The 68,407-nt window shown below is 74.0% G+C and overlaps 1 protein-coding gene across 1 annotated transcript; it reads right to left on the minus strand.

Annotated features, from left to right (window-relative positions):
• Window positions 1-22,125: 22,125 nt before the first annotated feature.
• On the minus strand, window positions 22,126-28,607 carry LOC142818279 (putative gonadotropin-releasing hormone II receptor). The gene is made up of 3 exons (XM_089781864.1): window positions 27,498-28,607; window positions 24,470-24,674; window positions 22,126-23,041 (listed from the first exon to the last, which is right to left on the minus strand). The coding sequence occupies exons 1-3, from the start codon at window positions 28,122-28,124 to the stop codon at window positions 22,602-22,604; spliced, it is 1,272 nt and encodes a 423-aa protein (XP_089637990.1). The 5' UTR covers window positions 28,125-28,607; the 3' UTR covers window positions 22,126-22,601.
• Between the last annotated feature and the right edge of the window lie 39,800 nt (window positions 28,608-68,407).

Here is a 68,407-nt window from a genome sequence, read left to right on the forward strand (position 1 = left end):
CTCTGCGCCCCTCCCCCGCCGGGACCCCCGCCAGCCCCTGCCGGGACCCCCGCCCCCGCCCGGGGGAGCAGGCTGCGCGGGCCGGGGATGGGCGCTCGGTGCCGGCTGATCTACCTGCTGCTGGCGGGCCGGGCCGGCGGCGCCGAGTTCACCTTCGAGCTGCCCGACAGCGCTTCCAGCAGCCGCTGCGGCGCGGCCTCGGCTCTCGCTGGACTGCCCGGTACCGGCCGGCCCGGGACAGGGCGGGGCTCGCTCGGCTCGGCTCGGCTCGGCTCAGGAGTCGGGGCCATGAGTTATCCCGGCCTGGACTGGGAGACGGGGCGGGGTTAGCCTGGCTCGGCTCGGCTCGTGGGGGGCCGGGGGTTCTCCCGGCTCAGCCCGGCTCGTGGGGGGGCGGGGCTTCTCCCGGCCCGGCTCGGCTCGTGGGGGACCGGGGGTTCTCCCGGCTCGGCCCGGCTCGTGGGGGACCGGGGGTTCTCCCGGCTCGGCCCGGCTCGTGGGGGACCGGGGGTTCTCCCGGCCCGGCTCGGCTCGTGGGGGACCGGGGGTTCTCCCGGCCCGGCTCGGCTCGTGGGGGGGCGGGGGTTCTCCCGGCTCGGCCCGGCTCGTGGGGGACCGGGGGTTCTCCCGGCTCGGCCCGGCTCGTGGGGGGCCGGGGGTTCTCCCGGCTCGGCCCGGCTCGTGGGGGGCCGGGGGTTCTCCCGGCTCGGCCCGGCTCGTGGGGGGCCGGGGGTTCTCCCGGCTCGGCCCGGCTCGTGGGGGGCCGGGGGTTCTCCCGGCCCGGCTCGGCTCGTGGGGACCGGGGGTTCTCCCGGCTCGGCTCGGGGGCAGCAGGTTCTCCCTGGACCAGGCATCGCCGCCCGGCTGCGCCCAGAGGCCCCGGCTGACGCTGGGCAGCAGCTGACAGCCCCAGGAGAGCGGCTCAACTCCAGCTGGGCCCCGCCGCCTGCCCGGCTTCCATTGCCCCCTGGGCTGGGGCTGGTGGGGCTCTCGGTCCCCCCCGCCCTTCCCTGCTGGGCCCGGGCTCTGAGCAGCCCTGTCTGGGGACCAGGGCCGGGCACAGACCCCAAGCCCTGGGGAGCCCCCTGCAGGGCCTGGGACCCAGCCCGAAGGCAGCGGGGCGGAGAATAGCGCCCGGGGCTGCAGATCACAGTGCTTCCTAGGCTGTGGGCGCCCTGCCACCGCACACGCGGCCCCCTCGGAGCGCCAGAGCCCCACGCCGTGCAGCACCATGGCCCCAGAGGCACTGGGCTTCTGGAGGGCGGGGTGGGTGGGGGGTTAATTCCCTGGCCGGGGTGGGCGGGGGTCAGCTAGGCTGGGTGGGGGGGGGGGTTAATTCCCTGGGCGGGGGTCAGCTAGGCTGGGCGGGGGGGTTAATTCCCTGGGCGGGGTGGGCGAGGGTCAGCTAGGCTGGGTGGGGGGGTTAATTCCCTGGGCGGGGGGGGGTTAATTCCCTGGGCGGGGTGGGCGGGGGTCAGCTAGGCTGGGCGGGGGGTTAATTCCCTGGGCGGGGGGGGGGGGGGTTAATTCCCTGGCCGGGGTGGGCGGGGGTCAGCTAGGCTGGGCGGGGGGGTTAATTCCCTGGGCGGGGGGGGGGGGGGGTTAATTCCCTGGCCGGGGTGGGCGGGGGTCAGCTAGGCTGGGCGGGGGGGTTAATTCCCTGGCCGGGGTGGGCGGGGGTCAGCTAGGCTGGGCGGGGGGTTAATTCCCTGGCCGGGGTGGGCGGGGGTCAGCTAGGCTGGGCGGGGGGGTTAATTCCCTGGCCGGGGTGGGCGAGGGTCAGCTAGGCTGGGCGGGGGGTTAATTCCCTGGGAGGGGTGGGCGGGGGTCAGCTAGGCTGGGTGGGGGGGTTAATTCCCTGGCCGGGGTGGGCGGGGGTCAGCTAGGCTGGGCGGGGGGTTAATTCCCTGGCCGGGGTGGGCGGGGGTCAGCTAGGCTGGGTGGGGGGGTTAATTCCCTGGCCGGGGTGGGCGGGGGTCAGCTAGGCTGGGCGGGGGGGTTAATTCCCTGGGCGGGGGGGGGGTTAATTCCCTGGCCGGGGTGGGCGGGGGTCAGCTAGGCTGGGCGGGGGGGTTAATTCCCTGGGCGGGGGGGGGTTAATTCCCTGGCCGGGGTGGGCGGGGGTCAGCTAGGCTGGGCGGGGGGTTAATTCCCTGGCCGGGGTGGGCGGGGGTCAGCTAGGCTGGGCGGGGGGTTAATTCCCTGGCCGGGGTGGGCGGGGGTCAGCTAGGCTGGGCGGGGGGTTAATTCCCTGGGCGGGGTGGGCGAGGGTCAGCTAGGCTGGGCGGGGGGTTAATTCCCTGGGAGGGGTGGGCGGGGGTCAGCTAGGCTGGGTGGGGGGGTTAATTCCCTGGCCGGGGTGGGCGGGGGTCAGCTAGGCTGGGCGGGGGGTTAATTCCCTGGCCGGGGTGGGCGGGGGTCAGCTAGGCTGGGTGGGGGGGTTAATTCCCTGGCCGGGGTGGGCGGGGGTCAGCTAGGCTGGGCGGGGGGTTAATTCCCTGGCCGGGGTGAGCGGGGGTCAGCTAGGCTGGGCGGGGGGTTAATTCCCTGGGCGGGGTGGGCGAGGGTCAGCTAGGCTGGGTGGGGGGGTTAATTCCCTGGGCGGGGGGGGGGGGGGTTAATTCCCTGGGCGGGGTGGGCGGGGGTCAGCTAGGCTGGGTGGGGGGGTTAATTCCCTGGGCGGGGGGGGGTTAATTCCCTGGCCGGGGTGGGCGGGGGTCAGCTAGGCTGGGCGGGGGGTTAATTCCCTGGCCGGGGTGGGCGGGGGTCAGCTAGGCTGGGCGGGGGGTTAATTCCCTGGCCGGGGTGGGCGGGGGTCAGCTAGGCTGGGTGGGGGGGTTAATTCCCTGGCCGGGGTGGGCGGGGGTCAGCTAGGCTGGGCGGGGGGGTTAATTCCCTGGGCGGGGTGGGCGAGGGTCAGCTAGGCTGGGCGGGGGGGTTAATTCCCTGGGCGGGGTGGGCGAGGGTCAGCTAGGCTGGGCGGGGGGTTAATTCCCTGGGAGGGGTGGGCGGGGGTCAGCTAGGCTGGGTGGGGGGGTTAATTCCCTGGCCGGGGTGGGCGGGGGTCAGCTAGGCTGGGCGGGGGGTTAATTCCCTGGCCGGGGTGGGCGGGGGTCAGCTAGGCTGGGTGGGGGGGTTAATTCCCTGGCCGGGGTGAGCGGGGGTCAGCTAGGCTGGGCGGGGGGTTAATTCCCTGGCCGGGGTGGGCGGGGGTCAGCTAGGCTGGGCGGGGGGTTAATTCCCTGGCCGGGGTGAGCGGGGGTCAGCTAGGCTGGGCGGGGGGTTAATTCCCTGGCCGGGGTGAGCGGGGGTCAGCTAGGCTGGGCGGGGGTTAATTCCCTGGCCGGGGTGAGCGGGGGTCAGCTAGGCTGGGTGGGGGGGTTAATTCCCTGGGCGGGGGGGGGGGGGTTAATTCCCTGGGCGGGGTGGGCGGGGGTCAGCTAGGCTGGGCGGGGGGTTAATTCCCTGGCCGGGGTGAGCGGGGGTCAGCTAGGCTGGGCGGGGGGTTAATTCCCTGGCCGGGGTGGGCGAGGGTCAGCTAGGCTGGGTGGGGGGGTTAATTCCCTGGGCGGGGGGGGGGTTAATTCCCTGGGCGGGGTGGGCGGGGGTCAGCTAGGCTGGGTGGGGGGGTTAATTCCCTGGGCGGGGGGGGGTTAATTCCCTGGCCGGGGTGGGCGGGGGTCAGCTAGGCTGGGTGGGGGGGGGGGGGTTAATTCCCTGGCCGGGGTGGGCGGGGGTCAGCTAGGCTGGGTGGGGGGGTTAATTCCCTGGCTGGGGTGGGCGGGGGTCAGCTAGGCTGGGCGGGGGGTTAATTCCCTGGGCGGGGGGGGGTTAATTCCCTGGGCGGGGTGGGCGGGGGTCAGCTAGGCTGGGTGGGGGGGTTAATTCCCTGGCCGGGGTGGGCGGGGGTCAGCTAGGCTGGGCGGGGGGTTAATTCCCTGGCCGGGGTGGGCGGGGGTCAGCTAGGCTGGGCGGGGGGTTAATTCCCTGGGCGGGGGGGGGGTTAATTCCCTGGCCGGGGTGGGCGGGGGTCAGCTAGGCTGGGTGGGGGGGTTAATTCCCTGGCCGGGGTGGGCGGGGGTCAGCTAGGCTGGGCGGGGGGGGGTTAATTCCCTGGGCGGGGGGGGGGGGTTAATTCCCTGGCCGGGGTGGGCGGGGGTCAGCTAGGCTGGGTGGGGGGGTTAATTCCCTGGCCGGGGTGGGCGGGGGTCAGCTAGGCTGGGTGGGGGGTTAATTCCCTGGCCGGGGTGGGCGGGGGTCAGCTAGGCTGGGTGGGGGGGGTTAATTCCCTGGCCGGGGTGGGCGGGGGTCAGCTAGGCTGGGTGGGGGGGTTAATTCCCTGGCCGGGGTGGGCGAGGGTCAGCTAGGCTGGGTGGGGGGGTTAATTCCCTGGCCGGGGTGGGCGAGGGTCAGCTAGGCTGGGTGGGGGGTTAATTCCCTGGCCGGGGTGGGCGGGGGTCAGCTAGGCTGGGTGGGGGGGTTAATTCCCTGGGCGGGGTGGGCGGGGGTCAGCTAGGCTGGGTGGGGGGGTTAATTCCCTGGCCGGGGTGGGCGGGGGTCAGCTAGGCTGGGTGGGGGGGTTAATTCCCTGGGCGGGGGGGGGTTAATTCCCTGGCCGGGGTGGGCGGGGTCAGCTAGGCTGGGCGGGGGGGTTAATTCTCTGGGCGGGGGGGGGTTAATTCCCTGGGCGGGGTGGGCGGGGGTCAGCTAGGCTGGGTGGGGGGGTTAATTCCCTGGGCGGGGTGGGCGGGGGTCAGCTAGGCTGGGCGGGGGGTTAATTCCCTGGGCGGGGGGGGGGTTAATTCCCTGGCCGGGGTGGGCGGGGTCAGCTAGGCTGGGCGGGGGGGTTAATTCTCTGGGCGGGGGGGGGTTAATTCCCTGGGCGGGGTGGGCGGGGGTCAGCTAGGCTGGGTGGGGGGGTTAATTCCCTGGGCGGGGTGGGCGGGGGTCAGCTAGGCTGGGTGGGGGGGTTAATTCCCTGGCCGGGGTGGGCGGGGGTCAGCTAGGCTGGGCGGGGGGTTAATTCCCTGGCCGGGGTGGGCGGGGGTCAGCTAGGCTGGGTGGGGGGGTTAATTCCCTGGCCGGGGTGGGCGGGGGTCAGCTAGGCTGGGCGGGGGGGTTAATTCCCTGGGCGGGGGGGGGGGTTAATTCCCTGGCCGGGGTGGGCGGGGGTCAGCTAGGCTGGGCGGGGGGGTTAATTCCCTGGGCGGGGGGGGGTTAATTCCCTGGCCGGGGTGGGCGGGGGTCAGCTAGGCTGGGCGGGGGGGTTAATTCCCTGGCCGGGGTGGGCGGGGGTCAGCTAGGCTGGGCGGGGGGTTAATTCCCTGGCCGGGGTGGGCGGGGGTCAGCTAGGCTGGGCGGGGGGGTTAATTCCCTGGGCGGGGTGGGCGAGGGTCAGCTAGGCTGGGCGGGGGGTTAATTCCCTGGGAGGGGTGGGCGGGGGTCAGCTAGGCTGGGTGGGGGGGTTAATTCCCTGGCCGGGGTGGGCGGGGGTCAGCTAGGCTGGGCGGGGGGTTAATTCCCTGGCCGGGGTGGGCGGGGGTCAGCTAGGCTGGGTGGGGGGGTTAATTCCCTGGCCGGGGTGGGCGGGGGTCAGCTAGGCTGGGCGGGGGGTTAATTCCCTGGCCGGGGTGAGCGGGGGTCAGCTAGGCTGGGCGGGGGGTTAATTCCCTGGGCGGGGTGGGCGAGGGTCAGCTAGGCTGGGTGGGGGGGTTAATTCCCTGGGCGGGGGGGGGGGTTAATTCCCTGGGCGGGGTGGGCGGGGGTCAGCTAGGCTGGGTGGGGGGGTTAATTCCCTGGGCGGGGGGGGGGGTTAATTCCCTGGCCGGGGTGGGCGGGGGTCAGCTAGGCTGGGCGGGGGGGTTAATTCCCTGGCCGGGGTGGGCGGGGGTCAGCTAGGCTGGGCGGGGGGTTAATTCCCTGGCCGGGGTGGGCGGGGGTCAGCTAGGCTGGGTGGGGGGGTTAATTCCCTGGCCGGGGTGGGCGGGGGTCAGCTAGGCTGGGCGGGGGGGTTAATTCCCTGGGCGGGGTGGGCGAGGGTCAGCTAGGCTGGGCGGGGGGGTTAATTCCCTGGGCGGGGTGGGCGGGGGTCAGCTAGGCTGGGCGGGGGGTTAATTCCCTGGGAGGGGTGGGCGGGGGTCAGCTAGGCTGGGTGGGGGGGTTAATTCCCTGGCCGGGGTGGGCGGGGGTCAGCTAGGCTGGGCGGGGGGTTAATTCCCTGGCCGGGGTGGGCGGGGGTCAGCTAGGCTGGGTGGGGGGGTTAATTCCCTGGCCGGGGTGAGCGGGGGTCAGCTAGGCTGGGCGGGGGGTTAATTCCCTGGCCGGGGTGGGCGAGGGTCAGCTAGGCTGGGTGGGGGGGTTAATTCCCTGGGCGGGGGGGGGGGGTTAATTCCCTGGGCGGGGTGGGCGGGGGTCAGCTAGGCTGGGTGGGGGGGTTAATTCCCTGGGCGGGGGGGGGTTAATTCCCTGGCCGGGGTGGGCGGGGGTCAGCTAGGCTGGGTGGGGGGGGGGTTAATTCCCTGGCCGGGGTGGGCGGGGGTCAGCTAGGCTGGGTGGGGGGGTTAATTCCCTGGCTGGGGTGGGCGGGGGTCAGCTAGGCTGGGCGGGGGGTTAATTCCCTGGGCGGGGGGGGTTAATTCCCTGGGCGGGGTGGGCGGGGGTCAGCTAGGCTGGGTGGGGGGGTTAATTCCCTGGCCGGGGTGGGCGGGGGTCAGCTAGGCTGGGCGGGGGGGTTAATTCCCTGGCCGGGGTGGGCGGGGGTCAGCTAGGCTGGGCGGGGGGGTTAATTCCCTGGGCGGGGGGGGGGTTAATTCCCTGGCCGGGGTGGGCGGGGGTCAGTTAGGCTGGGTGGGGGGGTTAATTCCCTGGCCGGGGTGGGCGGGGGTCAGCTAGGCTGGGCGGGGGGGGGTTAATTCCCTGGGCGGGGGGGGGGGGTTAATTCCCTGGCCGGGGTGGGCGGGGGTCAGCTAGGCTGGGTGGGGGGGTTAATTCCCTGGCCGGGGTGGGCGGGGGTCAGCTAGGCTGGGTGGGGGGTTAATTCCCTGGCCGGGGTGGGCGGGGGTCAGCTAGGCTGGGTGGGGGGGTTAATTCCCTGGCCGGGGTGGGCGGGGGTCAGCTAGGCTGGGTGGGGGGGTTAATTCCCTGGCCGGGGTGGGCGAGGGTCAGCTAGGCTGGGTGGGGGGGTTAATTCCCTGGCCGGGGTGGGCGAGGGTCAGCTAGGCTGGGTGGGGGGTTAATTCCCTGGCCGGGGTGGGCGGGGGTCAGCTAGGCTGGGTGGGGGGGTTAATTCCCTGGGCGGGGTGGGCGGGGGTCAGCTAGGCTGGGTGGGGGGGTTAATTCCCTGGCCGGGGTGGGCGGGGGTCAGCTAGGCTGGGTGGGGGGGTTAATTCCCTGGGCGGGGGGGGGTTAATTCCCTGGCCGGGGTGGGCGGGGTCAGCTAGGCTGGGCGGGGGGGTTAATTCTCTGGGCGGGGGGGGGTTAATTCCCTGGGCGGGGTGGGCGGGGGTCAGCTAGGCTGGGTGGGGGGGTTAATTCCCTGGGCGGGGTGGGCGGGGGTCAGCTAGGCTGGGCGGGGGGTTAATTCCCTGGGCGGGGGGGGGGGTTAATTCCCTGGCCGGGGTGGGCGGGGTCAGCTAGGCTGGGCGGGGGGGTTAATTCTCTGGGCGGGGGGGGGTTAATTCCCTGGGCGGGGTGGGCGGGGGTCAGCTAGGCTGGGTGGGGGGGTTAATTCCCTGGGCGGGGTGGGCGGGGGTCAGCTAGGCTGGGTGGGGGGGTTAATTCCCTGGCCGGGGTGGGCGGGGGTCAGCTAGGCTGGGCGGGGGGTTAATTCCCTGGCCGGGGTGGGCGGGGGTCAGCTAGGCTGGGTGGGGGGGTTAATTCCCTGGCCGGGGTGGGCGGGGGTCAGCTAGGCTGGGCGGGGGGGTTAATTCCCTGGGCGGGGGGGGGGGGGGGGGTTAATTCCCTGGCCGGGGTGGGCGGGGGTCAGCTAGGCTGGGCGGGGGGGTTAATTCCCTGGGCGGGGGGGGGTTAATTCCCTGGCCGGGGTGGGCGGGGGTCAGCTAGGCTGGGCGGGGGGGTTAATTCCCTGGCCGGGGTGGGCGGGGGTCAGCTAGGCTGGGCGGGGGGTTAATTCCCTGGCCGGGGTGGGCGGGGGTCAGCTAGGCTGGGCGGGGGGGTTAATTCCCTGGGCGGGGTGGGCGAGGGTCAGCTAGGCTGGGCGGGGGGTTAATTCCCTGGGAGGGGTGGGCGGGGGTCAGCTAGGCTGGGTGGGGGGGTTAATTCCCTGGCCGGGGTGGGCGGGGGTCAGCTAGGCTGGGCGGGGGGTTAATTCCCTGGCCGGGGTGGGCGGGGGTCAGCTAGGCTGGGTGGGGGGGTTAATTCCCTGGCCGGGGTGGGCGGGGGTCAGCTAGGCTGGGCGGGGGGTTAATTCCCTGGCCGGGGTGAGCGGGGGTCAGCTAGGCTGGGCGGGGGGTTAATTCCCTGGGCGGGGTGGGCGAGGGTCAGCTAGGCTGGGTGGGGGGGTTAATTCCCTGGGCGGGGGGGGGGGGGGTTAATTCCCTGGGCGGGGTGGGCGGGGGTCAGCTAGGCTGGGTGGGGGGGTTAATTCCCTGGGCGGGGGGGGGGGGGTTAATTCCCTGGCCGGGGTGGGCGGGGGTCAGCTAGGCTGGGCGGGGGGTTAATTCCCTGGCCGGGGTGGGCGGGGGTCAGCTAGGCTGGGCGGGGGGTTAATTCCCTGGCCGGGGTGGGCGGGGGTCAGCTAGGCTGGGCGGGGGGGTTAATTCCCTGGCCGGGGTGGGCGGGGGTCAGCTAGGCTGGGCGGGGGGGTTAATTCCCTGGGCGGGGTGGGCGAGGGTCAGCTAGGCTGGGCGGGGGGGTTAATTCCCTGGGCGGGGTGGGCGGGGGTCAGCTAGGCTGGGCGGGGGGTTAATTCCCTGGGAGGGGTGGGCGGGGGTCAGCTAGGCTGGGTGGGGGGGTTAATTCCCTGGCCGGGGTGGGCGGGGGTCAGCTAGGCTGGGCGGGGGGTTAATTCCCTGGCCGGGGTGGGCGGGGGTCAGCTAGGCTGGGTGGGGGGGTTAATTCCCTGGCCGGGGTGAGCGGGGGTCAGCTAGGCTGGGCGGGGGGTTAATTCCCTGGCCGGGGTGGGCGGGGGTCAGCTAGGCTGGGCGGGGGGTTAATTCCCTGGCCGGGGTGAGCGGGGGTCAGCTAGGCTGGGTGGGGGGGTTAATTCCCTGGGCGGGGGGGGGGGTTAATTCCCTGGGCGGGGTGGGCGGGTGTCAGCTAGGCTGGGCGGGGGGTTAATTCCCTGGCCGGGGTGAGCGGGGGTCAGCTAGGCTGGGCGGGGGGTTAATTCCCTGGCCGGGGTGGGCGAGGGTCAGCTAGGCTGGGTGGGGGGGTTAATTCCCTGGGCGGGGGGGGGGGGGTTAATTCCCTGGGCGGGGTGGGCGGGGGTCAGCTAGGCTGGGTGGGGGGGTTAATTCCCTGGGCGGGGGGGGGTTAATTCCCTGGCCGGGGTGGGCGGGGGTCAGCTAGGCTGGGTGGGGGGGTTAATTCCCTGGCCGGGGTGGGCGGGGGTCAGCTAGGCTGGGTGGGGGGGTTAATTCCCTGGCTGGGGTGGGCGGGGGTCAGCTAGGCTGGGCGGGGGGGTTAATTCCCTGGGCGGGGGGGTTAATTCCCTGGGCGGGGTGGGCGGGGGTCAGCTAGGCTGGGTGGGGGGGTTAATTCCCTGGCCGGGGTGGGCGGGGGTCAGCTAGGCTGGGCGGGGGGGTTAATTCCCTGGCCGGGGTGGGCGGGGGTCAGCTAGGCTGGGCGGGGGGGTTAATTCCCTGGGCGGGGGGGGGTTAATTCCCTGGCCGGGGTGGGCGGGGGTCAGCTAGGCTGGGTGGGGGGGTTAATTCCCTGGCCGGGGTGGGCGGGGGTCAGCTAGGCTGGGCGGGGGGGGGTTAATTCCCTGGGCGGGGGGGGGGGGTTAATTCCCTGGCCGGGGTGGGCGGGGGTCAGCTAGGCTGGGTGGGGGGGGTTAATTCCCTGGCCGGGGTGGGCGGGGGTCAGCTAGGCTGGGTGGGGGGTTAATTCCCTGGCCGGGGTGGGCGGGGGTCAGCTAGGCTGGGTGGGGGGGTTAATTCCCTGGCCGGGGTGGGCGGGGGTCAGCTAGGCTGGGTGGGGGGGTTAATTCCCTGGCCGGGGTGGGCGAGGGTCAGCTAGGCTGGGTGGGGGGGTTAATTCCCTGGCCGGGGTGGGCGAGGGTCAGCTAGGCTGGGTGGGGGGTTAATTCCCTGGCCGGGGTGGGCGGGGGTCAGCTAGGCTGGGTGGGGGGGTTAATTCCCTGGGCGGGGTGGGCGGGGGTCAGCTAGGCTGGGTGGGGGGGTTAATTCCCTGGCCGGGGTGGGCGGGGGTCAGCTAGGCTGGGTGGGGGGGTTAATTCCCTGGGCGGGGGGGGGGGTTAATTCCCTGGCCGGGGTGGGCGGGGTCAGCTAGGCTGGGCGGGGGGGTTAATTCTCTGGGCGGGGGTGGGTTAATTCCCTGGGCGGGGTGGGCGGGGGTCAGCTAGGCTGGGTGGGGGGGTTAATTCCCTGGGCGGGGTGGGCGGGGGTCAGCTAGGCTGGGCGGGGGGTTAATTCCCTGGCCGGGGTGGGCGGGGGTCAGCTAGGCTGGGCGGGGGGGTTAATTCCCTGGGCGGGGGGGGGGGGTTAATTCCCTGGCCGGGGTGGGCGGGGTCAGCTAGGCTGGGCGGGGGGGTTAATTCTCTGGGCGGGGGGGGTTAATTCCCTGGGCGGGGTGGGCGGGGGTCAGCTAGGCTGGGTGGGGGGGTTAATTCCCTGGGCGGGGTGGGCGGGGGTCAGCTAGGCTGGGCGGGGGGTTAATTCCCTGGCCGGGGTGGGCGGGGGTCAGCTAGGCTGGGCGGGGGGGTTAATTCCCTGGGCGGGGTGGGCGAGGGTCAGCTAGGCTGGGTGGGGGGGTTAATTCCCTGGGCGGGGGGGGGTTAATTCCCTGGCCGGGGTGGGCGGGGGTCAGCTAGGCTGGGTGGGGGGGTTAATTCCCTGGGCGGGGGGGGGTTAATTCCCTGGCCGGGGTGGGCGGGGGTCAGCTAGGCTGGGTGGGGGGGGTTAATTCCCTGGCCGGGGTGGGCGGGGGTCAGCTAGGCTGGGTGGGGGGGTTAATTCCCTGGCCGGGGTGGGCGGGGGTCAGCTAGGCTGGGCGGGGGGTTAATTCCCTGGGCGGGGTGGGCGGGGGTCAGCTAGGCTGGGTGGGGGGGTTAATTCCCTGGGCGGGGGGGGGGGGTTAATTCCCTGGCCGGGGTGGGCGGGGGTCAGCTAGGCTGGGTGGGGGGGGGTTAATTCCCTGGCCGGGGTGGGCGGGGGTCAGCTAGGCTGGGCGGGGGGTTAATTCCCTGGGCGGGGTGGGCGGGGGTCAGCTAGGCTGGGTGGGGGGGTTAATTCCCTGGGCGGGGGGGGGGGGTTAATTCCCTGGCCGGGGTGGGCGGGGGTCAGCTAGGCTGGGTGGGGGGGTTTAATTCCCTGGCCGGGGTGGGCGGGGGTCAGCTAGGCTGGGTGGGGGGGGTTAATTCCCTGGCCGGGGTGGGCGGGGGTCAGCTAGGCTGGGTGGGGGGGTTAATTCCCTGGCCGGGGTGGGCGGGGGTCAGCTAGGCTGGGTGGGGGGGTTAATTCCCTGGCCGGGGTGGGCGGGGGTCAGCTAGGCTGGGCGGGGGGGTTAATTCCCTGGCCGGGGTGGGCGGGGGTCAGCTAGGCTGGGCGGGGGGGTTAATTCCCTGGCCGGGGTGGGCGGGGGTCAGCTAGGCTGGGCGGGGGGGTTAATTCCCTGGCGGGGTGGGCGGGGGTCAGCTAGGCTGGGTGGGGGGGTTAATTCCCTGGGCGGGGGGGGGGGTTAATTCCCTGGGCGGGGTGGGCGGGGGTCAGCTAGGCTGGGCGGGGGGGTTAATTCCCTGGCCGGGGTGGGCGGGGGTCAGCTAGGCTGGGTGGGGGGGGTTAATTCCCTGGCCGGGGTGGGCGGGGGTCAGCTAGGCTGGGCGGGGGGTTAATTCCCTGGCCGGGGTGGGCGGGGGTCAGCTAGGCTGGGTGGGGGGGTTAATTCCCTGGGCGGGGTGGGCGGGGGTCAGCTAGGCTGGGCGGGGGGTTAATTCCCTGGCCGGGGTGAGCGGGGGTCAGCTAGGCTGGGCGGGGGGTTAATTCCCTGGGCGGGGTGGGCGAGGGTCAGCTAGGCTGGGTGGGGGGGTTAATTCCCTGGGCGGGGGGGGGGGGTTAATTCCCTGGGCGGGGTGGGCGGGGGTCAGCTAGGCTGGGTGGGGGGGTTAATTCCCTGGGCGGGGGGGGGTTAATTCCCTGGCCGGGGTGGGCGGGGGTCAGCTAGGCTGGGTGGGGGGGGGTTAATTCCCTGGCCGGGGTGGGCGGGGGTCAGCTAGGCTGGGTGGGGGGGTTAATTCCCTGGCTGGGGTGGGCGGGGGTCAGCTAGGCTGGGCGGGGGGGTTAATTCCCTGGGCGGGGGGGTTAATTCCCTGGGCGGGGTGGGCGGGGGTCAGCTAGGCTGGGTGGGGGGGTTAATTCCCTGGCCGGGGTGGGCGGGGGTCAGCTAGGCTGGGTGGGGGGGTTAATTCCCTGGCCGGGGTGGGCGGGGGTCAGCTAGGCTGGGCGGGGGGGTTAATTCCCTGGGCGGGGGGGGGTTAATTCCCTGGCCGGGGTGGGCGGGGGTCAGCTAGGCTGGGTGGGGGGGTTAATTCCCTGGCCGGGGTGGGCGGGGGTCAGCTAGGCTGGGCGGGGGGGGGTTAATTCCCTGGGCGGGGGGGGGGGGGGGGTTAATTCCCTGGCCGGGGTGGGCGGGGGTCAGCTAGGCTGGGTGGGGGGGTTAATTCCCTGGCCGGGGTGGGCGGGGGTCAGCTAGGCTGGGTGGGGGGTTAATTCCCTGGCCGGGGTGGGCGGGGGTCAGCTAGGCTGGGTGGGGGGTTAATTCCCTGGCCGGGGTGGGCGGGGGTCAGCTAGGCTGGGTGGGGGGGTTAATTCCCTGGCCGGGGTGGGCGGGGGTCAGCTAGGCTGGGTGGGGGGGTTAATTCCCTGGCCGGGGTGGGCGAGGGTCAGCTAGGCTGGGTGGGGGGGTTAATTCCCTGGCCGGGGTGGGCGAGGGTCAGCTAGGCTGGGTGGGGGGTTAATTCCCTGGCCGGGGTGGGCGGGGGTCAGCTAGGCTGGGTGGGGGGGTTAATTCCCTGGGCGGGGTGGGCGGGGGTCAGCTAGGCTGGGTGGGGGGGTTAATTCCCTGGCCGGGGTGGGCGGGGGTCAGCTAGGCTGGGTGGGGGGGTTAATTCCCTGGCCGGGGGTCAGCTAGGCTGGGCGGGGGGGTTAATTCCCTGGGCGGGGGGGGGGGGGTTAATTCCCTGGCCGGGGTGGGCGGGGTCAGCTAGGCTGGGCGGGGGGGTTAATTCTCTGGGCGGGGGGGGGTTAATTCCCTGGGCGGGGTGGGCGGGGGTCAGCTAGGCTGGGTGGGGGGGTTAATTCCCTGGGCGGGGTGGGCGGGGGTCAGCTAGGCTGGGCGGGGGGTTAATTCCCTGGCCGGGGTGGGCGGGGGTCAGCTAGGCTGGGCGGGGGGGTTAATTCCCTGGGCGGGGTGGGCGAGGGTCAGCTAGGCTGGGTGGGGGGGTTAATTCCCTGGGCGGGGGGGGGTTAATTCCCTGGCCGGGGTGGGCGGGGGTCAGCTAGGCTGGGTGGGGGGGTTAATTCCCTGGGCGGGGGGGGGGTTAATTCCCTGGCCGGGGTGGGCGGGGGTCAGCTAGGCTGGGTGGGGGGGGGGTTAATTCCCTGGCCGGGGTGGGCGGGGGTCAGCTAGGCTGGGTGGGGGGGTTAATTCCCTGGCCGGGGTGGGCGGGGGTCAGCTAGGCTGGGCGGGGGGTTAATTCCCTGGGCGGGGTGGGCGGGGGTCAGCTAGGCTGGGTGGGGGGGTTAATTCCCTGGGCGGGGGGGGGGGTTAATTCCCTGGCCGGGGTGGGCGGGGGTCAGCTAGGCTGGGTGGGGGGGGGGTTAATTCCCTGGCCGGGGTGGGCGGGGGTCAGCTAGGCTGGGCGGGGGGTTAATTCCCTGGGCGGGGTGGGCGGGGGTCAGCTAGGCTGGGTGGGGGGGTTAATTCCCTGGGCGGGGGGGGGGGTTAATTCCCTGGCCGGGGTGGGCGGGGGTCAGCTAGGCTGGGTGGGGGGGTTTAATTCCCTGGCCGGGGTGGGCGGGGGTCAGCTAGGCTGGGTGGGGGGGGGTTAATTCCCTGGCCGGGGTGGGCGGGGGTCAGCTAGGCTGGGTGGGGGGGTTAATTCCCTGGCCGGGGTGGGCGGGGGTCAGCTAGGCTGGGTGGGGGGGTTAATTCCCTGGGCGGGGTGGGCGGGGGTCAGCTAGGCTGGGTGGGGGGGTTAATTCCCTGGCCGGGGTGGGCGGGGGTCAGCTAGGCTGGGCGGGGGGGTTAATTCCCTGGCCGGGGTGGGCGGGGGTCAGCTAGGCTGGGCGGGGGGGTTAATTCCCTGGCCGGGGTGGGCGGGGGTCAGCTAGGCTGGGCGGGGGGGTTAATTCCCTGGCCGGGGTGGGCGGGGGTCAGCTAGGCTGGGCGGGGGGGTTAATTCCCTGGCCGGGGTGGGCGGGGGTCAGCTAGGCTGGGCGGGGGGGTTAATTCCCTGGCGGGGTGGGCGGGGGTCAGCTAGGCTGGGTGGGGGGGTTAATTCCCTGGGCGGGGTGGGCGGGGGTCAGCTAGGCTGGGCGGGGGGGTTAATTCCCTGGCCGGGGTGGGCGGGGGTCAGCTAGGCTGGGTGGGGGGGGTTAATTCCCTGGCCGGGGTGGGCGGGGGTCAGCTAGGCTGGGTGGGGGGGGTTAATTCCCTGGCCGGGGTGGGCGGGGGTCAGCTAGGCTGGGTGGGGGGGTTAATTCCCTGGGCGGGGTGGGCGGGGGTCAGCTAGGCTGGGTGGGGGGTTAATTCCCTGGCCGGGGTGGGCGGGGGTCAGCTAGGCTGGGTGGGGGGGTTAATTCCCTGGCCGGGGTGGGCGGGGGTCAGCTAGGCTGGGTGGGGGGGTTAATTCCCTGGCCGGGGTGGGCGAGGGTCAGCTAGGCTGGGTGGGGGGGTTAATTCCCTGGCCGGGGTGGGCGAGGGTCAGCTAGGCTGGGTGGGGGGTTAATTCCCTGGCCGGGGTGGGCGGGGGTCAGCTAGGCTGGGTGGGGGGGTTAATTCCCTGGGCGGGGTGGGCGGGGGTCAGCTAGGCTGGGTGGGGGGGTTAATTCCCTGGCCGGGGTGGGCGGGGGTCAGCTAGGCTGGGTGGGGGGGTTAATTCCCTGGCCGGGGGTCAGCTAGGCTGGGCGGGGGGGTTAATTCCCTGGGGGGGGGGGGGGTTAATTCCCTGGCCGGGGTGGGCGGGGTCAGCTAGGCTGGGCGGGGGGGTTAATTCTCTGGGCGGGGGGGGGTTAATTCCCTGGGCGGGGTGGGCGGGGGTCAGCTAGGCTGGGTGGGGGGGTTAATTCCCTGGGCGGGGTGGGCGGGGGTCAGCTAGGCTGGGCGGGGGGTTAATTCCCTGGCCGGGGTGGGCGGGGGTCAGCTAGGCTGGGCGGGGGGGTTAATTCCCTGGGCGGGGTGGGCGAGGGTCAGCTAGGCTGGGTGGGGGGGTTAATTCCCTGGGGGGGGGGGGTTAATTCCCTGGCCGGGGTGGGCGGGGGTCAGCTAGGCTGGGTGGGGGGGTTAATTCCCTGGGCGGGGGGGGGGGTTAATTCCCTGGCCGGGGTGGGCGGGGGTCAGCTAGGCTGGGTGGGGGGGGTTAATTCCCTGGCCGAGGTGGGCGGGGGTCAGCTAGGCTGGGTGGGGGGGTTAATTCCCTGGCCGGGGTGGGCGGGGGTCAGCTAGGCTGGGCGGGGGGTTAATTCCCTGGGCGGGGTGGGCGGGGGTCAGCTAGGCTGGGTGGGGGGGTTAATTCCCTGGGCGGGGGGGGGGGTTAATTCCCTGGCCGGGGTGGGCGGGGGTCAGCTAGGCTGGGTGGGGGGGGGTTAATTCCCTGGCCGGGGTGGGCGGGGGTCAGCTAGGCTGGGCGGGGGGTTAATTCCCTGGGCGGGGTGGGCGGGGGTCAGCTAGGCTGGGTGGGGGGGTTAATTCCCTGGGCGGGGGGGGGGGTTAATTCCCTGGCCGGGGTGGGCGGGGGTCAGCTAGGCTGGGTGGGGGGGTTTAATTCCCTGGCCGGGGTGGGCGGGGGTCAGCTAGGCTGGGTGGGGGGGGGTTAATTCCCTGGCCGGGGTGGGCGGGGGTCAGCTAGGCTGGGTGGGGGGGGGTTAATTCCCTGGCCGGGGTGGGCGGGGGTCAGCTAGGCTGGGTGGGGGGGTTAATTCCCTGGCCGGGGTGGGCGGGGGTCAGCTAGGCTGGGCGGGGGGGTTAATTCCCTGGGCGGGGGTCAGCTAGGCTGGGCGGGGGGGTTAATTCCCTGGCCGGGGTGGGCGGGGGTCAGCTAGGCTGGGCGGGGGGGTTAATTCCCTGGCCGGGGTGGCCGGGGGGGCTGGCTCCTGCAGCTCTCGCTAAAAGCAGAACTTCCAGGCCCCGGTAACGGCCCTGCCGGGGGCAGGGTGGCGCGGTCCGGCTGCAGCGGGAGGGACCGGGAAGGCGTGTGCCGTGGAACTGGAGCCTGGTTGCGGGCAGAGGCCAGGCCAGCCGGAGCGAGGTCTCTGGCCCCAGTCTGGCTTGGGTTGGTGTCCCAGGAGAGAGCCAGGCACCGGGAGCATCTGTCCGGGCCATGCAGGCCTAGGCTTGGGTGCCCTCTCCGCCCCGCTCAGCCCCCCCGGCTGGAGGAGGCCGGGCCCCCATGGAGCCCAGCTCTGAGCGCTGGGCCCGGCTCTGCCCCGGCCGTGCCGCAGGCCCCAGGGATGCCTGTCTCCCCAGATGGAGTCGGCCTGCGCCGCCACCCACGAGGCTCTGAGCAGCGTGGCCGACTCGCAGACGCGCTACCGGCTGCGGGAGGCTCCGCACTGGAGCCGGGCCGAGGAGCTGAACCGCCGCGTCTCCTGCTGGTCGTGGTCAGCATCAGCCAAGCGCTGCTGCTCAAGAGCTTTTTCCCAGAGACGGGGGCCGGCGGCACCGAGGGGCCGGGCGAGGGGGGGGGGGGCCGTGCTGCCGGGGGCAGGAGCAGGGGGCTCCCCACACGCCTGGGCAGGGGGGAGGGGGAGGGAGCCCAGCAGGTCGCTGGGAAAGGCCCCCGACCCTGCACCCCCGTCTGCAGCGAGATGTGACTCCGCCCGCCAGTAGCACGGGGGGGGGGGTTATTGCTGCTCCGAGATACGGCCCCGCCCGGGTTCCATGTGGACGCAGGAGTCAGGGCAGGTGCCTCAGCCCCCTGGGGCGGGGCACAGGCCCCTGAACCCCCCGCACCCGCCAGTCTGTGCCCAGCCCCCCCTTTGTTCACACCCCTTCCCCCGGCCAGGCTGAGCCATGGCCTGTGCCTGTCCTCAGGGACCCCCCCCCCCCCCCGCCCCAGGGCAGTGCACACAGACACCGGCCAGCAGGGGGCACCCCCAGCCCAACACAGCCAGGGACTGCCCCACAGAGTGGGCCCAGGGCCACTAGACTGGACAGCCCCCCCCCCAGTTTGACTCCCATCCGTGTCTGCAGCCGGGTGTAAGCGCACGGTGCAGCCAGAGCCCCCGAGGGCCACGAGCCCCAGGCCACGGGGAGACGGGCTCTGAGCAGCAGGGCACACGTGTTCCGCCTGCCCCCCACAGCCTGTCTCAGGCCACCCCTTGGCCCTGGAACCCCCCCACCCAGGGCTCCAGGAGCGGGGCCTTGCGCCCCGAGTAGCCACAGGAATCGGCTCCCTCCTGGCTCCTTTGCACCCAAAGGCCAGAGGGGACCGGTCAGTCACCAGGCCTGGCCCCCAGGAGACAGGGCTTGTGGGAAGCCTGGGGGGGGACCTAAAAGCTTGCGCCTGATGCGTCTGGCTGGGGGGCGCGTAGCCTGGGCGGGTTTCCCAGGGCACGGTGGAGTGTCCCTCACGGACAAGGCTGAGGGGGGCTCCGAGAGCCGCCCCTGGACAGGGCTCTGCACTATAGACAAGGCAGCCAAGAGGCGCAGGCACATAAGCACCCCCCCCCCCGCCACTGTACTCCCCTCCCTCGGGGGCAGGCGAGAGGCCCCTCCGTTTTCAGCGATTAGCCCCCCCTGCTCGCGTTGGGCTGGGTGAGCCCCCCCAGCCAGGCAGAGTGCTCGGTCGCCGCCCCCCGCTAACACCCACGTGCCAGGAGGCCTTCGATGAAACACATTGCCTCCCCAGCCCCCCTCCTTTGGCCACACAGCAGCCACTTCTGCAGCCCCCAGCCGCTGCCCCCCCCCCCCCCCGCGGGCTGGCTGGGGCACCCTGCTGCCCTGGCCTGACTCCCAGCTTGCTCCCCAGGGGCCGTGACTCGGTTGCCACCTTCACAGCTGGGCCAAAGCAGCCTGGGCTGACGCCGGGCGGGAAGGTTCCATACCCAGGTCAGCCTCCCAGGCTGTCTCCGCGCGCAGGGCCTGGGGCTTGGACCCTGCCACCGGCAAAGCCTTCGGCCTCCCTCCCCTGCAGGCAGCTCGCCTGCCCCCGGGGGCCTTGCCCAAAGGGGCTCCCAGAGGCTAGATGCCCTTCGCGCGGCTGCCGCAGCAGTGTCCAAGGAGGGCTGAGCCCCCCTCCTGCCAGTGGAGGGCCAGAGGCAGTCGGGGGACCGGCCCGGCCCGGCCCGGCGTAGCCAGGTGTGGCACAGCTCTGGGCTGGCAGCACGGGCCTGCGTGTCCCTGGGCAGCCTGGGGCCCTGCAGAGCGGGCGAGGCGCCGTGGGCTGCACAGTCAGACTCACAGGGTGATGCTGCAGCCCGGCCGTTCAGTGCCCCAAGGCGGCCCGGACAGAGACCCCGCGGGGTCTGGCCCATCCCGCTCAGTGCTGCAAACGTGACTCCTGATGCATGTTCACAGCCTTGCCGGGGAGCCGGCTGGTCCCGAGGGCTCTTCCCAGGCTGGGCTTAGTGCCCGAACCCACGTGCGTCTCACGCCACGGCCAGGGGCAGCCACTCCCACCAGGCGCTGACCACGGCTTTATGAACTCGGCCCGACACGGGGGTTACGGGCAGGTTCCGGTGAGCGCCAGGTGCAGCAATCTCTCGGCCCAGAGCGCCAGGCAGGCCGGGATCTCGGCGTCTGTTCCCTACCGCCGAGAGGCTGGACAGAGAGAGGAGACGCTGCCCTTGGCAGCTGTCTGCCGGAGTCCAGGCCGGGCCGGCCCGTGTGGCTTGCAGAGCCCGTCCCGTGGGGCTGGGTTCACAGGCCGGGCGCAGGCGTGATGTGGCCCCTTGCGAGGGGACCGGTCGTTGATAGACGTCCCCCAAGTCAACACTGACACCCCTGTGACGTAGGGGGGGTACTTGCTGGGCTGTGGTGACCCCTGCTGTCTGGAGTAAGACCCAGCAGGGAAAACCTCATTATGCAAAGGTGACGCCAAACCTGTTGAACCAGACACCCCCCATGGAGAGGAACAAAGGAAGGTGGATGCTGCCCGCGCTGGGGGGCAGGGCTGGAGGAGAGTGGGCTGGGATCATGGAGGAGACAGCCTAGGGAAAGAGGCTGGAGTTTAGGGGCCCAGTCTCCCCCATCTCAAGGGGGCCTGAGGCATCCTAGCCCAGCTCTGTGACCAGATTCCATCTGTGCTGGGCTGTATCCTGGAGAGGCAATAAACTTCCTCTATTCCACCGGCTGGTGCAGTCTGTTTGCGCCATTTCGGGGTGCAGGAGACGGGGAACCCTCAACGCGCCGTCACACCCTCCTCCCCTCACGCCCCAATGGCCGGGCAGATGTCCAGCAGGGGTCACCGCAGGGCTCAGCCCAGGCCTCTGGCTACGCAGCTGGCGCCCGGCTGGCCAGGGCGGGACCGGGGGGGGGGGGGGGAGCCCTGCCATGAGCGTCAGGAACGAGTCAGGCAGCTAGCAGGGCTGGTGGAGGGTCGCGTGGCCCTGCCTCAGCGCAGGGGCTGGCTGGGTGCCAGCCCTCGTGTCTGCCACGTGGGGGCTCCCAGTTCTCCCAGCTCCTCCTGCGGGGGAAGAGACGCCAGACTCTGCTGCTGCCCCCCCACCCGACCCCGTTCCACGACCCTCCCAGGCCAGGGCAGGCGCGTCCCAAAGGGCCCGGGCGTGGGCTCCCTGGCAGAGCACAGGGAGCCAGGGCAGAGCCCGGAGCAAAGGGGGGGGTTACTGCTACGCCCGCCGTGGAGCCCTGCCCACAGGGCCAGCCCCGAGCAGGCTGAGCAGCAGACCCAGTGCCATGCTGCCCGCAGGGACTCTGGAGCGTGGTCTGGCTCTGGGCAGGGGCTAGGCACCAGAGCACTGCCCCAGACAGGTAGGGAGTCTGCACTTGCACTGCCCCAGCCAGTGTGCCAGCCACCGCGGGGTCGTGGCCTGGCCTCCGTGGCCCGTTCCTACTGGGCAGGGTGTGCCAGCCATGGCGGGGTCGTGGCCTGGCCTCCGTGGCCCGTTCCTACTGGGCAGGGTGTGCCAGCCATGGCGGGGTCGTGGCCTGGCCTCCGTGGCCCGTTCCTACTGGGCAGGGTGTGCCAGCCGCCGTGGGGTCGTGGCCTGGCCTCCGTGGCCCGTTCCTACTGGGCAGGGTGTGCCAGCCACCGCGGGGTCGTGGCCTGGCCTCCGTGGCCCGTTCCTACTGGGCAGGGTGTGCCAGCCACCGCGGGGTCGTGGCCTGGCCTCCGTGGCCCGTTCCTACTGGGCAGGGTGTGCCAGCCACCGCGGGGTCGTGGCCTGGCCTCCGTGGCCCGTTCCTACTAGGCAGGGTGTGCCAGCCACCGCGGGGTCGCCCATCAGACTGTTCCTGTCTCTTCTGTCTGGAGATGTGCCCGGCTACAGGGCTACAATGGCCCCACTCCCCTAGGCCCCGGCAACAGGAGGGGAGATGAAGCGGCAGCCCCCTCTAATTCCTGCTGTGTCCCCTCCCCCCCCGGCAAGCGCCCGCACTGGCAGAAGGTACCAAGACAAGGCCGGGTGTTGGAATCCCAGGCTAGCGCCTCCCACGCCCGCACCGACCCCTCCCCCAGGGTGGCTCTCAGCCCCCCCCAGCGCCTGCTGGCCTGGGCCCAGCCCGAGCAAGGGGCTGCAGCAGCCCCAGTCCAGCAGCAGCCTGCGCGTGGTTCCGCCCCCCTGCACCCCTGGGGCCAGGGCATGGGGCAGCAGCACCAGGAAGGGGGGAGGTTGGCTCCCTAATCTCACCTCCTCGCTCCCACCCACCCTCTCGTGAGCTGCCCCCTGCCCAGCCCCACCTCAGCCCCTTGGCTCCTCCCAGGCCCCACAGCGAGGGGCGCCCCATTGCAGGCAGGGCGGGGCTGGGCGGAGCTACTTGCCTGGGACCCCGCCCCCCAGAGCCTGGTGCTGCAGGGACAGGAGGCCAGTGGGCGAGCAAGGACGGGGCAGGGAGCAGGCGGAGCTGCTGGTGCGGAGCAAGGTTCTGCCAAGGCCCCCGGGATTAGCTGGTCTCCAGCTGCAAGAGCTGCCTGTGCCGCCTCGGATACGAGCAAAGCCGCCCGGTGACGCACACGCTGCTCCGGAGCCCAGCTGGCCATGCTGCAGCCTAGCCCCTTGGGCCCCACTGCCCCCTCGGGCCCCACGTCCCCCTGGGCCCGTTCCCCCAGCCCCTCGGCCCACTGCCCCCCGGGTCCCACTGCCCCCTCGGGCCCCACGTCCCCCTGGGCCCGTTCCCCCGGCCCCTCAGCCCCACTGCCCCCCGGGTCCCACTGCCCCCCAGCCCCTCGGGCCCCACGTCCCCCTGGGCCCATTCCCCCAGCCCCTCGGGCCCCACGTCCCCCTGGGCCCGTTCCCCCAGCCCCTCGGCCCACTGCCCCCCGGGTCCCACTGCCCCCTCGGGCCCCACGTCCCCCTGGGCCCGTTCCCCCAGCCCCTCGGCCCACTGCCCCCCGGGTCCCACTGCCCCCCGGGTCCCACTGCCCCCCAGCCCCTCGGGCCCCACGTCCCCCTGGGCCCATTCCCCCAGCCCCTCGGGCCCCACGTCCCCCTGGGCCCATTCCCCCAGCCCCTCGGCCCCACTGCCCCCCGGGTCCCACTGCCCCCCAGCCCCTCGGGCCCCACGTCCCCCTGGGCCCATTCCCCCAGCCCCTCGGGCCCCACGTCCCCCACTTCCTCCCTGGCCCAGCACTGGCCAGCCTGTGTGCGCCACCTTCCCCAGATCCCACGCTGCGAGTGCTGGCGCCCACGGAGCCTATGAGCTGGAGCCCAACTTCCCGGCAACCCGTGTCCATCTGGCCCCCCTGCCACCCGCCGGAGGGCCAGGCCTCGGCCAGGGCCCACACACCCAGCGGAGCCAGTGCCCCATGCACCCACAGCCAGCAGACTCCAAAGGAGGCTCCAGCCCTCCCCGCCCAAGGGGTCCCTGGCCAGGGAGTGGGGGGCTGCCCCTGCCCCAAGCCGCCCCCAGGCAGGTGGAGACTGCAAGCCCAGACTGAGCACCCAGCCCCACGCGGGGCCAGGGCTCGGGGCACATCCCAGGGGCCAGGCAGTGTCGGGGGGGGGGGGGAAGACGACTCCCCCCCGCCAGCCCCTCCGTGCACCGGGCTTTGCCAGGGCCCCGGCTCACAGGCAGCTGCTGCGGATGCTGCTGGCCCCGCTGCCCGGGTGGCTCTGGGTCTCGGGGGCGGCCGGGGCGCCCCGCCTGGCGTGGGCCGAGGTGGCGGAGCAGCGGGAGGAGCCGGTTGCCGGGGAGCAGGGATCCGGGCCGGCTCCGGGCCCCCCCGTGCAGCAGCCCCTGGCCCGGGGGATGGAGAAGAGGCCGTAGGTGAGCGGGTCCAGGCAGGCGTTGAGCAGGCCGAAGAGGAAGAGGACGTGGCTCAGGGCCGGCGGGACGGCGCGCTCCATGGCGCGGGGGCAGAACCAGTGCCACAGGCCCAGCAGGTAGTAGGGCGTCCAGCACAGCACGAAGGAGCCCACGATGGCCAGGCTGAGCCGCAGCACGCGCAGCCGCGCCCGCGGCATCCTGCTGGTGGAGCACCGCAGGGGCACCTCCCGGGGGGAGCCTGGAGCGGGGGGAGCAGGCAGTGGGGGCGGAGCGGGGGAGCTGCCGACCCCCCCGCACCCCACGTGTCCCCAGGCCCGTGCCCCGCCCCGCCCGCTCCTCCCCAGCCCCACTCGCCCCACGTGTCCCCAGGCCCGTGCCCCGCCCCGCCCGCTCCTCCCCAGCCCCACTCGCCCCACGTGTCCCCAGGCCCGTGCCCCGCCCGCTCCTCCCCAGCGCCACTCGCCCCACGTGTCCCCAGGCCCGTGCCCCGCCCCGCCCGCTCCTCCCCAGCCCCACTCGCCCCACGTGTCCCCAGGCCCGTGCCCCGCCCGCTCCTCCCCAGCGCCACTCGCCCCACGTGTCCCCAGGCCCGTGCCCCGCCCCGCCCGCTCCTCCCCAGCCCCACTCGCCCCACGTGTCCCCAGGCCCGTGCCCCACCCGCTCCTCCCCAGCGCCACTCGCCCCACGTGTCCCCAGGCCCGTGCCCCGCCCCGCCCGCTCCTCCCCAGCCCCACTCGCCCCACGTGTCCCCAGGCCCGTGCCCCACCCGCTCCTCCCCAGCGCCACTCGCCCCACGTGTCCCCAGGCCCGTGCCCCGCCCGCTCCTCCCCAGCGCCACTCGCCCCACGTGTCCCCAGGCCCGTGCCCCGCCCGCTCCTCCCCAGCGCCACTCGCCCCACGTGTCCCCAGGCCCGTGCCCCGCCCGCTCCTCCCCAGCCCCACTCGCCCCACGTGTCCCCAGGCCCGTGCCCCGCCCGCTCCTCCCCAGCGCCACTCGCCCCACGTGTCCCCAGGCCCGTGCCCCGCCCCGCCCGCTCCTCCCCAGCCCCACTCGCCCCACGTGTCCCCAGGCCCGTGCCCCACCCGCTCCTCCCCAGCGCCACTCGCCCCACGTGTCCCCAGGCCCGTGCCCCGCCCGCTCCTCCCCAGCGCCACTCGCCCCACGTGTCCCCAGGCCCGTGCCCCGCCCCACCCGCTCCTCCCCAGCCCCACTCGCCCCACGTGTCCCCAGGCCCGTGCCCCGCCCTGCCTGCTCCTCCCCAGCCCCACTCGCCCCACGTGTCCCCAGGCCCGTGCCCCGCCCGCTCCTCCCCAGCCCCACTCGCCCCACGTGTCCCCAGGCCCGTGCCCCGCCCCACCCGCTCCTCCCCAGCCCCACTCGCCCCACGTGTCCCCAGGCCCGTGCCCCGCCCTGCCTGCTCCTCCCCAGCCCCACTCGCCCCACGTGTCCCCAGGCCCGTGCCCCGCCCTGCCTGCTCCTCCCCAGCCCCACTCGCCCCACGTGTCCCCAGGCCCACTCCCAGCCCCACTTCTCACCAGCCCCCTGCAGCTAGCTCCAGCCGCAAGTTCCACAGGGACCCCGCCCCCAGGGCCTGAGCCATGCTGCTACCACGCGGCTAGGGACACAGCCGGGAGTCTGCTGCTCTCCCCCCTCTCGTGCACTCACCGCGCCGGGCGCCCATGCGCCGGGAGATCTCCAGCAGGATGCGGCCGTAGCAGCAGAGCATGATGAGCAGGGGCAGGAGGAAGAGGCCGGCGAAGCTGAGCATGTTGTAGGCCGCCTCGTGCCAGGGCCGCGGGAAACTGCCCTGCGTGGTGCACTGGGTGAAGTTCTGTGGGGCCCGCACCGTCACCGTGTGGAACAGGAACAGCTGGGAGCCAACGGGGAGAGAGGAGAGCTGGGCCCGGCCTCCCGCCCTGCACTTACCCCCGGCCCCCCGGCCCTGCGCCTGCCCCCGCCCAGCCCCGCACCTACCCCCGCCCGGCCCCGGCCCCGCGCCTACCCCCGCCCGGCCCCGCACCTACCCCCGCCCGACCCCAGCCCCGCACTTACCCCCGCCCGGCCCCGCACCTACCCCCGCCTGGCCCCACACCTACCCCCGCCCGGCCCCGCACCTACCCCCGCCCGACCCCAGCCCCGCACTTACCCCCGCCCGGCCCCGCACCTACCCCCGCCTGGCCCCAGCCCCGCACCTACCCCCGCCCGGCCCCGGCCCCGCGCCTACCCCCGCCCGGCCCCGCACCTACCCCCGCCCGGCCCCAGCCCCGCACTTACCCCCGCCCGGCCCCGGCCCCGCGCCTACCCCCGCCCGGCCCCGGCCCCGCGCCTACCCCCGCCCGGCCCCGGCCCCGCGCCTACCCCCGCCCGGCCCCGCACCTACCCCCGCCCGGCCCCAGCCCCGCACCTACCCCCGCCCGGCCCCAGCCCCGCACTTACCCCCGCCCGGCCCCGCACCTACCCCCGCCCGGCCCCGGCCCCGCGCCTACCCCCGCCCGGCCCCAGCCCCGCACTTACCCCCGCCCGGCCCCGGCCCCGCGCCTACCCCCGCCCGGCCCCAGCCCCGCACTTACCCCCGCCCGGCCCCGGCCCCGCGCCTACCCCCGCCCGGCCCCGCACCTACCCCCGCCCGGCCCCAGCCCCGCACTTACCCCCGCCCGGCCCCGCACCTACCCCCGCCCGGCCCCAGCCCCGCACTTACCCCCGCCTACCCCCGGCCCCGCACCTACCCCCGCCCGGCCCCTGTCCCCCGCCCCGCACTTACCCCCGCCCAGCCACAACCCCCCGCCTATCCCGGTCCCCGGCCCCGCACTTACCCCCGCCCGGCCCCGAGCCCCCACCCTCAGCCCGGCCCCGCGCCTACCCCCGGCCCCATCCCCCCGCCTGGCCCCAGTACCGGCGCGGGGGCAGTGGTACCACGGGGCAAGGGGCAGCGGGTACCGGCGCGGGGGCAGCGGTACCACGGGGGAAGGGGCAGCGGGTACCGGCGCGGGGGCAGCGGTACCACGGGGGAAGGGGCAGCGGGTACCGGCACGGGGGCAGCGGTACCACGGGGGAAGGGGCAGCGGGTACCGGCGCGGGGCCAGGGGTACCACGGGGGGAGGGGCAGCGGGTACCGGCACGGGGGCAGGGGTACCACGGGGGGAGGGGCAGCGGGTACCGGCGCGGGGGCAGGGGTACCACGGGGGGAGGGGCAGCGGGTACCGGCGCGGGGGCAGGGGTACCACGGGGGGAGGGGCAGCGGGTACCGGCGCGGGGGCAGGGGTACCACGGGGGGAGGGGCAGCGGGTACCGGCGCGGGGGCAGGGGTACCACGGGGGGAGGGGCAGCGGGTACCGGCGCGGGGGCAGGGGTACCACGGGGGGAGGGGCAGCGGGTACCGGCGCGGGGGCAGGGGTACCACGGGGGGAGGGGCAGCGGGTACCGGCGCGGGGGCAGCGGTACCGCGGGGGGAGGGGCAGCGGGTACCGGCGCGGGGGCAGCGGTACCGCGGGGGAAGCGGCAGCGGGTACCGGCGCGGGGGCAGCGGTACCGCGGGGGAAGGGGCAGCGGGTACCGGCCCGGGGGCAGCGGTACCACGGGGGAAGGGGCAGCGGGTACCGGCCCGGGGCAGCGGTACCACGGGGGAAGGGGCAGCGGGTACCGGCCCGGGGCAGCGGTACCATGGGGGAAGGGGCAGCGGGTACCGGCCCGGGGCAGCGGTACCACGGGGGAAGGGGCAGCGGGTACCGGCCCGGGGCAGCGGTACCACGGGGGAAGGGGCAGCGGGTACCGGCGCGGGGGCAGCGGTACCACGGGGGAAGGGGCAGTGGGTACCGGCGCGGGGGCAGCGGTACCACGGGGGAAGCGGCAGCGGGTACCGGCGCGGGGGCAGAGGTACCACGGGGGGAGGGGCAGCGGGTACCGGCGCGGGGGCAGGGGTACCACGGGGGGAGGGGCAGCGGGTACCGGCGCGGGGGCAGCGGTACCGCGGGGGAAGCGGCAGCGGGTACCGGCGCGGGGGCAGCGGTACCACGGTGGAAGGGGCAGCGGGTACCAGCGCGGGGGCAGCAGTACCACAGGGGACGGGGCTGTGGGTACCGGCGCGGGGGCAGCGGTACCACGGGGGGAGGGGCAGCGGGTACCGGCGCGGGGGCAGAGGTACCACGGGGGAAGCGGCAGCGGGTACCAGCGCGGGGGCAGCGGTACCACGGTGGAAGGGGCAGCAGGTACCAGCGCGGGGGCAGAGGTACCATGGGGGGAGGGGCAGCAGGTACCGGCGCGGGGGCAGGGGTACCACGGGGGGAGGGGCAGCGGGTACCGGCACGGGGGCAGCGGTACCACGGGGGAAGCGGCAGCGGGTACCGGCGCGGGGGCAGCGGTACCATGGGGGAAGCGGCAGCGGGTACCGGCGCGGGGGCAGCGGTACCACGGGGGAAGGGGCAGCGGGTACCGGCGCGGGGGCAGCGGTACTGCGGGGGATGCGGCAGCGGGTACCGGCGCGGGGGCAGCGGTACCACGGGGGGAGGGGCAGCGGTACCACGGGCGAAGCGGCAGCGGGTACCGGCGCGGGGGCAGCGGTAACACGGGGGAAGCGGCAGCGGGTACCGCCGCGGGGGCAGCGGTACCACGGGGGAAGCGGCAGCGGGTACCGGCGCGGGGGCAGCGGTACCACGGGGGGAGGGGCAGTGGTACCACGGGGAAGGGGCAGCGGTACCTGCGGCACGGAGAGCGCGGCGCTCAGCAGCCAGGCCACGCAGAGCATGCGGCGGTTCCGGCGGTGGGCCTGGGCGGCCGCCAGCGGGCGCAGGACGGCGGCCTGGCGGTCCAGGCTGATGGCCACGGTGACGAAGGCCGAGGCGTACATGGCCAGCAGCTTGAGGAACATGAGGAGGCGGCAGGCCGGGTCGCCCGCCCGCCACTGCAGCGTGAGGTTCCAGGCGGCGTCCAGCGGCATCACCACCAAGCTGAGCAGCAGGTCGGCGGCCGCCAGGTGCAGCAGGAGCAGGCGGACGTGGGAGAGCCGCCCGCGCCGCCCGCCCGCGCCCGCCCGCAGCACCGCCAGGTTGCCGGCGGCCGCGAGCACGAGGAGCATGAAGGTGAGGGTGACGCGGGCCTGGGCGGCCGGGGAGAAGGTGGGCAGCCGCAGGGCCCCCTCGCTGCCGTTGGGCCAGGGGCCCCACCCACAGCCGCCCGGCGAGGGCAGGAGGCTGCTGCAGGCCACGCTGCCCGCTCCCAGGCTGCCGTTCATCCCAGGGGCACGGGGGCCAGGCCGGCTTCCTCCTGCCGCGACAGACGGACAGACGGCATCAGCACCCCTCCCCCACGCAGCGCCCGGCAGCATCCTTGGCACCGTGCCAGGCACAGGGCACCCCTAGCAGGGCCGAGCCCCAGCCAGATGGCCTGGCATGGCTGGACGAAGCGTGTGCCCCCCCGGCAGGGCCAGGCCCTGAGCCTCCTCCCTTCCCTCTGTCCCCTGCTTCCCCGGACCTGCCTCTCCGGGCAGCCCAGACACCACGGCGACGGGCTCCAGCTGAGGGGTGTGGGGCTGGCTCTGGAGAGGGGAGGGCAGGGAGCTGGGCACAGCCCCACACCCTCCCTGCCAGGGCCCCATGGCTTGCCCAGGAGTGCAGGGGGACTCCCCACCGGACCCGCTGCAGGGCCGCTCTGAGTCCAGACAGCAGCCTCTGCTCAGCAAGGCAAGGGCTGCGCCTCCCCCTCCCCCCGGCTGGCAGCGTGTTCGTGAGCTCCGGCCAGCGCAGCGTCTGTGCCACGCCTGGCACACGCCCTGCCCGCCCAGCACACGCCCTGCCCGCCCGGCACACGCCCTGCCCGCCCGGCGCACGCCCTGCCCGCCCGGCGCACGCCCTGCCCCGCCCACACGGGAGCCGCACCGTCCCTGCTAGTGGGAGAGGCTCCCCCGGCCGGTCCCCACAGCCCCCGGCCCACTCCATCCACCTCCCCCAGGCTTGTCCAGACCTGGGCCATCGGCTGCCTGCCCAGCCTAGCCCTGTCCCCTGCCCGGGGCATCCCTCCCCCCAGCACACCGGGCTCGCAAGTGCCAGGACCCCGGAGCAGGGCCCATGCCACCCGCCCGCCCTCCTCACCTCTGGGCACAGCTCCCGCTCGCTTGGCACCTGCTGGGTCCCGCTCCGGGCCCAGAACCTCCCTCCGCAGGCCTTGCACGGGCAGCCTCCCTCTGACTGAGCCCCCCCGGCCCCGGGCTGCAGCCTGCCACCTGCCCCCCACGCGGCTCACCGGCCGCTGACGCAGATGATCAAGGAGATGCCCTTGACGGCTCAGGTTGCCTCCTGATGTAAGAAACTCGTGCAGCAAAGCCTTTGCAACAGCTCTGACGTGCATTCACACACTCAGACGTGCAACGCCCCCATCACCTGCGCTCACAGCATCACAAAGATGCACTCACACTCACACCCTGAGTTGCCTGTACTCAGCCTCACACGCACTCACACACACTCACTCACACGCACTCGCACTCACACACTCACTCACACGCACTCACACACAGACATGCAACGCCCCCTCCTCACCTGCGGTCACAGCCTCACACAGATGCACTCACACTCACACCCTGAGTTGCCTGTACTCAGCCTCACACGCACTCACACACACTCACTCACATGCACTCGCACTCACACACTCACTCACACACAGACATGCAACGCCCCCTCCTCACCTGCGGTCACAGCCTCACACAGATGCACTCACACTCACACCCTGAGTTGCCTGTACTCAGCCTCACACGCACTCACACACACTCACTCACACGCACTCGCACTCACACACTCACTCACACGCACTCACACACAGACATGCAACGCCCCCTCCTCACCTGCGGTCACAGCCTCACACAGATGCACTCACTCACACTCTGAGTTGCCTGCACTCAGCCTCACATGCACTCACACACACACTCACTCACACGCACTCACACACACACACACATGCATTCACACACAGACGTGCAACGCCACCTCATCACCTGCGGACACAGCCTCACACAGATGCACTCACACTCACACTCACACCCTGAGTTGCCTGCACTCAACCTCACACGCACTCACACACACACTCACTCACGCATTCACATACAGACGTGCAACGCCCCCATCACCTGCAGTCACAGCCTCACACAGATGCACTCACACACACCCTGAGTTGCCTGCACTCAGCCTCACACTCACTCCCACACACACTCACTCACACTCTGAGTTGCCTGCACTCAGCCTCACACTCACTCACACACACTCACTCACACTGAGTTGCCTGCACTCACACACACACACTCACTCACACTCTGAGTTGCCTGCACTCAGCCTCACACTCACTCCCACACACACTCACTCACACTCTGAGTTGCCTGCACTCAGCCTCACACTCACTCACACACACACTCACTCACACTCTGAGTTGCCTGTACTCAGCCTCACACGCACTCACACACACTCACTCACACGCACTCACACACACACTCACTCACACGCACTCACACACAGACATGCAACGCCCCCTCCTCACCTGCGGTCACAGCCTCACACAGATGCACTCACTCACACTCTGAGTTGCCTGCACTCAGCCTCACATGCACTCACACACACACTCACTCACACGCACTCACACACACACACACATGCATTCACACACAGACGTGCAACGCCACCTCATCACCTGCGGACACAGCCTCACACAGATGCACTCACACTCACACCCTGAGTTGCCTGTACTCAGCCTCACACGCACTCACACACACTCACTCACACGCACTCGCACTCACACACTCACTCACACGCACTCACACACAGACATGCAACGCCCCCTCCTCACCTGCGGTCACAGCCTCACACAGATGCACTCACTCACACTGAGTTGCCTGCACTCAGCCTCACATGCACTCACACACACGCACTCACACACACACACACACATGCATTCACACACAGACGTGCAACGCCACCTCATCACCTGCGGACACAGCCTCACACAGATGCACTCACACTCACACTCACACCCTGAGTTGCCTGCACTCAACCTCACACGCACTCACACACACTCACTCACGCATTCACATACAGACGTGCAACGCCCCCATCACCTGCAGTCACAGCCTCACACAGATGCACTCACACACACCCTGAGTTGCCTGCACTCAGCCTCACACTCACTCCCACACACACTCACTCACACTCTGAGTTGCCTGCACTCAGCCTCACACTCACTCCCACACACACTCACTCACACTCTGAGTTGCCTGCACTCAGCCTCACACTCACTCACACACACACTCACACACTCTGAGTTGCCTGCACTCACACACACACTCACTCACACTCTGAGTTGCCTGCACTCAGCCTCACACTCACTCCCACACACACTCACTCACACTCTGAGTTGCCTGCACTCACACACACACTCACTCACACTCTGAGTTGCCTGCACTCAGCCTCACACTCACTCACACACACACTCACTCACATTCTGAGTTGCCTGCACTCAGCCTCACACTCACACACACACTCACTCACACTCTGAGTTGCCTGCACTCACACACGCACTCACTCACACACACACTCACTCACACTCTGAGTTGCCTGCACTCACACACACACTCACTCACACACACACTCACTCACACTCTGAGTTGCCTGCACTCACACACACACTCACTCACACTCTGAGTTGCCTGCACTCAGCCTCACACTCACTCACACACACACTCACTCACACTCTGAGTTGCCTGCACTCACACACACACTCACTCACACTCTGAGTTGCCTGCACTCAGCCTCACACACACTCCCACACGCATTCACACACACGCGTGCCCCAGTGGCCTGCGCTCACAGCCTCACGCCCGCACTCACACCAGTTGCGTGCAGGGACACTCCCACGCACACTAACCCCTCCCAGGCCCACCCAGAGCAGCGGCCGCGGGAGCCTGTCGGGGCGCAGCCCTGCGAGGCAGGCCCCCCCCCCATCTTGTTAGTCTTTACCGTGCGACACGGTTCTGTCTCTCGCCTCCCCTCCGGGCCCTGCGGATCCCCGCGCCCAGGAGCCAGCGCAGACCCTGCCCCACGGGGCGCCCCAGGCCCTGCGAGCGGGGGGGCCGTCGGTTCCCCTCTGGGGCTGGTGGCACCGGGCCGGGGCAGTGACCCCCCGGCAGCCGGCGGGACGTCTCCAGCCCGGGCAAGCCGAACGGCGCAGGCCCTGGACCCGCCCCGGGCAGGACGAGCCAGCTGGCCCCGCGGGGCTCCCTCGGGCACGGCGCGGAGACTCGCGGGGCGCGGAGACTCGCGGGGCGCGGCGCCCCAGGGACACGGCGCGGGGATCACGCGCGCTCAGCCGGCCCCGCCCGGAGTCCCGGCCGCCCTGGCGAGCGGGGGGGGGGGGGGGCCAGGCCCGTGGCCGGCCGGGGGGCGCCGTTTGCACCTCAAAGGCCCGGGCCCCAGCGGGGTCTATTAGCATCTCCCTGTCGGGCCCCATTAGCACGGCCCCTGTAATGGGCCCCCCGCAGCGCCGCGCTGGGTCCGCCCCCAGGCCCCTTCCCGCGGGACCCGGCCCCACCGCACCGTGCCCAGGGCCCTTCCCGCGGGACCCGGCCCCGCCGCACCCTGCCCAGGGCCCTTCCCGCGGGACCCGGCCCCGCCGCACCCTGCCCAGGGCCCCTTCCCGCGGGACCCGGCCCCGCCGCACCCTGCCCAGGGCCCTTCCCGCGGGACCCGGCCCCGCCGCACCCTGCCCAGGGCCCTTCCCGCGGGACCCGGCCCCGCCGCACCCTGCCCAGGGCCCTTCCCCCGGGACCCGGCCCCGCCGCACCCTGCCCAGGGCCCTTCCCGCGGGACCCGGCCCCGCCGCACCCTGCCCAGACCCCTTCCCCCGGGACCCGGCCCCGCCGCACCCTGCCCAGGGCCCTTCCCGCGGGACCCGGCCCCGCCGCACCCTGCCCAGGGCCCTTCCCGCGGGACCCGGCCCCGCCGCACCCTGCCCAGGCCCCTTCCCGCGGGACCCGGCCCCACCGCACCCTGCCCAGGGCCCTTCCCGCGGGACCCGGCCCCGCCGCACCCTGCCCAGGGCCCTTCCCGCGGGACCCGGCCCCGCCGCACCCTGCCCAGGGCCCTTCCCGCGGGACCCGGCCCCGCCGCACCCTGCCCAGGCCCCTTCCCGCGGGACCCGGCCCCGCCGCACCCTGCCCAGGGCCCTTCCCGCGGGACCCGGCCCCGCCGCACCCTGCCCAGGCCCCTTCCCGCGGGACCCGGCCCCGCCGCACCCTGCCCAGGGCCCTTCCCGCGGGACCCGGCCCCGCCGCACCCTGCCCAGGGCCCTTCCTGCGGGACCCGGCCCCGCCGCACCCTGCCCAGGGCCCTTCCCGCGGGACCCGGCCCCGCCGCACCCTGCCCAGGGCCCTTCCCGCGGGACCCGGCCCCGCCGCACCCTGCCCAGGCCCTTCCCGCGGGACCCGGCCCCGCCGCACCCTGCCCAGGGCCCTTCCCGCGGGACCCGGCCCCGCCGCACCCTGCCCAGGCCCCTCCCGGACCCGGCCCTTCCCGCGGGACCCGGCCCCGCCGCCCCGCCCCCTGCCCAGGGCCCTTCCCGCGGGACCCGGCCCCCCCGCACCCTGCCCCGCCAGGCCCCTTCCCGCGGGACCCGGCCCCCCGCGCCCTGCCCAGGGCCCTTCCCGCGGGACCCGGCCCCGCCGCACCCTGCCCAGGGCCCTTCCCGCGGGACCCGGCCCCGCCGCACCCTGCCCAGGCCCCTTCCCGCGGGACCCGGCCCCGCCGCACCCTGCCCAGGCCCCTTCCCGCGGGACCCGGCCCCGCCGCACCCTGCCCAGGCCCTTCCCGCGGGACCCGGCCCCGCCGCACCCTGCCCAGGCCCCTTCCCGCGGGACCCGGCCCCGCCGCACCCTGCCCAGGGCCCTTCCCGCGGGACCCGGCCCCGCCGCACCCTGCCCAGGCCCCTTCCCCCGGGACCCGGCCCCGCCGCACCCTGCCCAGGGCCCTTCCCGCGGGACCCGGCCCCGCCGCACCCTGCCCAGGGCCCTTCCCGCGGGACCCGGCCCCGCCGCACCCTGCCCCGGCCCCTTCCCGCGGGACCCGGCCCCGCCGCACCCTGCCCAGGGCCCTTCCCGCGGGACCCGGCCCCGCCGCACCCTGCCCAGGGCCCTTCCCGCGGGACCCGGCCCCGCCGCACCCTGCCCCGGCCCCTTCCCGCGGGACCCGGCCCCGCCGCACCCTGCCCAGGCCCCTTCCCGCGGGACCCGGCCCCGCCGCACCCTGCCCAGGCCCCTTCCCGCGGGACCCGGCCCCGCCGCACCCTGCCCAGGGCCCCTTCCCGCGGGACCCGGCCCCGCCGCACCCTGCCCAGGCCCCTTCCCGCGGGACCCGGCCCCGCCGCACCCTGCCCAGGGCCCTTCCCGCGGGACCCGGCCCCGCCGCACCCTGCCCAGGGCCCTTCCCGCGGGACCCGGCCCCGCCGCACCCTGCCCAGGGCCCTTCCCGCGGGACCCGGCCCCGCCGCACCCTGCCCAGGGCCCTTCCCGCGGGACCCGGCCCCGCCGCACCCTGCCCAGGGCCCTTCCCGCGGGACCCGGCCCCGCCGCACCCTGCCCAGGCCCCTTCCCGCGGGACCCGGCCCCGCCGCACCCTGCCCAGGGCCCTTCCCGCGGGACCCGGCCCCGCCGCACCCTGCCCAGGCCCCTTCCCGCGGGACCCGGCCCCGCCGCACCCTGCCCAGGGCCCTTCCCGCGGGACCCGGCCCCGCCGCACCCTGCCCAGGGCCCTTCCCGCGGGACCCGGCCCCGCCGCACCCTGCCCAGGGCCCTTCCCGCGGGACCCGGCCCCGCCGCACCCTGCCCAGGGCCCTTCCCGCGGGACCCGGCCCCGCCGCACCCTGCCCAGGCCCCTTCCCGCGGGACCCGGCCCCGCCGCACCCTGCCCAGGGCCCTTCCCGCGGGACCCGGCCCCGCCGCACCCTGCCCAGGGCCCTTCCCGCGGGACCCGGCCCCGCCGCACCCTGCCCAGGGCCCTTCCCGCGGGACCCGGCCCCGCCGCACCCTGCCCAGGCCCCTTCCCCCGGGACCCGGCCCCGCCGCACCCTACCCAGGGCCCTTCCCGCGGGACCCGGCCCCGCCGCGCCCCTGCCCAGGCCCCTTCCCGCGGGACCCGGCCCCGCCGCACCCTGCCCAGGGCCCTTCCCGCGGGACCCGGCCCCACCGCACCCTGCCCCGGGCCCTTCCCGCGGGACCCGGCCCCGCCGCACCCTGCCCAGGGCCCTTCCTGCGGGACCCGGCCCCGCCGCACCCTGCCCAGGGCCCTTCCCGCGGGACCCGGCCCCGCCGCACCCTGCCCAGGGCCCTTCCCGCGGGACCCGGCCCCCCGCCGCACCCTGCCCAGGCCCCTTCCCGCGGGACCCGGCCCCGCCGCACCCTGCCCAGGGCCCTTCCCGCGGGACCCGGCCCCGCCGCACCCTGCCCAGGCCCCTTCCCGCGGGACCCGGCCCCGCCGCACCCTGCCCAGGGCCCTTCCCGCGGGACCCGGCCCCGCCGCACCCTGCCCAGGCCCCTTCCCGCGGGACCCGGCCCCGCCGCACCCTGCCCAGGCCCCTTCCCGCGGGACCCGGCCCCCCCGCACCCTGCCCAGGGCCCTTCCCGCGGGACCCGGCCCCGCCGCACCCTGCCCAGGGCCCTTCCCGCGGGACCCGGCCCCGCCGCACCCTGCCCAGGGCCCTTCCCGCGGGACCCGGCCCCGCCGCACCCTGCCCAGGGCCCTTCCCGCGGGACCCGGCCCCGCCGCACCCTGCCCAGGCCCCTTCCCGCGGGACCCGGCCCCGCCGCACCCTGCCCAGGCCCCTTCCCGCGGGACCCGGCCCCGCCGCACCCTGCCCAGGCCCCTTCCCGCGGGACCCGGCCCCGCCGCACCCTGCCCAGGGCCCTTCCCGCGGGACCCGGCCCCGCCGCACCCTGCCCAGGGCCCTTCCCGCGGGACCCGGCCCCGCCGCACCCTGCCCAGGCCCCTTCCCGCGGGACCCGGCCCCGCCGCACCCTGCCCAGGGCCCTTCCCGCGGGACCCGGCCCCGCCGCACCCTGCCCAGGCCCCTTCCCGCGGGACCCGGCCCCGCCGCACCCTGCCCAGGGCCCTTCCCGCGGGACCCGGCCCCCGCCGCACCCTGCCCAGGGCCCTTCCCGCGGGACCCGGCCCCGCCGCACCCTGCCCAGGCCCCTTCCCGCGGGACCCGGCCCCGCCGCACCCTGCCCAGGGCCCTTCCCGCGGGACCCGGCCCCGCCGCGCCCTGCCCAGGGCCCTTCCCGCGGGACCCGGCCCCGCCGCACCCTGCCCAGGGCCCTTCCCGCGGGACCCGGCCCCCCGCACCCTGCCCAGGGCCCTTCCCGCGGGACCCGGCCCCCCCGCACCCTGCCCAGGGCCCTTCCCGCGGGACCCGGCCCCGCCGCGCCCTGCCCAGGGCCCTTCCCGCGGGACCCGGCCCCGCCGCACCCTGCCCAGGCCCCTTCCCGCGGGACCCGGCCCCGCCGCACCCTGCCCAGGCCCCTTCCCGCGGGACCCGGCCCCGCCGCACCCTGCCCAGGCCCCTTCCCGCGGGACCCGGCCCCCCCGCACCCTGCCCAGGCCCCTTCCCGCGGGACCCGGCCCCCCCGCACCCTGCCCAGACCCCTTCCCGCGGGACCCGGCCCCGCCGCACCCTGCCCAGGGCCCTTCCCGCGGGACCCGGCCCCGCCGCACCCTGCCCAGGGCCCTTCCCGCGGGACCCGGCCCCGCCGCACCCTGCCCAGGCCCCTTCCCGCGGGACCCGGCCCCGCCGCACCCTGCCCAGGGCCCTTCCCGCGGGACCCGGCCCCCCGCACCCTGCCCAGGGCCCTTCCCGCGGGACCCGGCCCCACCGCACCCTGCCCAGGGCCCTTCCCGCGGGACCCGGCCCCGCCGCACCCTGCCCAGGCCCCTTCCCGCGGGACCCGGCCCCGCCGCACCCTGCCCAGGGCCCTTCCCGCGGGACCCGGCCCCGCCGCACCCTGCCCAGGGCCCCTTCCCGCGGGACCCGGCCCCGCCGCACCCTGCCCAGACCCCTTCCCGCGGGACCCGGCCCCGCCGCACCCTGCCCAGGGCCCTTCCCGCGGGACCCGGCCCCGCCGCACCCTGCCCAGACCCTTCCCGCGGGACCCGGCCCCGCCGCACCCTGCCCAGGCCCTTCCCGCGGGACCCGGCCCCGCCGCACCCTGCCCAGGCCCCTTCCCGCGGGACCCGGCCCCGCCGCACCCTGCCCAGGCCCCTTCCCGCGGGACCCGGCCCCGCCGCACCCTGCCCAGGCCCCTTCCCGCGGGACCCGGCCCCGCCGCACCCTGCCCAGACCCCTTCCCGCGGGACCCGGCCCCGCCGCACCCTACCCAGGGCCCTTCCCGCGGGACCCGGCCCCGCCGCACCCTGCCCAGGCCCCTTCCCGCGGGACCCGGCCCCGCCGCACCCTGCCCAGGCCCCTTCCCGCGGGACCCGGCCCCGCCGCACCCTGCCCAGGGCCCTTCCCGCGGGACCCGGCCCCGCCGCACCCTGCCCAGGCCCCTTCCCGCGGGACCCGGCCCCGCCGCACCCTGCCCAGGCCCTTCCCGCGGGACCCGGCCCCGCCGCACCCTGCCCAGGGCCCTTCCCGCGGGACCCGGCCCCGCCGCACCCTGCCCAGGCCCCTTCCCGCGGGACCCGGCCCCGCCGCACCCTGCCCAGGGCCCTTCCCGCGGGACCCGGCCCCGCCGCACCCTGCCCAGGCCCTTCCCGCGGGACCCGGCCCCGCCGCACCCTGCCCAGGGCCCTTCCCGCGGGACCCGGCCCCGCCGCACCCTGCCCAGGCCCTTCCCGCGGGACCCGGCCCCGCCGCACCCTGCCCAGGGCCCTTCCCGCGGGACCCGGCCCCGCCGCGCCCTGCCCAGGGCCCTTCCCGCGGGACCCGGCCCCGCCGCACCCTGCCCAGGGCCCTTCCCGCGGGACCCGGCCCCGCCGCACCCTGCCCAGGGCCCTTCCCGCGGGACCCGGCCCCGCCGCACCCTGCCCAGGGCCCTTCCCGCGGGACCCGGCCCCGCCGCACCCTGCCCAGGGCCCTTCCCGCGGGACCCGGCCCCGCCGCACCCTGCCCAGGGCCCCTTCCCGCGGGACCCGGCCCCGCCGCACCCTGCCCAGGCCCTTCCCGCGGGACCCGGCCCCGCCGCACCCTGCCCAGGGCCCTTCCCGCGGGACCCGGCCCCGCCGCACCCTGCCCAGGGCCCCTTCCCGCGGGACCCGGCCCCGCCGCACCCTGCCCAGGCCCCTTCCCGCGGGACCCGGCCCCGCCGCACCCTGCCCAGGGCCCTTCCCGCGGGACCCGGCCCCGCCGCACCCTGCCCAGGCCCTTCCCGCGGGACCCGGCCCCGCCGCACCCTGCCCAGGCCCTTCCCGCGGGACCCGGCCCCGCCGCACCCTGCCCAGGGCCCTTCCCGCGGGACCCGGCCCCGCCGCACCCTGCCCAGGGCCCTTCCCGCGGGACCCGGCCCCGCCGCACCCTGCCCAGGGCCCTTCCCGCGGGACCCGGCCCCGCCGCACCCTGCCCAGGGCCCTTCCCGCGGGACCCGGCCCCGCCGCACCCTGCCCAGGGCCCTTCCCGCGGGACCCGGCCCCGCCGCACCCTGCCCAGGCCCCTTCCCGCGGGACCCGGCCCCGCCGCACCCTGCCCAGGCCCCTTCCCGCGGGACCCGGCCCCGCCGCACCCTGCCCAGGGCCCTTCCCGCGGGACCCGGCCCCGCCGCACCCTGCCCAGGGCCCTTCCCGCGGGACCCGGCCCCGCCGCACCCTGCCCAGGCCCTTCCCGCGGGACCCGGCCCCGCCGCACCCTGCCCAGGCCCCTTCCCGCGGGACCCGGCCCCGCCGCACCCTGCCCAGGCCCCTTCCCGCGGGACCCGGCCCCGCCGCACCCTGCCCAGGGCCCTTCCCGCGGGACCCGGCCCCGCCGCACCCTGCCCAGGGCCCTTCCCGCGGGACCCGGCCCCGCCGCACCCTGCCCAGGCCCTTCCCGCGGGACCCGGCCCCGCCGCACCCTGCCCAGGCCCTTCCCGCGGGACCCGGCCCCGCCGCACCCTGCCCAGGCCCCTTCCCGCGGGACCCGGCCCCGCCGCACCCTGCCCAGGGCCCTTCCCGCGGGACCCGGCCCCGCCGCACCCTGCCCAGGGCCCTTCCCGCGGGACCCGGCCCCGCCGCACCCTGCCCAGGGCCCTTCCCGCGGGACCCGGCCCCGCCGCACCCTGCCCAGGGCCCTTCCCGCGGGACCCGGCCCCGCCGCACCCTGCCCAGGGCCCTTCCCGCGGGACCCGGCCCCGCCGCACCCTGCCCAGGGCCCTTCCCGCGGGACCCGGCCCCGCCGCACCCTGCCCAGGGCCCTTCCCGCGGGACCCGGCCCCGCCGCACCCTGCCCAGGGCCCTTCCCGCGGGACCCGGCCCCGCCGCACCCTGCCCAGGGCCCTTCCCGCGGGACCCGGCCCCGCCGCACCCTGCCCAGGGCCCTTCCCGCGGGACCCGGCCCCGCCGCACCCTGCCCAGGGCCCTTCCCGCGGGACCCGGCCCCCCCGCACCCTGCCCAGGGCCCTTCCCGCGGGACCCGGCCCCGCCGCACCCTGCCCAGGCCCTTCCCGCGGGACCCGGCCCCGCCGCGCCCTGCCCAGGGCCCTTCCCGCGGGACCCGGCCCCGCCGCACCCTGCCCAGGGCCCTTCCCGCGGGACCCGGCCCCGCCGCACCCTGCCCAGGGCCCTTCCCGCGGGACCCGGCCCCGCCGCACCCTGCCCAGGGCCCTTCCCGCGGGACCCGGCCCCGCCGCACCCTGCCCAGGCCCCTTCCCGCGGGACCCGGCCCCGCCGCACCCTGCCCAGGGCCCTTCCCGCGGGACCCGGCCCCGCCGCACCCTGCCCAGGCCCCTTCCCGCGGGACCCGGCCCCGCCGCACCCTGCCCAGGGCCCTTCCCGCGGGACCCGGCCCCACCGCACCCTGCCCAGGCCCTTCCCGCGGGACCCGGCCCCGCCGCACCCTGCCCAGGCCCTTCCCGCGGGACCCGGCCCCCCCGCACCCTGCCCAGGCCCCTTCCCGCGGGACCCGGCCCCGCCGCACCCTGCCCAGGCCCCTTCCCACGGGACCCGGCCCCCCCGCACCCTGCCCAGGGCCCTTCCCGCGGGACCCGGCCCCCCCGCACCCTGCCCAGGCCCCTTCCCGCGGGACCCGGCCCCGCCGCACCCTGCCCAGGGCCCTTCCCGCGGGACCCGGCCCCGCCGCACCCTGCCCAGGGCCCTTCCCGCGGGACCCGGCCCCACCGCACCCTGCCCAGGGCCCTTCCCGCGGGACCCGGCCCCACCGCACCCTGCCCAGGGCCCTTCCCGCGGGACCCGGCCCCGCCGCACCCCGCCCAGGCCCCTTCCCGCGGGACCCGGCCCCGCCGCACCCCGCCCAGGCCCCTTCCCGCGGGACCCGGCCCCGCCGCACCCTGCCCAGGGCCCTTCCCGCGGGACCCGGCCCCGCCGCACCCCGCCCAGGCCCCTTCCCGCGGGACCCGGCCCCGCCGCACCCTGCCCAGGGCCCTTCCCGCGGGACCCGGCCCCGCCGCACCCTGCCCAGACCCTTCCCGCGGGACCCGGCCCCGCCACACCCTGCCCAGGGCCCTTCCCGCGGGACCCGGCCCCGCCGCACCCTGCCCAGGCCCCTTCCCGCGGGACCCGGCCCCGCCGCACCCTGCCCAGGCCCCTTCCCGCGGGACCCGGCCCCGCCGCACCCTGCCCAGGGCCCTTCCCCCGGGACCCGGCCCCGCCGCACCCTGCCCAGGGCCCTTCCCGCGGGACCCGGCCCCGCCGCACCCTGCCCAGGCCCTTCCCGCGGGACCCGGCCCCGCCGCACCCTGCCCAGGCCCCTTCCCGCGGGACCCGGCCCCGCCGCACCCTGCCCAGGGCCCTTCCCGCGGGACCCGGCCCCGCCGCACCCTGCCCAGGGCCCTTCCCGCGGGACCCGGCCCCGCCGCACCCTGCCCAGGCCCCTTCCCGCGGGACCCGGCCCCGCCGCACCCTGCCCAGGGCCCTTCCCGCGGGACCCGGCCCCGCCGCACCCTGCCCAGGCCCTTCCCGCGGGACCCGGCCCCGCCGCACCCTGCCCAGGGCCCTTCCCGCGGGACCCGGCCCCGCCGCACCCTGCCCAGGGCCCTTCCCGCGGGACCCGGCCCCGCCGCACCCTGCCCAGGCCCCTTCCCGCGGGACCCGGCCCCGCCGCACCCTGCCCAGGGCCCTTCCCGCGGGACCCGGCCCCACCGCACCCTGCCCAGGGCCCTTCCCGCGGGACCCGGCCCCGCCGCACCCTGCCCAGGCCCCTTCCCGCGGGACCCGGCCCCGCCGCACCCTGCCCAGGCCCTTCCCGCGGGACCCGGCCCCGCCGCACCCTGCCCAGGCCCCTTCCCGCGGGACCCGGCCCCGCCGCACCCTGCCCAGGGCCCTTCCCGCGGGACCCGGCCCCGCCGCACCCTGCCCAGGCCCCTTCCCGCGGGACCCGGCCCCGCCGCACCCTGCCCAGGGCCCTTCCCGCGGGACCCGGCCCCGCCGCACCCTGCCCAGGGCCCTTCCCGCGGGACCCGGCCCCGCCGCACCCTGCCCAGGGCCCTTCCCGCGGGACCCGGCCCCGCCGCACCCTGCCCAGGCCCCTTCCCGCGGGACCCGGCCCCACCGCACCCTGCCCAGGGCCCTTCCCGCGGGACCCGGCCCCCCCGCACCCTGCCCAGGGCCCTTCCCCCGGGACCCGGCCCCCCCGCACCCTGCCCAGGGCCCTTCCCGCGGGACCCGGCCCCGCCGCACCCTGCCCAGGCCCCTTCCCGCGGGACCCGGCCCCGCCGCACCCTGCCCAGGCCCCTTCCCGCGGGACCCGGCCCCGCCGCACCCTGCCCAGGGCCCTTCCCCCGGGACCCGGCCCCGCCGCACCCTGCCCAGGGCCCTTCCCGCGGGACCCGGCCCCGCCGCACCCTGCCCAGGGCCCTTCCCGCGGGACCCGGCCCCGCCGCACCCTGCCCAGGGCCCTTCCCCCGGGACCCGGCCCCGCCGCACCCTGCCCAGGCCCCTTCCCGCGGGACCCGGCCCCGCCGCACCCTGCCCAGGCCCCTTCCCGCGGGACCCGGCCCCGCCGCACCCTGCCCAGGCCCTTCCCGCGGGACCCGGCCCCGCCGCACCCTGCCCAGGGCCCTTCCCGCGGGACCCGGCCCCGCCGCACCCTGCCCAGGGCCCTTCCCGCGGGACCCGGCCCCGCCGCACCCTGCCCAGGGCCCTTCCCCCGGGACCCGGCCCCGCCGCACCCTGCCCAGGGCCCTTCCCGCGGGACCCGGCCCCGCCGCACCCTGCCCAGGCCCCTTCCCGCGGGACCCGGCCCCGCCGCACCCTGCCCAGGCCCCTTCCCGCGGGACCCGGCCCCGCCGCACCCTGCCCAGGGCCCTTCCCGCGGGACCCGGCCCCGCCGCACCCTGCCCAGACCCCTTCCCGCGGGACCCGGCCCCGCCGCACCCTGCCCAGGGCCCTTCCCCCGGGACCCGGCCCCGCCGCACCCTGCCCAGGGCCCTTCCCGCGGGACCCGGCCCCGCCGCACCCTGCCCAGGGCCCTTCCCGCGGGACCCGGCCCCGCCGCACCCTGCCCAGGCCCCTTCCCGCGGGACCCGGCCCCGCCGCACCCTGCCCAGGGCCCTTCCCGCGGGACCCGGCCCCGCCGCACCCTGCCCAGGGCCCTTCCCGCGGGACCCGGCCCCGCCGCACCCTGCCCAGGCCCCTTCCCGCGGGACCCGGCCCCGCCGCACCCTGCCCAGGCCCTTCCCGCGGGACCCGGCCCCGCCGCACCCTGCCCAGGGCCCTTCCCGCGGGACCCGGCCCCGCCGCACCCTGCCCAGGGCCCTTCCCGCGGGACCCGGCCCCGCCGCACCCTGCCCAGGGCCCTTCCCGCGGGACCCGGCCCCGCCGCACCCTGCCCAGGGCCCTTCCCGCGGGACCCGGCCCCGCCGCCCCCTGCCCAGGGCCCTTCCCGCGGGACCCGGCCCCGCCGCACCCTGCCCAGGGCCCTTCCCGCGGGACCCGGCCCCGCCGCACCCTGCCCAGGGCCCTTCCCGCGGGACCCGGCCCCGCCGCACCCTGCCCAGGCCCCTTCCCGCGGGACCCGGCCCCGCCGCACCCTGCCCAGGGCCCTTCCCGCGGGACCCGGCCCCGCCGCACCCTGCCCAGGCCCCTTCCCGCGGGACCCGGCCCCGCCGCACCCTGCCCAGGGCCCTTCCCGCGGGACCCGGCCCCGCCGCACCCTGCCCAGGCCCTTCCCGCGGGACCCGGCCCCGCCGCACCCTGCCCAGGGCCCTTCCCGCGGGACCCGGCCCCGCCGCACCCTGCCCAGACCCCTTCCCGCGGGACCCGGCCCCGCCGCACCCTGCCCAGGCCCTTCCCGCGGGACCCGGCCCCGCCGCACCCTGCCCAGGCCCCTTCCCGCGGGACCCGGCCCCGCCGCACCCTGCCCAGGGCCCTTCCCGCGGGACCCGGCCCCGCCGCACCCTGCCCAGGGCCCTTCCCGCGGGACCCGGCCCCGCCGCACCCTGCCCAGGGCCCTTCCCGCGGGACCCGGCCCCGCCGCACCCTGCCCAGGGCCCTTCCCGCGGGACCCGGCCCCGCCGCACCCTGCCCAGGGCCCTTCCCGCGGGACCCGGCCCCGCCGCACCCTGCCCAGGGCCCTTCCCGCGGGACCCGGCCCCGCCGCACCCTGCCCAGGGCCCTTCCCGCGGGACCCGGCCCCCCCGCACCCTGCCCAGGGCCCTTCCCGCGGGACCCGGCCCCGCCGCACCCTGCCCAGGGCCCTTCCCGCGGGACCCGGCCCCGCCGCGCCCTGCCCAGGCCCCTTCCCGCGGGACCCGGCCCCGCCGCACCCTGCCCAGGGCCCTTCCCGCGGGACCCGGCCCCGCCGCACCCTGCCCAGGGCCCTTCCCCCGGGACCCGGCCCCGCCGCACCCTGCCCAGGGCCCTTCCCGCGGGACCCGGCCCCGCCGCACCCTGCCCAGGCCCCTTCCCGCGGGACCCGGCCCCGCCGCACCCTGCCCAGGGCCCTTCCCCCGGGACCCGGCCCCGCCGCACCCTGCCCAGGGCCCTTCCCGCGGGACCCGGCCCCGCCGCACCCTGCCCAGGGCCCTTCCCGCGGGACCCGGCCCCGCCGCACCCTGCCCAGGGCCCTTCCCGCGGGACCCGGCCCCGCCGCACCCTGCCCAGGGCCCTTCCCGCGGGACCCGGCCCCGCCGCACCCTGCCCAGGCCCTTCCCGCGGGACCCGGCCCCGCCGCACCCTGCCCAGGGCCCTTCCCGCGGGACCCGGCCCCGCCGCACCCTGCCCAGGCCCCTTCCCGCGGGACCCGGCCCCGCCGCACCCTGCCCAGGGCCCTTCCCGCGGGACCCGGCCCCGCCGCACCCTGCCCAGGCCCCTTCCCGCGGGACCCGGCCCCGCCGCACCCTGCCCAGGGCCCTTCCCGCGGGACCCGGCCCCGCCGCACCCTGCCCAGGGCCCTTCCCGCGGGACCCGGCCCCGCCGCACCCTGCCCAGGCCCCTTCCCGCGGGACCCGGCCCCGCCGCACCCTGCCCAGGGCCCTTCCCGCGGGACCCGGCCCCGCCGCACCCTGCCCAGGGCCCTTCCCGCGGGACCCGGCCCCGCCGCACCCTGCCCAGGCCCCTTCCCGCGGGACCCGGCCCCGCCGCACCCTGCCCAGGGCCCTTCCCGCGGGACCCGGCCCCGCCGCACCCTGCCCAGGGCCCTTCCCCCGGGACCCGGCCCCGCCGCACCCTGCCCAGGGCCCTTCCCGCGGGACCCGGCCCCGCCGCACCCTGCCCAGGCCCCTTCCCGCGGGACCCGGCCCCACCGCACCCTGCCCAGGGCCCCTTCCCGCGGGACCCGGCCCCGCCGCACCCTGCCCAGGGCCCTTCCCGCGGGACCCGGCCCCGCCGCACCCTGCCCAGGGCCCTTCCCGCGGGACCCGGCCCCGCCGCACCCTGCCCAGGGCCCTTCCCGCGGGACCCGGCCCCGCCGCACCCTGCCCAGACCCCTTCCCGCGGGACCCGGCCCCGCCGCACCCTGCCCAGGGCCCTTCCCGCGGGACCCGGCCCCGCCGCACCCTGCCCAGGCCCCTTCCCGCGGGACCCGGCCCCGCCGCACCCTGCCCAGGGCCCTTCCCGCGGGACCCGGCCCCGCCGCACCCTGCCCAGGGCCCTTCCCGCGGGACCCGGCCCCGCCGCACCCTGCCCAGGCCCCTTCCCGCGGGACCCGGCCCCGCCGCACCCTGCCCAGGGCCCTTCCCGCGGGACCCGGCCCCGCCGCACCCTGCCCAGGGCCCTTCCCGCGGGACCCGGCCCCGCCGCACCCTGCCCAGGGCCCTTCCCGCGGGACCCGGCCCCGCCGCACCCTGCCCAGGCCCCTTCCCGCGGGACCCGGCCCCCCCGCACCCTGCCCAGGCCCCTTCCCGCGGGACCCGGCCCCGCCGCACCCTGCCCAGGCCCCTTCCCGCGGGACCCGGCCCCGCCGCACCCTGCCCAGGGCCCTTCCCGCGGGACCCGGCCCCGCCGCACCCTGCCCAGGGCCCTTCCCGCGGGACCCGGCCCCGCCGCACCCTGCCCAGGGCCCTTCCCGCGGGACCCGGCCCCGCCGCACCCTGCCCAGGGCCCTTCCCGCGGGACCCGGCCCCGCCGCACCCTGCCCAGGGCCCTTCCCGCGGGACCCGGCCCCGCCGCACCCTGCCCAGGGCCCTTCCCGCGGGACCCGGCCCCGCCGCACCCTGCCCAGGGCCCTTCCCGCGGGACCCGGCCCCGCCGCAACCTGCCCAGGCCCCTTCCCGCGGGACCCGGCCCCGCCGCACCCTGCCCAGGCCCCTTCCCGCGGGACCCGGCCCCGCCGCACCCTGCCCAGGCCCCTTCCCGCGGGACCCGGCCCCGCCGCACCCTGCCCAGGCCCCTTCCCGCGGGACCCGGCCCCCCCGCACCCTGCCCAGGGCCCTTCCCGCGGGACCCGGCCCCACCGCACCCTGCCCAGGCCCCTTCCCGCGGGACCCGGCCCCGCCGCACCCTGCCCAGGCCCCTTCCCGCGGGACCCGGCCCCACCGCACCCTGCCCAGGCCCCTTCCCGAGCCCAGAGGCAGCCCTGGGGGGCTCCGCTCTTAGGAAGCCGCCTCAAGCCCGCCCCTGGGCTTTGGGGGATCCGCCCCACAGCTCTTCCCCCGTTCCCTGTGGCCTCTGCCCAGCCCCAGCGCCTGCCCCACGGCCTGCTGGGCCCCGCCCCCTCCGGACAGCTGTGATCACTTCCCCCATCCCCCCCAGAGGCTGCGGCATTTCACACCCTCCTGCACCTGGCTGCATTCACAGGGGCCAGGCCAGGGCGCTCTGTGGGGCCTGCCCCGCCCCGCTGGGTGTCGGGACCCTCCAGGCTACAGGCTGAGCCCGCAGCCCACAAGCCGGGCAGAGCGCCCTTCCTCCCAGGACCAGCGCTGTGGGGCAAGGAGCAGGTCCCTGGATTCCCCGTGGGACCGGCAGTGCCCCTCCACGCCCGCCCGCCCGCACTGCGGCCCCTCCCCAGCCCGCGGGAATGCGGCTGCCTCTGGGGTGCCAGGCGGAGGCGGTGAGGGGAAGGGACACGGGCCTCCCAGCGCACGGACTGCGCCCCCGCCCCGGAGCTGCGCCCCATCGGATCCTTAGGGCCGGGCTCGGGCAGGCACCCGGCACCCGCCTGCCCCATGACACGCACAGCCCCACACGGGGCCTCTCAGAGCCCCCTAGGCCTGGGCAGGCCGGCCGAGAGCTGCTGGCCCCATCCCTCCAAGCCAGGTCACTGGGCTCCACGGCTCCTCCTGGGTGCCAGCCAAGGGGCCTCCCACCCAGGCAGGTCCGAGTCTCCTGCCCTGCTCTGCCCTGGGGCTGCCCCAGCAAGCGGGGCCCTGCTGGTCCTGCGGGCTCACAGGAAGGCGCGTGTGGAAGGGAGCCCTGCCCCCCCCAGCGCAGGGCAAGGGGCTCGCGCCGCACCCTGCCCAGGCCTCCGCCCCCGTCAGCTCTGGCCCACCAGCCCAGGCCACAGAGAAACTGAGGCTCAGAGGGTGGGAAGGGGCCTGTCCCCACACCACATCCGGGTCTGTCGCCTGCCCCCGGGGAGCCTGGCAGCCAGCCCACAGCCGGGGCACAAGCCAGGGTAGATGGAAACCCGGGTCCCAGACCCCTGCCCTGCCCAAGGCCAGTCCCCCAGCGGCAGCGCCCGCCTGGCCACCAGGCCTCTGGGGAGCAGCCCGTGGATCTGCAAGAGCCCCCCCAGCCGCCCCCCAGCCGCGGACAGCAAGAGGCAGGCGGTCGCAGACACAGGTTGATTTATTCACAGCGTCACTTCAGCTTCCAGAGCCCTGCAGCTCCTGCCCCGGCCTGCAGATCCCTCAATAAATACCCTCCCCCGTCCCCCGCATGTGACCCTGCCCACCCCCAGTGTCCCATCCCCCGCGTGGCACCAGCCTGCCCCACCCTCACACATCCCCCGTGTGCCCCACACCTGCGTGGCTCCCACATACCCCACCCTCGCACGTCCCCCGTGTGCCCCACGCCTGCGTGGCTCCCACGTACCCCACCCTCGCACGTCCCCCGTGTGCCCCACGCCTGCGTGGCTCCCACGTACCCCACCCTCGCACGTCCCCCGTGTGCCCCACGCCTGCGTGGCTCCCACGTCCCCCACCCTCGCACGTCCCCCGTGTGCCCCACGCCTGCGTGGCTCCCACGTCCCCCACCCTCGCACATCCCCCGTGTGCCCCACGCCTGCGTGGCTCCCACGTACCCCACCCTCACACATCCCCCGTGTGCCCCACGCCTGCGTGGCTCCCACGTCCCCCACCCTCACACATCCCCCGTGTGCCCCACGCCTGCGTGGCCCCCACGTACCCCACCCTCGCACGTCCCCCGTGTGCCCCACGCCTGCGTGGCCCCCACGTACCCCACCCTCGCACGTCCCCCGTGTGCCCCACGCCTGCGTGGCTCCCACGTACCCCACCCTCGCACATCCCCCGTGTGCCCCACGCCTGCGTGGCTCCCACGTACCCCACCCTCGCACGTCCCCCGTGTGCCCCACGCCTGCGTGGCTCCCACATACCCCACCCTCGCACGTCCCCCGTGTGCCCCACACCTGCGTGGCTCCCACGTACCCCACCCTCGCACGTCCCCAGTGTGCCCCACGCCTGCGTGGCTCCCACGTACCCCACCCTCGCACGTCCCCAGTGTGCCCCACGCCTGCGTGGCTCCCACGTACCCCACTCTCGCACGTCCCCCGTGTGGCCCACGCCTGCGTGGCTCCCATGTACCCCACCCTCGCACGTCTCCCGTGTGCCCCACCCTCGCACGTCTCCCGTCTGCCCCACCCTCGCATGTCCCACAGGTGTCCCCCGCCTGCGTGGCCATGCACAGCTGCATTGTCCAGGAAGGCCGCCTGTGCTCCAGCACAGTCTCGGCCAGTGACACGGTGCCTCTCGAGCATGCGGGTGACCCTCTCCGCCGGGCTGCGGGCGCTCCGGGGTTCCCTCTGCCAAGGTGCTTCTCAGGCGGGGCTGGGGGCCGCGGGCTCAGGCCTGGGGGAGCAGGGCCTCCAGGAGGGAGAGGAGCTCCCCAGACAGGTCCTGCGGAGAGGAGCAGCACAGGGGTCAGCGGCGCAGGGCCCAGGCCGGGCTGACCCCGGGGTCTGAGCAGGGCCCACAAACTGCCCCGGAGCCACCGACGGGCCCCCGGCAGGGCAGGGCCAGCAAGCCCCTGGGAGCGGCCCCAGCTGCCGGCTGTCAGCCGACTCCCCCGCAGGCCACGGAGAGGGGCTGGTGGAGGCAGAGCCGGGGGGCAGCCCCAGCAAGCTCAGTGTGCAGCCGGCTGCGTAGCTCCTGGCACCTCGCTCCCAGCTCTCCGTGCCCAGCGCCGCCCGGGCCACCCCTCCCCCGTCCTCCCTGCCTCCCCCAGTGCCTCCCGGGGCACCCCTCCCCCGTCCTCCCTGCCTCCCCCAGCGCCGCCCGGGGCACCCCTCCCCCGTCCTCCCTGCCTCCCCCGTCCTCCCTGCCTCCCCCAGTGCCGCCCGGGGCACCCCTCCTTCGTACCCCTCCGGGCAGTGCACCCTGCCTCCCCCAGCGCCGCCCGGGGCACCCCCTCCCCGCCATGCCCCCACCCCGGGCAGTGCACCCTGCCTCCTCCCAGTGCCGCCCGGGGCACCCCCTCCCCCTGTACCCCCCGGGCAGTGCACGCTGCCTCCTCCCATGGCCAGGAATATGGGGAGCCCCTGGCGCCCCTCAGGCTGAGCCTGGCAAAGCTGCAGGGCGCGGGGTCTGCAGAGCCCGGCACGGAGCGACCGCTGCCAGGCCTGGGCAGGGCAGGGAGCGGAGGGCGAACGTACCTGGGAGTTTGGGCTAACGGCTGCAAACTCTGCCGGCAGCAGCATCGGCCCCGCAGCCAGGACGGGGCCCGCCCGGGTCTCTGTCGGCGTCGCCGCGGCGGGGCGGGGGGGGGCCGAGAGCCACGCGGCCGTGTCTGTGCCCGGCGCCCCGTGCGGCCGGAGGGGCGTCCCCGCGGCCGGGCAGTAGCTGGGCGACACCCAGGGCTCGGAGGCCCGCCGGCCGGGGGCCCTGGCCTGGCAGCAGCCCAGCCCCTCGGGGCACAGCTGGCAGCGCCGGGGGGGCTCCTGCTCGCTGAGGCCCAGGCTCTCCGACAGGTGGGCGATGTAGCGGATGGCCAGGCGCAGCGTCTCGATCTTGGTCAGGCTCTGCCCGGCCGGGGCCACCGAGGGGGGCAGGTAGCAGCGCAGGGTGTGGAGAGCCTTGGCCAGCGTCCTCATGCGCAGCTTCTCCCGCTCGCTGGCGCTCTGCCTCTGCCCGCCGGCCGCCCGCCGGCCCTTCCTGCCCCCGTGGGCCGGGTACGCGCCGGCCCTGCACCTCGGGGGGGCCGGGCGGCTGCTGCAGGGCTCCGGGGGGGCCGGGCAGAGGGGGTGGAGGGGCGAGAGGCCGCAGGAGTCGGTGGAGGGCGTGGGGGAGCAGCTGCTGTACCCCTCCGCGCTGGGCTGGAGGCTGCCCCACTCCTGCAGCAGGGCCTGGCCGGGCAGCAGCGGGACGTGCTGGGCTCGGAGCGGGGCCGGAGGGCTGGCCATGGCTGCGGGCTCCAGGCGGCTGTGGGGAGAGCGCCGCAGCCCCCGGCTTTATGCAGCGGCCGGAGGTGTGAAGTGGCACCTTCGGCCCCATCAGCACATCAAAGCCGGGGGCCGGGGGCCGGGGGCCGGGGGCTGGGCAGAGACTCCTCGGAAGGGGGGGCTGCCGGCTGCCCGACAAGTCACCGGCCCCACGGCGCCCCAGCTGCCTGCCCCGGTGCCCCACGGCGCTCAGGGCAGCTCCGTGCCCCCCAGGGCAGGGCAGCCACACACTGGGCGCCCCAGGGGCTGTGCAGGCCCTCGGGGCGGGGCACCGCGGAGTCCAGCTGCCCCCGGGCGAACCGCTACCCCCACCGCTCCGGCTGGACGGGCCTGGCCCGGGGCAGGAGCCAAACCCCACCCCCACCCCGGGACTCTGGAGCGGGGCCCAGCCTGGCACCCCCAGGGGCCCCGCATGGCTCCCTGGGGCCAGCCTGGGCAGCAGCCGGCCCCTCCCAGCCGCAGGCTAATGGCATTTCACACCCCGCCACTAATGAGCCTGCAGCCCCTATCTCGGGCAGGCCCCCGCCTGGGCCTGCTGGCTGCAGGGGGCCAGGAAGGAGGGGCCGTCCGTCCGTCCGTCCGTCCGTCGGTCCGTCTGCTGCCCAGCGGGCCTGGGGCCGAGGGGCTGGGGCCGTGCTGCCCTGGTGCCCAGCAAGGCCAGAGGGATCCGGGGCTGGCAGCGGGAAGAGCCTCTAGCCGGGGGCTCCCCACGGCCAGCCAGTGGGGCAGCCGGGCAAGGCTGAGATCAGCACGTCGCCTTGCCCCAGCCCTAGAGCCGGGCCCCCCAGCGCTCCCTGAGCCAGCCAGAGCACAGTCCCCCCTGCCCCTTGGCACAGCGATGTGAGGGGCAGGGCAGCTGGGCACGTCGGCCCCGGACTGGAGCCAGGACTCTTGGCTTCTGCCTTGACTCTGCCACCAACTCGCGGTGTGCCTCAGTTTCCCCTGTCTGGGGCAGGGCTCTACACTGTAAGCGCCCCAGAGGGGCTCTTCTTCATCCTGCCTGGGGCCCCCAGAGTTACCATGTGACAGTCCCCTGCCGGGGGGGCAGGACACCCCCACAGGAGAGTTCTCAGGCTGGGATTTCCCCACCGGCTCCAGCCCCTCTCTAGTGATGAGAAGGCCAGACCCCAGGCAGCGTGGCACCCCCTCCCCCCCACACAGAGCCAGACCCCAGGCAGCGTGGCACCCCCCTCCCCCCCCCACACAGAGCCAGACCCCAGGCAGCGTGGCACCCCCCCATCCCCCCCACACAGAGCCAGACCCCAGGCAGCGTGGCACCCCCCTCCCCCCCCCACACAGAGCCAGACCCCAGGCAGCGTGGCACCCCCCTCCCCCCCCACACAGAGCCAGACCCCAGGCAGCGTGGCACCCCATCCCCCCCCCCACACAGAGCCAGACCCCAGGCAGCGTGGCACCCCCCTCCCCCCCCACACAGAGCCAGACCCCAGGCAGCATGGCACCCCCCTCCCCCCCCACACAGAGCCGACCCCAGGCAGCGTGGCACCCTCCTCCCCACCCCACACAGAGCCAGACCCCAGGCAGCATGGCACCCCCCTCCCCACCCCACACAGAGCTAGACCCCAGGCAGCGTGGCACCTCCCCCCCCCACACACAGAGCCAGACCCCAGGCAGCGTGGCACCCCCCTCCCCCCCACACAGAGCCAGACCCCAGCCAGCGTGGCACCCCCCTCCCCCCCACACACAGAGCCAGACCCCAGCCAGCGTGGCACCCCCTCCCCCCCACACAGAGCCAGACCCCAGCCAGCGTGGCACCCCCCTCCCCCCCACACAGAGCCAGACCCCAGCCAGCGTGGCACCCCCCTCCCCCCCACACAGAGCCAGACCCCAGGCAGCGTGGCACCCCCTCCCCCCCCCACACAGAGCCAGACCCCAGCCAGCGTGGCACCCCCCTCCCCTCCACACAGAGCCAGACCCCAGCCAGCGTGGCACCCCCTCCCCCCCACACACAGAGCCAGACCCCAGCCAGCGTGGCACCCCCCTCCCCCCCACACACAGAGCCCGCCCTCAGGCAGCGTGGCACCCCCTCCCCCCCTCACACAGAGCCCGCCCTCAGGCAGCGTGGCACCCCCTCCCCCCCCCACACACAGAGCCCGCCCTCAGGCAGGGTGGCACCCTCCCCACACACACACAGCCGGACCCCTGGCAGCATAGCACCCCCCACACACACACACACAGCCGGACCCCTGGCAGCATAGCACCCCCACACACACACACAGCCGGACCCCTGGCAGCATAGCACCCCCCCCACACACACACAGCCGGACCCCTGGCAGCATAGCACCCCCCCACACACACGCACAGCCGGACCCCTGGCAGCATAGCACCCCCCCACACACACACACAGCCGGACCCCTGGCAGCATAGCACCCCCACACACACACACACAGCCGGACCCCTGGCAGCATAGCACCCCCACACACACACGCACAGCCGGACCCCTGGCAGCATAGCACCCCCCCACACACACAGCCGGAACCCTGGCAGCATAGAACCCCCCCCACACACACACAGCCGGACCCCTGGCAGCATAGTACCCCCCCACACACACGCACAGCCGGACCCCTGGCAGCATAGCACCCCCCCCACACACGCACAGCCGGACCCCTGGCAGCATAGCACCCCCACACACACACGCACAGCCGGACCCCTGGCAGCATAGCACCCCCCCACACACACAGCCGGACCCCTGGCAGCATAGCACCCCCACACACACACGCACAGCCGGACCCCTGGCAGCATAGCACCCCACACACACACACACACAGCCGGACCCCTGGCAGCATAGCACCCCCACACACACACACAGCCGGACCCCTGGCAGCATAGCACCCCCACACACACACACAGCCGGACCCCTGGCAGCATAGCACCCCCACACACACACAGCCGGACCCCTGGCAGCATAGCACCCCCACACACACACAGCCGGACCCCTGGCAGCATAGCACCCCCCCACACACACAGCCGGACCCCTGGCAGCATAGCACCCCCCCCACACACACACAGCCCGACCCCTGGCAGCATAGCACCCCCCCACACACACACACAGCCGGACCCCTGGCAGCATAGCACCCCCCCACACACACAGCCGGACCCCTGGCAGCATAGCACCCCCCCACACACACACAGCCGGACCCCTGGCAGCATAGCACCCCCCCCCCACACACACAGCCGGACCCCTGGCAGCATAGCACCCCCCCACACACACAGCCGGACCCCTGGCAGCATAGCACCCCCCCACACACACAGCCGGACCCCTGGCAGCATAGCACCCCCCCACACACACAGCCGGACCCCTGGCAGCATAGCACCCCCCCACACACACAGCCGGACCCCTGGCAGCATAGCACCCCCCCCCACACACACAGCCGGACCCCTGGCAGCATAGCACCCCCCCACACACAGCCCGACCCCTGGCAGCATAGCACCCCCCCACACACACAGCCGGACCCCTGGCAGCATAGCACCCCCCCACACACACACAGCCGGACCCCTGGCAGCATAGCACCCCCCCACACACACAGCCGGACCCCTGGCAGCATAGCACCCCCCCACACACACACACAGCCGGACCCCTGGCAGCATAGCACCCCCCCACACACACAGCCGGACCCCTGGCAGCATAGCACCCCCCCACACACACAGCCGGACCCCTGGCAGCATAGCACCCCCCCACACACACAGCCGGACCCCTGGCAGCATAGCACCCCCCCCCCACACACACAGCCGGACCCCTGGCAGCATAGCACCCCCCCCCACACACACAGCCGGACCCCTGGCTGTCCGGGCAGCGGGCGGGAGCTGTGCAGGCTGGGAGGGCGCCCCGGGCGGAGTTCCCAGGCCCGGGAGCTGCGTTTGACACGAGGGGTGTTGAGGTTGCCAGGGAAACCCGGGACTGCAACTGGGGAAAGGAAACAGAAAGGGGGGAGGTCTCCAGGGAAGGTGGCCTGGGACAGGCTTCCAAAACCCCCCCCCGTGTGCACACGGCCCCCCCACCAGTGTGCACACGGCCCCCCCCCGCACTGGGACCCGCGTGTGCACCGGTACACACACCCACATGCACACACAGCCCACCCAACACGGCGTGTGCACCGGTACACACGCACCCACACGCACACACAGCCCACCCAACACGGCGTGTGCACCGGCCACACGCACCCACACGCACACACAGCCCACCCAACACGGCGTGTGCACCGGTACACACGCACCCACACGCACACACAGCCCACCCAACACGGCGTGTGCACCGGTACACACACCCACATGCACACACAGCCCACCCAACACGGCGTGTGCACCGGTACACACACCCACATGCACACACAGCCCACCCAACACGGCGTGTGCACCGGTACACACGCACCCACACGCACACACAGCCCACCCAACACGGCGTGTGCACCGGCCACACACACCCACACGCACACACAGCCCACCCAACACGGCGTGTGCACCGGTACACACACCCACACGCACACACAGCCCACCCAACACGGCGTGTGCACCGGTACACACACCCACACGCACACACAGCCCACCCAACACGGCGTGTGCACCGGTACACACACCCACATGCACACACAGCCCACCCAACACGGCGTGTGCACCGGTACACGCACACACAGCCCACCCAACACGGCGTGTGCACCGGTACACACACCCACACGCACACACAGCCCACCCAACACGGCGTGTGCACCGGTACACACACCCACACGCACACACAACCCACCCAACACAGGCGTGTGCCCCGGCCACACAAACAACCACACGCACACACAACCCACCCAACACAGGCGTGTGCCCCGGCCACACACACCCACACGCACACACAACCCACCCAACACAGGCGTGTGCCCCGGCCACACACACCCACACGCACACACAACCCAGCCAACACAGGCGAAAGCACCGGACCCCCACACCCACACGCACACACAACCCAGCCAACACAGGCGAGTGCACCAGACCCACACACCCACAAGCACACACAGCCCACCCAACACAGGCGAGTTCACCAGACCCCCACACGCATACATACACACAACCCAGCCAACACAGGCGAGTGCACCAGCCCCACACACCCACACGCACACACAACCCAGCCAACACAGGCGAGTGCACCAGCCCCACACACCCACATTCACACACAACCCAGCCAACACAGGCGAGTGCACCGGCCCCACACACCCACATTCACACACAACCCAGCCAACACAGGGGAGTGCACCAGCCACACACACCCACACGCACACACAGCCCACCCAACACAGGCGTGTGCCCCGGCCCCACACACAGAGATGTACACACCCAACGCCAGCCCCTGCCCTGGTCTAGGGAGTGCTCTGGGCGGTGCTGATATCTGGGCTCCCCCTGAGCCCAGCCAGTCCGGCCGTGCACGCCTGGTTCCTTGCCAGCTGCACAATCACCAGCTGGCGCCCGGCGCTTGCTTTGGTCCCTCGCCGCCTGGACTCTTGTGGCTAGCTAGGAGCGGAACGTGTCATGGGGCACGTGTGAGTGCAGGACATGTCACAACATGTGTGTGCATGGCATGTCATGGAGCATGTGTGAACAGGGCATGTCACAACATATGTGAGCATGGCGTATCATGGAGCATGTGTGAGTAGGGCATGTCACAGCACGGGTGTGCAGCATGTTTCACAGGTCACACGCATGGAAGGTGTGTCCCAGAGCATGTGCCTGCAGGGTGCGTCCTAGAGCACGTGGCTGCAGGGCGTGTCCCCGAGCAAATTGTTGCAGGGTGTGTCCCCGAGCAAATCGTTGCAGGGCGTGTCCCAGAGCACGTGGCTGCAGGGCGTGTCCCCGAGCAAATCGTTGCAGGGCGTGTCCCAGAGCACGTGGCTGCAGGGCGTGTCCCCGAGCAAATCGTTGCAGGGCGTGTCCCAGAGCACGTGGCTGCAGGGCGTGTCCCCGAGCAAATCGTTGCAGGGCGTGTCCCAGAGCACGTGGCTGCAGGGCGTGTCCCCGAGCAAATCGTTGCAGGGCGTGTCCCAGAGCACGTGGCTGCAGGGCGTGTCCCCGAGCAAATCGTTGCAGGGCGTGTCCCCGAGCACACGGTTCTGGCTGCAACACACTCCACCCAGGTGCTCCCCAGCCCAGCAGCTGAGCCCAGCAGACCCCACGGCCGGGTGAGGGGACGAAGGGGCAGATACAGCAGAGTGAGGGGGGATCTGACAGCAGCCTCCAGCTCCCTGAAGGGGGTTCCAGAGGGGCTGGGGAAAGGCTGGGCTCAGAGGTGGCAGGTGGCAGAAGGAGGAGCAATGGGGTCAGGTTCACTGAGGGAGGCCTAGGTTGGATACTCAAGGAGCTGAGAGAGGAGGTGGCTGAGCCTTCAGCTAGCATCTGTGAAAAGTCGTGGAAGTCGGGAGAGATTCCAGAAGACTGGAAAAGGCAAATCTATAAAAAGGGAAACAACCACTCAGGAAAGCACCGACCAGTCGGCTTCACTTCTGTGCCAGGGAAGATAATGGAGCAGGCAATTAAGGAATCGTCTGCAAACACCTGGAAGAAACTAAGGAGCCCAGTGACAGCCAGCGTGGATGTGTAAAGAACAAACCATGTCAAAGCAATCTGAGCGCGTTCTCTGATAGGACAGCAAGTCTGGTGGACACGGGAGGAGCGGTGGACGTGGGATACCTTGACTTTAGCAAAGCACTTGATATGGTCTCGCATGACCTTATCAATGAACTAGGCAAATACAACGGAGACGGGGCGACTCTAAGGCGGGCGCAGAACTGGCTGGAGAACCGTTCTCAGAGAGTCGTTATTAGCGGTTCACAGTCCTGCCGGAAGGGCAGAACAAGTGGGGTCCACAGGGGTCTGTTTTGGGACCGGCTCTGTTCAGTATCTTCATCAACGATTTAGACATCGGCATAGAGAGTGCACTTAGTGGCTGTGTCGACATTGCCAAGATTTTGTGCAAAACCGATTGCTATTGTGCAAAAACGTGCCGCCTGTCTACACTGGCCGCGAGTTCTTGAGCAAGAACATTGACGTTCTAATGCGTGAAATCAGGGCTTCTTGCACAAGAACTCTGACGCTTCCGCTCAGGAATAAGCCCTCTTGCACAAGTGTTCTTGCACAAGAGGCCAGTGTAGACAGGCAACATAAATTTCTTGCACAAGAAGCCCGATGGTTAAAATGGCCATCAGAGCTTTCTTGCACAAGAGAGAATCTACACTGGCACGGATGCTTATGCGCAAAAGCACATGGCAGTGCAGACACTCTCTTGCACAAATACTTTAACACAAAAACTCTCGCATTAAAAGTATTTGCGCTAAGTCTTGCCAATATAGACGTAGCCATGAAGTTCGCAGACGATACCAAGCAGGGAGGGGTTTCGACTGCTCTGGAGAATAGGGTCAAATTTACAATGATCTGCACACACTGGAGAAATGGCCTGAGGGGACCAGCAGGACGTTGAATAAGGACAAAGGCAAAGTGCTCCCCTTAGGAAGGGACAATCCGTCCCACGCACACAGGCTGGGAAGCGACTGTCTGGGAAGGATTCTGCAGAAAGGGATCTGGGGGTCATAGTGGACCACATGCTGCATATGGGTCAACAGTGTGACCAGGGCCGGATCGAGCCACTTTGGAGCCCTGGGCCCGGGTGCACGGCACCACCCTGGGGGACACAGTGCATGTGCAGACCCGCCCCGGGACACACGGCGCATGTACAGACCCGCCCCGGGGGCACACGGCGCATGTGCAGACCCGCCCCCGGGGCACACGGCGCATGTACAGACCCGCCCCGGGGGCACACGGCGCATGTGCAGACCCGCCCCGGGGGCACACGGCGCATGTGCAGACCCGCCCCCGGGGCACACGGCGCATGTGCAGACCCGCCCCCGGGGCACACGGCGCATGTGCAGACCCGCCCCCGGGGCACACGGCGCATGTGCAGACCCGCCCCCGGGGCACACGGCGCATGTGCCGACCCGCCCCCGGGGCACACGGCGCATGTGCCGACCCGCCCCCGGGGCGCACGGCGCATGTGCAGACCCGCCCCCAGGACACAGCACGCATGTGCAGACCCGCCCCCGGGGCGCACGGCGCATGTGCAGACCCGCCCCCGGGGCGCACGGCGCATGTGCAGACCCGCCCCCGGGGCGCACGGCGCATGTGCAGACCCGCCCCCGGGGCGCACGGCGCATGTGCAGACCCGCCCCCGGGGCACACGGCGCATGTGCAGACCCGCCCCCGGGACACACGGCGCATGTGCCGACCCGCCCCCGGGGCACACGGCGCATGTGCCGACCCGCCCCCGGGGCACACGGCGCATGTGCAGACCCGCCCCCGGGACACACGGCGCATGTGCAGACCCGCCCCCGGGGCACACGGCGCATGTGCAGACCCGCCCCCGGGGCACACGGCGCATGTGCCGACCCGCCCCCGGGGCACACGGCGCATGTGCCGACCCGCCCCCGGGACACACGGCGCATGTGCCGACCCGCCCCCGGGGCACACGGCGCATGTGCCGACCCGCCCCCGGGGCACACGGCGCATGTGCCGACCCGCCCCCGGGGCACACGGCGCATGTGCAGACCCGGCCCCGGGGCACACGGCGCATGTGCAGACCCGCCCCCGGGACACACGGCGCATGTGCAGACCCGCCCCCGGGGCACACGGCGCATGTGCAGACCCGCCCCCGGGGCACACGGCGCATGTGCAGACCCGCCCCCCGGGGCACACGGCGCATGTGCAGACCCGCCCCCCGGGGCACACGGCGCATGTGCAGACCCGCCCCCGGGGCACACGGCGCATGTGCAGACCCGCCCCCGGGGCACACGGCGCATGTGCAGACCCGCCCCCGGGGCACACGGCGCATGTGCAGACCCGCCCCCGGGGCACACGGCGCATGTGCAGACCCGCCCCCGGGGCACACGGCGCATGTGCAGACCCGCCCCCGGGGCACACGGCGCATGTGCAGACCCGCCCCCGGGGCACACGGCGCATGTGCAGACCCGCCCCCGGGGCACACGGCGCATGTGCAGACCCGCCCCCGGGGCACACGGCGCATGTGCAGACCCGCCCCCGGGGCACACGGCGCATGTGCCGACCCGCCCCCGGGGCACACGGCGCATGTGCCGACCCGCCCCCGGGACACACGGCGCATGCGCCGACCCGCCCCCGGGACACACGGCGCATGCGCCGACCCGCCCCCGGGACACACGGCGCATGCGCCGACCCGCCCCCGGGACACACGGCGCATGTGCCGACCCGCCCCCCGGGACACACGGCGCATGCGCAGACCCGCCCCCCGGGACACACGGCGCATGCGCAGACCCGCCCCCGGGGCACACGGCGCATGCGCAGACCCGCCCCCGGGACACACGGCGCATGCGCAGACCCGCCCCGGGACACACGGCGCATGCGCAGACCCGCCCCGGGGCACACGGCGCATGCGCAGACCCGCCCCCGGGGCACACGGCGCATGCGCAGACCCGCCCCCGGGGCACACGGCGCATGCGCAGACCCGCCCCCGGGGCACACGGCGCATGCGCAGACCCGCCCCCGGGGCACACGGCGCATGCGCAGACCCGCCCCCGGGACACACGGCGCATGCGCCGACCCGCCCCCGGGGCACACGGCGCATGCGCCGACCCGCCCCCGGGGCACACGGCGCATGCGCAGACCCGCCCCCGGGGCACACGGCGCATGCGCAGACCCGCCCCCGGGGCACACGGCGCATGCGCAGACCCGCCCCCGGGGCACACGGCGCATGCGCAGACCCGCCCCCGGGGCACACGGCGCATGCGCAGACCCGCCCCCGGGGCACACGGCGCATGCGCAGACCCGCCCCCGGGGCACACGGCGCATGCGCAGACCCGCCCCCCGGGACACGCGGCGCATGTGCAGACCCGCCCCCGGGACACGCGGCGCATGTGCAGACCCGCCCCCCGGGACACGCGGCGCATGTGCAGACCCGCCCCCGGGACACGCGGCGCATGTGCAGACCCGCCCCCGGGACACGCGGCGCATGTGCAGACCCGCCCCCGGGGCACACGGCGCATGTGCAGACCCGCCCCCGGGGCACACGGCGCATGTGCAGACCCGCCCCCGGGGCACACGGCGCATGTGCAGACCCGCCCCCGGGGCACACGGCGCATGTGCAGACCCGCCCCCGGGGCACACGGCGCATGTGCAGACCCGCCCCCGGGGCACACGGCGCATGTGCAGACCCGCCCCCGGGGCACACGGCGCATGTGCAGACCCGCCCCCGGGACACACGGCGCATGTGCAGACCCGCCCCCGGGGCACACGGCGCATGTGCAGACCCGCCCCCGGGGCACACGGCGCATGTGCAGACCCGCCCCCGGGGCACACGGCGCATGTGCAGACCCGCCCCCGGGGCACACGGCGCATGTGCAGACCCGCCCCCGGGGCACACGGCGCATGTGCAGACCCGCCCCCGGGGCACACGGCGCATGTGCAGACCCGCCCCCGGGACACACGGCGCATGTGCCGACCCGCCCCCGGGACACACGGCGCATGTGCAGACCCGCCCCCGGGGCACACGGCGCATGTGCAGACCCGCCCCCGGGGCACACGGCGCATGTGCAGACCCGCCCCCGGGGCACACGGCGCATGTGCAGACCCGCCCCCGGGACACACGGCGCATGTGCCGACCCGCCCCCGGGGCACACGGCGCATGTGCCGACCCGCCCCCGGGGCACACGGCGCATGTGCAGACCCGCCCCCGGGGCACACGGCGCATGTGCAGACCCGCCCCCGGGGCACACGGCGCATGTGCAGACCCGCCCCCGGGGCACACGGCGCATGTGCAGACCCGCCCCCGGGGCACACGGCGCATGTGCAGACCCGCCCCCGGGACACACGGCGCATGTGCAGACCCGCCCCCGGGACACACGGCGCATGTGCAGACCCGCCCCCCGGGACACGCGGCGCATGTGCAGACCCGCCCCCGGGACACGCGGCGCATGTGCAGACCCGCCCCCCGGGACACACGGCGCATGTGCAGACCCGCCCCCGGGACACGCGGCGCATGTGCAGACCCGCCCCCGGGACACGCGGCGCATGTGCAGACCCGCCCCCGGGGCACACGGCGCATGTGCAGACCCGCCCCCGGGGCACACGGCGCATGTGCAGACCCGCCCCCGGGGCACACGGCGCATGTGCAGACCCGCCCCCGGGGCACACGGCGCATGTGCAGACCCGCCCCCGGGACACACGGCGCATGTGCAGACCCGCCCCCGGGACATACGGTGCATGAGCTGCCCGACCCGGCCACCGCTGCTGGCACGCAGCCCGGGGCAGGCCATGCCTGTTCGTTCAGGGCCCCGCGGCCGTGGGGGGAAGGGCGCTGCGGGGAGGGGGGGCTGGCGCTGCGGGAGCCGGGCGCATGGCGCCTGATGGCAGCTATAAGCGACGCCGCGTGCCCCTTACAGCTGCTATCAGGCGTCCCCCCATCAGTTGGTGCCCCAGGCAGCTGCCCAGCTCGCCCACCCCTTAGACCAGCCCTGAGTGTGACACTTACAAACAAAGCAAACCTGACTGTGGGCGGCATTGACAGGGGTGCTGTGAGCCAGACACGAGGAGTCGTTCTCCCGCTCGGCTCTGCGCTGACCAGGCCTCGGCTGCAGTCTTGTGTCCAGCTCTGGGCCCCACATTGCAGGAAGGATGCAGAGACATTGGGGAGGGTCCAGAGAAGAGCACCAAGAACGAGGAAAGGCCAGAGAACAGGAGTGAGGGGAGGCTGGAAGAACTGGGCTTGTTTGGTTTGGAAAGGAGAAGAGCGGGGACGTGAGAGCGGTTTTCAGGTCTCTAAAAGGAGGAGGGGGATGGTTCCTCTTGGCCCCTGAGCACAGGACAAGCAGCAAGGGGCTGAAACGGCAGCCAGGGAGGTTGAGGTTGGACATTAGGAAAACTCCCTGCCTGCCAGGGGGGTGACTTGCCCGGGGGTTGTGGGATCCCCGTCCCTGGAGAGACTGGAGAGCAGGTTGGTCAGTTGTCGGGGTTGATGTAGATCAGGGCTACTGAACATGTGTCCTGCAGCCTGTTTGTCTGCGGCCTTGTCCCGGCTCACAGGCGGTGCCCCCGCTCGGCCCGTCCGTCTCCAGGCGGGACCCCCCCAGTACAGCAGCCCCCCTCGGGGGCCCCCCTCCAGCGGCAGTGGGACAGCCCGTTCCCAGGGCCCACTCCAGTGCGGTGACCCTCTCTTGGGGGGGCCACTCTCACCTGGGGGGGCGCCCCTCCACCTCCGGGACGGCGCCTCTCGGGGCCTCCAGCCGCCTGCCCCCACTATGAGCCCCTCAGGGGTCCCCGGCCCCCAGGATCCCCCCCCAGGGGACTAGCCCAGAGCGACCCCCAGCCAGCGCCCAGCAGGAGGGCGATGGAGCTTTGAACCCAGCAAAGGATCCCTCGGGCCAGTCGGCCTGGGCCCCCGGCCCCACGTCAGTCTCCCCGCAGCCGGCTGAGTCCTGCCTGCCCTGCCCTGCCCCCCAAAACAGCCCCGTCTCCCAGCAGAGCTCCCAGTACCCCAGCAACAGCCCCTCCCCCGCCATTGCCTCTCCCCAGGTAACCGGGTCGCCTGTGCCCCTCTTCTCCCCCCCCCCCGCCCAATGTCCCCCCCTCGCTGGGACCCGCTGGGCCGGTCGGGTCCCCTCTGACCCCTTGTCTGTGTCTGGCCGGAACCGGCCGTGTGCTCTGAGCGGGGCCGAGGCCCCAGGGCACCAGACACCCCGGCTCCAACTCTGGGCTGTTCCCTGCAGCGACCAACTCCCCCCCCTTGTCACATTGACCAGTAACATCCGGGCACTGAGCCCCCCCCGTGTGCAACCCCCCTGAACCCCCAAAACTCCCCCCTTGTCACATTGACCAGTAACATCCGGGCACTGAGCCCCCCCGTGTGCAACCCCCCCTGAACCCCCAAAACTCCCCCCCTTGTCACATTGACCAGTAACATCCGGGTACTGAGCCCCCTCCCGTGTGCAACCCCCCTGAACCCCCAAAACTCCCCCCCTTGTCACATTGACCAGTAACATCCGGGCACTGAGCCCCCCCCCCCCGTGTGCAACCCCCTCTGAGCCCCCAAAACTCCCCCCCTTGTCACATTGACCAGTAACATCCGGGTACTGAGCCCCCCCTCCTGTGTGCAACCCCCCTCTGAGCCCCCAAAACTCCCCCCCTTGTCACATTGACCAGTAACATCCGGGCACTGAGCCCCCTCCCGTGTGCAACCCCCCTCTGAGCCCCCAAAACTCCCCCCCTTGTCACATTGACCAGTAACATCCGGGCACTGAGCCCCCCCCCGTGTGCAACCCCCCCTCTGAGCCCCCAAAACTCCCCCCCTTGTCACATTGACCAGTAACATCCGGGCACTGAGCCCCCCCTCCTGTGTGCAACCCCCCCCTGAGCCCCCAAAACTCCCCCCCTTGTCACATTGACCAGTAACATCCGGGCACTGAGCCCCCCCCATGTGCAACCCCCCCCTGAGCCCCCAAAACTCCCCCCCTTGTCACATTGACCAGTAACATCCGGGCACTGAGCCCCCCCCCGTGTGCAACCCCCCTCTCAGCCCCCAAAACTCCCCCCCTTGTCACATTGAACCAGTAACATCCGGGCACTGAGACCCCCCTGGTGCAACCCCCCCCTGAGCCCCCAAAACTCCCCCCCTTGTCACATTGACCAGTAACATCCGGGCACTGAGCCCCCCCGTGTGCAACCCCCCCTGAGCCCCCAAAACTCCCCCCCTTGTCACATTGACCAGTAACATCCGTGCACTGAGCCCCCCCCGTGTGCAACCCCCCCTGAGCCCCCAAAACTCCCCCCCTTGTCACATTGACCAGTAACATCCGGGCACTGAGCCCCCCCCCGTGTGCAACCCCCCCCTGAACCCCCAAAACTCCCCCCCCTTGTCACATTGACCAGTAACATCCGGGCACTGAGCCCCCCCCCGTGTGCAACCCCCCCTGAACCCCCAAAACTCCCCCCCTTGTCACATTGACCAGTAACATCCGGGCACTGAGCCCCCCCCCGTGTGCAACCCCCCTCTGAGCCCCCAAAACTCCCCCCCTTGTCACATTGACCAGTAACATCCGGGCACTGAGCCCCCCCTCCTGTGTGCAACCCCCCCCTGAGCCCCCAAAACTCCCCCCCTTGTCACATTGACCAGTAACATCCGGGCACTGAGCCCCCCCCCCCCGTGTGCAACCCCCTCTCAGCCCCCAAAACTCCCCCCCTTGTCACATTGAACCAGTAACATCCGGGCACTGAGACCCCCCCCCTGAGCCCCCAAAACTCCCCCCCTTGTCACATTGACCAGTAACATCCGGGCACTGAGCCCCCCCGTGTGCAACCCCCCCTGAGCCCCCTAAACTCCCCCCCCTTGTCACATTGACCAGTAACATCCGGGCACTGAGCCCCCCCCCGTGTGCAACCCCCCCTGAGCCCCCAAAACTCCCCCCCTTGTCACATTGACCAGTAACATCCGGGCACGGAGCCCCCCCCGTGTGCAACCCCCTTAGCCCCCAAAACTCCCCCCCCTTGTCACATTGACCAGTAACATCCGGGCACTGAGCCCCCCCCCGTGTGCAACCCCCCCCCTTAGCCCCCAAAACTCCCCCCCTTGTCACATTGACCAGTAACATCCGGGCACTGAGCCCCCTCCCGTGTGCAAACCCCCTCTGAGCCCCCAAAACTCCCCCCCTTGTCACATTGACCAGTAACATCCGGGCACTGAGCCCCCCCGTGTGCAACCCCCCCCTGAGCCCCCAAAACTCCCCCCCTTGTCACATTGACCAGTAACATCCGGGCACTGAGCCCCCCCCCGTGTGCAACCCCCCCCCCCCGAGCCCCCAAAACTCCCCCCCTTGTCACATTGACCAGTAACATCCGGGCACTGAGCCCCCCCCCGTGTGCAACCCCCCCTGAGCCCCCAAAACTCCCCCCCTTGTCACATTGACCAGTAACATCCGGGCACTGAGCTCCCCCCCGTGTGCAACCCCCCCTGAGCCCCCAAAACTCCCCCCCTTGTCACATTGACCAGTAACATCCGGGCACTGAGCCCCCCCCCGTGTGCAACCCCCCCTGAGCCCCCAAAACTCCCCCCTTTGTCACATTGACCAGTAACATCCGGGCACTGAGCCCCCCCCGTGTGCAACCCCCCCCTGAGCCCCCAAAACTCCCCCCCCTTGTCACATTGACCAGTAACATCTGGGCACTGAGCCCCCCCGTGTGCAACCCCCCCCGAGCCCCCAAAACTCCCCCCCTTGTCACATTGACCAGTAACATCCGGGCACTGAGCCCCCCCCGTGTGCAACCCCCCCTGAGCCCCCAAAACTCCCCCCCTTGTCACATTGACCAGTAACATCCGGGCACTGAGCCCCCCCCCGTGTGCAACCCCCTCTGAGCCCCCAAAACTCCCCCCCTTGTCACATTGACCAGTAACATCCGGGCACTGAGCCCCCCCCGTGTGCAACCCCCCCCCAGCCCTCAAAACTCCCCCCCTTGTCACATTGACCAGTAACATCCGGGCACTGAGCCCCCGCCCCCGTGTGCAACCCCCCCTTTGAACCTCCAAAACTCCCCCCTTGCTCACAGGCTCGCGGTGCGGTTTGAATTTACGTGGGGCTCACCCTGCGGCCCATGGGTGGGAGCCAGAACAAAGGAGTCGTCCATAGAACGGTCGTCTCCTGCGATGTGGTTTCGTCGTTACGTCCCGCCCTGTCGCTCAGTCCCGGCGCCGTCACGGGGTGGAATCGGGTCAAAGCTGCATTTCAGTAATAGCAGCAGAACGGGCTGAAGGGGCCTGCCTGGGGCGTAGCCTTGCCTCAGCCCTTGTATTCATGCCCGTCAGGGTGAAAGACGCTATGTGCATGGAAATGCAGCCCTCGGCATGTGCCCCGGGGCTTCCAAAGCTGAGTAGCTCTGGTCTAGCTGGTGCTTGGTCCTGCCGAGAGAGGGGGGACTGGACTCAATGACTCTCGAGGTCCCTGCCAGTCCTAGTGCTCCAGGATTCTAGGGTTAGGAGCCTGGGACGGTTGGTGTGGGATGGTCGGTGTGGGATAGGCCTGGGACGGTTGGTGTGGGATGGTCGGTGTGGGGCAGAGGCCTGGGATATTTGATGTGGGATGGAGGCGTGGGATGTTTGGCGTGGGACGGTCAGCGTGGGATGTTTGGCGTGGGACGGTCAGCGTGGGATGTTTGGCGTGGGACGGTCAGAGTGGGATGTTTGGCGTGGGACAGTCAGCATGGGATGTTTGGCGTGGGACGGTCCGCGTGGGATGTTTGGCGTGGGACGGTCCGCGTGGGATGTTTGGCGTGGGACGGTCCGCGTGGGATGTTTGGCGTGGGACGGTCAGAGTGGGATGTTTGGCATGGGACGGTCAGAGTGGGATGTTTGGCGTGGGACAGTCAGCATGGGATGTTTGGCGTGGGACGGTCCGCGTGGGATGTTTGGCGTGGGACGGTCTGCGTGGGATGTTTGGCGTGGGACGGTCAGAGTGGGATGTTTGGCATGGGACGGTCAGAGTGGGATGTTTGGCGTGGGACAGTCAGCATGGGATGTTTGGCGTGGGACGGTCCGCGTGGGATGTTTGGCGTGGGACGGTCCGCGTGGGATGTTTGGCGTGGGACGGTCAGAGTGGGATGTTTGGCATGGGACGGTCAGAGTGGGATGTTTGGCGTGGGACGGTCCGCGTGGGATGTTTGGTGTGGGACGGTCCGCGTGGGATGTTTGGCGTGGGACGGTCCGCGTGGGATGTTTGGCATGGGACGGTCAGAGTGGGATGTTTGGCGTGGGACAGTCAGCATGGGATGTTTGGCGTGGGACGGTCCGCGTGGGATGTTTGGCGTGGGACGGTCCGCGTGGGATGTTTGGCGTGGGACGGTCCGCGTGGGATGTTTGGCGTGGGATTGTCAGTGTGGGTGTCTGATCCTGCCACTGGAACAAGCTGCCACGGGATGGGGTAAAGCCGGGACAGCCAGCTGGGCGTTACCTCGGGGACAGCGATGGGCGGGGCAGCCCGAGCCCAGCGCAGGGGACCCCACCTGTCCCTCCTGGCCGGTTGCTCGCTCCATGGCCTCTCCCGGGGCTGGGAAAGGAGCCGGGCGGGCTGGGTTTCCCCGCCGGCCCCGCGCTGCCCCACCGACATGCACACTGGGGGCAAGGCGCCCTGGGCTCTCCCCGCCGTGGGCCTGTCCTGCGGAAGGTCAAGGTCCCCATGGCCCGGTGCGCGGGAGCCCAGGGCATTGTGGGATTGGGCTGGGTGGCTCCGGGAGGGATGGTAAGAAAATTAGCAGCTCTCACTGCCATGTGAATTGGTCCCTGCACACTTCCCAGCCCGGAGGAGCGAGATCTCGCACCTCCGCAAATGGGGCTGCCTTTCCCAGGGGCCTCCTGCCGCAGCCCAGCCGGGCTCTGTGGGTTTTGACACCTCCGTGCAACCTGGGGAGGTGCCAATTCACACCTCCGGCCGCAGCATAAAGCCGGGGCTGCTGCCTGCTCCCCACATGCAGGCTTGAACCCCCGGCCTGCAGCCATGGCCAGCTGTCCGGCCCAGCCCCGAGCCCACCCCGGCCCGCTGCTCCTCCCGCAGGAGTGGGGCTGGGCCCACGCGGACTCCACCTCGCCCGCCTCCTCCCCAGACGCCCATGGCCTGTCCCCATCGGCTACGCCCCCGGCCTGCCGGGAGCCCCGGCCCGGGCGAGTGCCCTCTCTGCCCCCCAAGCAGCGCGGCGGGCGGCGGGCGGCCGGCGGGCAGAGGCAGAGCGCCAGCGAGCGGGAGAAGCTGCGCATGAGGACGCTGGCCAAGGCTCTGCACACCCTGCGCTGCTACCTGCCCCCCTCGGTGGCCCCGGCCGGGCAGAGCCTGACCAAGATCGAGACGCTGCGCCTGGCCATCCGCTACATCGCCCACCTGTCGGAGAGCCTGGGCCTCAGCGAGCAGGAGCCCCCCCGGCGCTGCCAGCTGTGCCCCGAGGGGCTGGGCTGCTGCCAGGCCAGGGCCCCCGGCCGGCGGGCCTCCGAGCCCTGGGTGTCGCCCAGCTACAGCCCGGCCGCGGGGACGCCCCTCCGGCCGCACGGGGCGCCGGGCACAGACACGGCCGCGTGGCTCTCGGCCCCCCCCCGCCCCGCCGCGGCGACACCCTGCCGGCTCTTTTCGACTCCAAGTTCCGGAGCAGCCTCCTGGGTCTCCGCCTCCTGCTCGGACGCCAGGACCCCCCCGGAGCTCCATGGGGCTCGGCTCTCAGACGTCCTGGCCTGGGGCTCGCCCACGGCCTGCCCCACGGCAGGGAGCCCCCCAGAGGCCCGTGGGCGACAGATCACAGACACAGCGCCCTGGGGCTCGCCCCTCTCCCGCCCGGACGCGCCAGCCGCCCCCG

Source organism: Pelodiscus sinensis, chromosome 14 (genome assembly GCF_052426305.1).
Source record: "Pelodiscus sinensis isolate ZL-2025 chromosome 14, ASM5242630v1, whole genome shotgun sequence".
Classification (NCBI taxonomy): domain Eukaryota; kingdom Metazoa; phylum Chordata; order Testudines; family Trionychidae; genus Pelodiscus; species Pelodiscus sinensis.

Excerpts from the sequence above, each read along its gene's own strand:
- LOC142818279 (XM_089781864.1), bottom strand. The coding sequence starts at position 28,124 with ATGCTGCCGGGCGCTGCGTGGGGGAGGGGTGCTGATGCCGTCTGTCCG. Across the intron at positions 24,675-27,497 it reads CCGCGCTCTCCGTGCCGCAG|CTGTTCCTGTTCCACACGGT; the intron begins GTACCGCTGCCC and ends GTTGGCTCCCAG. Across the intron at positions 23,042-24,469 it reads GCGCATGGGCGCCCGGCGCG|GCTCCCCCCGGGAGGTGCCC; the intron begins GTGAGTGCACGA and ends CCCCCGCTCCAG.